The sequence below is a fragment of the Saccopteryx leptura genome, chromosome 5, assembly GCF_036850995.1.
Source record: "Saccopteryx leptura isolate mSacLep1 chromosome 5, mSacLep1_pri_phased_curated, whole genome shotgun sequence".
NCBI classification, from domain to species: Eukaryota; Metazoa; Chordata; class Mammalia; order Chiroptera; family Emballonuridae; genus Saccopteryx; species Saccopteryx leptura.
In genome coordinates, this window is record NC_089507.1 from 71,354,505 (window position 1) to 71,426,593 (window position 72,089).

General features: G+C 37.9%; 1 non-coding gene and 1 pseudogene across 1 annotated transcript; both read right to left on the reverse strand.

The window, feature by feature from the left end:
- Nucleotides 1-15,938: 15,938 nt before the first annotated feature.
- On the reverse strand, nt 15,939-37,995 carry LOC136405357 (glycerol kinase pseudogene; annotated as a pseudogene).
- Nucleotides 37,996-53,801: 15,806 nt separating this feature from the next.
- On the reverse strand, nt 53,802-53,930 carry LOC136407356 (small nucleolar RNA SNORA36 family). The gene has a single exon (XR_010751901.1). It is a non-coding gene; the product is annotated as a small nucleolar RNA SNORA36 family (small nucleolar RNA).
- Between the last annotated feature and the right edge of the window lie 18,159 nt (nt 53,931-72,089).

The window sequence follows — 72,089 nt, forward strand, 5'->3', positions numbered from 1 at the left end:
ATTTAAATTTCTTGTGAATGGTATTTTAAAGGCTGCACAGTACTCCAGTATAATTATGGGTAACCATTTATTTAGTCTTCTTTATTTTGGATGTTGACATTGTTTTTATTTTTTATTTTACTATGACAACTCAACAATGACCATCTTTATGTCTACATATTAACTTGTATTTCATATTATTTTACTAGATGTGATTACTAGGAGTAAAATTATTAATTGAAATGTTGATAAATGAGACCAAATTAATTCCAACAATTTTGCCACAAAATCCACTTTCAAGAACAGCTTTGAGAATATATAACATATTTCTTTTCATCATTAAAAATGATAAAAACACAATAGCCACATAATATAAGTTTATATAATTACTACTAAGAGTGATTGTCATTTATGTGACAATTAGCCATTACATGTATTTTTTTCAGTTATCTAATTTTCTTTTTTGATTATTTTTTAAAATTTGGAGTCTACTAAATATATTAATATTATTTGTTTTTTATAGAAAACAGTGGCTCTGGCTGGTTGGCTCAGTGGTAGGGCATCTGCCTGGTATGTGGATGTCCCAGGCTCAATTCCCAGTCAGGACACACAGAAGAAGTGCCCATCTGCTTTTCCACCCCTCTTCCTCCCTCTTCTCTCTCTCTCTCTCTTCCCCTCCCGCAACCATGGCTTGATTAGAGTAAGTTGGCCATGGGAGCTGAGGATGGCTCCATGGCCTCCACCTCAGGCACTAAAAAGAGCTTGGTTGCTGAACAATGGAGCGACAGCCCAGATGGGCAAAGCACTGTCCCCTAGTGGGCTTGCTGGGTGGATCCTCAGTGGAGCAACATATGGGAATCTGTTTCTGCCTCCCCTCCTCTCATTGAATTAAAAAAAAGAAAAGAAAAGAAACAAAAAAGAAAAGAAACAAAAAAGAAGGTAGGAGACTATTTTCTTATTAGTGTTTTAATTCTGGTATGTTTGGGGTAAAAGAAGCAGTGACCTAACAGGGTGACCTTTGGTGAAAATATGGCCGCTCAGGGGCTGCGGGGTCATGTCATGGCCTGGGGAAGCTGAGTGGTCTTCTAATTCTTAAAGTAAGGATCCCAAGGAGCACTGAAGATCACGAGGGGATCCAAATGGTCTTGGTTCGGGGTCTGAGTATGGCAAATTAAGGCATTACATTCAGTTTAATGTGGCTAGCAAGCTGTCAACTGAGGAAAACAATTGAGAAGGGCAATGTAGAATGATTAAGACAAATAGGGTAATTTCTTTATCTCTGTCAATATTACAGATAAGTAGGTTGAAACAAGCCTGATTTTTGAGACTTAGTAACTAAACATTTTTTCCCCTTGGTTAGAGAATTGCTAAATTTTTTGGTTACCATTTTATTTAAAATTGTTGTCATTTATCCATTTTAAAATTAATGTTTCATGAAACAACAATGATACCTTTCATAGCTTTTGTTTAGTTTAGCAAAATTTTCTTTTAATATTGATATTTTTCCACCTGTTTATATTTGCACTTCAATAATACCCAGAATTTATAGGTTGAGTCTCCACATCTCTATTATTTCTCTTCTTATGTTCCCTATGAAGTTGGTTCTTAGTATCATTTTATTTGTTGTCCTCATTTGACATTGTTTTCTGATGGTCGCCAGTGCAGATTTAAGATTGGCTGTTGTATCTGAGAATTTTTGTATTATTTTCTCCAGTTTCTTTTTCATCATTGTCTTCATTTTCAGTCTTCCTCTCCTTGTAGATTCCTCCTTCTTTCCATCAGAGTCCCTGCCTTCTCACATCTCCCTGAATGCATCAGACACGTTTTCTAGAAGCTGCTGTATCTCATAGTACATTTGGCTGCGTGCACCTGTCCTCCTAAGGCTTGTGATTGTGTCAAAGAGAACAAAATACTGGTGCTGAAGACGGGGCACATGGGCGCTTCACCATGAGGTCACATTTCTACTCACAGAAAACATATTTCTCTCTCTTCTCCATTTCCAACTTTTAGTGGAAGCTTGTCAGTGTATGTGTCAGTTCAGGTCCTCTGAGAAGTAGATGCCAAGATAGAGTTAAGAATACAAGGGATTTATGGGAAGTAATGCTTTGAAGATGGTAAAGAGGAGAGAGAACAGGATTAATTACTTTGGATGGTGATCCCGGTCTGACTCCTATTATAAAAGGAGAGGTGAAGGGAGCAGGATTGGGTAGAAAGAGGTTCAGACTGAGGGGCCCATCTGAGCACATCTCAGCCATCCCAATGGAGATTGCTCAGCAGAGGACTTCCACATGGGTAGAATTTGCCAAGCTCCAGTGCCCCTACTGTGTGTGTCACTGGCTGATGGTTGCCTGGGGAAAGTGTGGCCTCTGCAGTGGACCCTGAAGGCATGGCATCAACAGAGAAACTGGCAGCAGGCTCTCTTGAGAAAAGATCCAAGGAAATGCTGCCATGGCTGCTGCAAAGGGTAACAAGAGAATCAGTACTTTCCACATAAACATTTCAGTTTCTGACCCATGCTATCATAGTTACTAAGATGTTTCTCTAGTCTCTTTTGGACGTGTCATTTCTTCTCACATAAAGCACCAGGAGTGGGTAATGGTCAGTAGGTTTGACAAGACGCAGCAGGCTCTACCATGTTGATAGTCCATTATCTTCCCTGACCACTACACGTGTTTACATAAGCATGTATGTTCCGTAACATTGTCCTTTAACTTAACCTGTGTCACCAGTGTCAGATAGTCCTTGAATCTTTCTTATTGTTGTTTTTGTACAACCTGCCCGCTCCCTGTTTAAATTCCTTTTCCTTCCAGGGCCTGTGTCACCCTGAAAGAGAACTGATTGTTGATTATGCCCTCCTTTTGTGTGGTCTTCTTCTCAAGAGTTTAACAATTTTGAATCACATCAACTTATTCCCAGTTTAATGCCTTTTAATGGCATTCCACTGTATTTGGAATAACCTCCAATTTTTTTTACCATGATCTACAACAGGGGTCCCCAAACTTTTTGCACAAGGGGCCAGTTCACTGTCCCACAGACCATTGGAGGGCCAGACTATAAAAAAAACTATGAACAAATCCCTATGCACACTGCACAGATCTTATTTTAAAGTAAAAAAAACCAAAATGGGAACAAATACAATATTTAAAATAAAGAACAAGTAAATTTAAATCAACCAACTGACCAGTATTTCAGTGGGAACTATGCTCCTCTCACTGACCACCAATGAAAGAGGTGCCCCTTCCGGAAGTGCGGTGGGGGCCGGATAAATGGCCTCAGGGGGCCGCATGTGGCCCGCGGGCCGTAGTTTGGGGACCCCTGATCTACAAGATCCTTTGTGATCTGCTTCTGCCAACCTTCTACCTTTGTCTCTTATGGCTGAATGCCTTTGCTCACTGTATTCTAAACACACTGACTTTCTTACAGTTTCCTGCATACCCAAAATGCTATCTGGATCAGATTCTTCCTTCTCCTCATAACACCTTTTCTTCAGATTTTTGCACCCAGGCTTCTGTACATGTATTGATATTTCAGAAGTCTTTCTTGACCACCTTACTTAGAATACAACTACCACAGTCACTGTCTAGTCCCTTACCATGCATTTTCCCCTTCCCTGCAACTGTCATAAATCAGTTTTACCATGAATCTTACTGCTAATTTATGTCAGCATTTTATTAGGCTTGGCACAGACATTCATGAATTCATGAACCAGTTAGATCAGATGAGACCTATTCTATGCTTCAGCACTTTGGGGGACCTCAAAGCTTCTAAAAATTGGAATATAATGTTAACCTGTCTGGGCTATATCCAAGCTTTCACATTCTGGCTCCAACTCTTTACCTTGCTTTTAATTTTCTGAAATTATATTATTTACATATGGTTTTATTTAATATTTATCTTTCTCAACTAGATATAAAGTTTCAGAACATGAAAAGTTTTGTTAGATACATAAATTACTGCATGCTTGACTCTAGAAAAGTGCCTGGCACATAGGAGACATTTCAATAAATATGTGTTCAATAAAGAAGTGAGTAAATGAATGGAAGTTTTTCTGTGAAGAAACTATATTTTATGTTCACAGCACAGCTTCTCTAATCTCAGCTATATGCATAATGACCATATTAGTCAGGTTTCTTCAAAGAAACAGAGTCTGTAGGATGGATGGATAGATAGATAGATAGATAGATAGATAGATAGATAGATAGATGATAGATAGATAGATAGATAGATAGATAGATAGATGATAGATAGATAGATATGAAAGGAGATATAAGAATTGGTTCTCATGGTTACGGAAGCTAAGTCCCACAATCTATTGTCTGCAAGCTGGAGAACTAGAAAATCCAGTGATGCGGTTCAGTCCAAGTGTGAAAGCTTGAGAATTGAGGAGCTGGTGATGTAAGTCCTGATCTGAGACTTGATGTCGGAAAACCAAGAGCATAGATTTCCAAAGGCAAAAAATATGGATGCCCTGGCTCAAGCAGAAATACCTAGTTTACCCTTCCTTCATCTTTCTGTTTAGACCCTCATCAGATTGGGTGATGCCCATCCTCATTGGTGAGGGTAATCTTTACTCAGGCTGTGGATTCAAATTTTAATTATCTTCCAACAATAACCTCACAGACACAACCACAAACAATGTTTTCCAGCTTTCTGGGCATTCCTCTGCCCAGTCAGGTTGACACGTAAAATCAACCATCACAATGATCATAATAACTTTGGTAGAAAGGACTTAGGAACGATATTATGCAAGGTTTTATGAGGTGAGGAATAGCAGAACACAGATTACCAAGTGAGGAATATCATCAACATTGTTCCATAGGAGGGAATTCAGGTTGAGCTTTCTGTAGAGTAGCCAATTTAGCAATTTAGTAGCCAGTGCTGCTAAGGATTTAAGAGCTGATCATGCTGAGAGCTAAGAACTCTCATTCCCCACCTGTGTGTCCTCAGGTCGTGCTAGTCTGTCTTTCCTCTCCATCTTCACTATTTGACTTTGGAAGAGTAATTTTCTTACTTGTGTTGGGATTATGTTCTATTTTCTGTTTCCTGACTAAAATTAACAATTGGACTTCGGGTCACATTATTGTATTTTTTTCTGCTACTCCACACAAAATTTGAATTTGTAAAGCAGCTTTCATGAGATTTTGTTTTAGTTTGATACTTGAAGACTTTCAAAATCAGCAGAATCAATGGGCAGTGGATATTGGATTAATTTTTCCCCATTCCATCACATCGAAAGCATACTTCTCACATTGGTGTGGAGACAGAAGCAGCTCCAGTTGTTTGTTTCTTGTGAATTTCCTTCGAACATAATGACCCTCTTAGAGAAGATGCAGGCATTTCCTCTCACCATGTTAGAATATGTTAAACTCTAATGGAAATATGTGGTTCAGTTCTAGAAACTCTGTGCACTTGAATGGTTTATTTTGTGGGAATCCCACATTCAGAGACTATTTAAAGAACAAACCTGACCTGTGATGGTGCAGTGGATAGTGTCAACATGGAATGCTGAGGTCGCCAGTTCGAAGCCCTGGGCTTACCTGGTCAAGGCACATGTAGGAGTTGATGCTTCCTTCTCCTCCCTCCTTCTCTCTCTCTCTCTCTTCTCTATAATGAATAAATAAAAAATAAAATAAAAAATTTTAAAATAACCAAAAAGCCCAGTGACAATAGATAGAGTAGGAAAAAAAAGGGCTATTTTTCTATTTAATAGCTCTGTGGTGTTGCAGTGGATCAAGCGTTGACCTGGAACGCTGAGGTCGCCGGTTCAAAACCCTGGTCAAGGCACCTATGGGAGTTGATGCTTCCTGCTCCTCCTCCCTTTCTCTCTTTCTCTCTCTCTGTCTCTCTTCTCTAAAATGAATAAGTAAATTAAAAAGAATTTAAAAGCTCTCTCACTGTAGGAAAATAAGGTGCAGGGACCACACTTGCAGGTCTGTAGTTGCCCACATCAGAGTCCAGACTTCTAGTGCTCTCTCCACTGAAGGGCATGTGTAGGTTACTTTCTGTACGAGTGTGTGGATAACACATTGCAAGCGAGGGGATATGATGGTGCAACATTATCTGTAACCAAAGTCTGGCTTCAGGGTTACTGAGAACATGACTTGCAGTTTTCACTCTGATACTCAGGGCTCTTCAACTTTTCCAGAATCAACATGAGCTTTATAATTGGACACTGTTCTGACTGATTTACCTTCTCTTATCTCTACTTTTTGCTCTCTCCCAAATAACCACTGGCTAACCTTGCAGATTCTTATATGAGCAGAATTAGAACAGAAAAAATAAGTTGTTTGTGTTAATCAGTCATAGTTCATTCTTAATTGATCAAGCCATCCTAAGTATTTTTTAGAATCATAAGAAGGTAAATATTTTTAATTGATTATTATGTGACCATTAAATAGATGTCACACAGTATTTTTTATAACATATTTTTGTGTAAAAATGCAGTAATGTTTGATTCATAGATAAGAAAAATAACAAAAGTTTTTCCACAAAATATGTAAACGAAAAAGGGAGCTATGTGAGTTTTGAAAGATAAAAATGTCTTTTTGATATTGCTCCCAGTAGTGGTGTCAAACTTTTCAGATTGTCAGTAACAGCAGCGAGATGCCTGATGCTCATGCTTTGATGCCTAGCCGGGGGTGCTACCAGCCTTCCCAGGGAGCCTCTGGCAAGTTACACGAACAACTGACAGGCTGTTGGGTAGCAGTGTGCTTAATCACTCAGGTGTATAATAACTCAATTAATTAGCTTTTCCTGCCTGACCAGGCGGTGACACAATCAGAAGCAGATTTAATGGCAGGCTCACTGGACGCGCGCCCTGGGCCCCGACTTCTGAAGGGCCCCGCAAAACCCCAACTTTATACTTTTTTCTAATGAAGGGTGGGCCCTTAGGGGCCCAATATTTTCTTCTGTCCCCAGGGCCTCAACTGACCTTAATCCGCCTCTGAGTGCAATGGATAGAGTGTTGGCCTGGGATGCTGAGAACCCAGGTTTGAGACCCTGAGGTGATCGACTTGAGCATGGGCTCTTCCGGCTTGAGCACAGGCTCACCAGCTTGAGTACAAGGTCACTGGCTTGAGCAAAGGGATTACTTGCTCTGCTAGAAACACCCCCTCCCATCAAGGCACACCTATGAGAAAGCAATCAATGAACAACTAAGATGCCATAATAAAGAATTGATGCTTCTCATCTCTCTCCCTTCCAGGCTGTTTGGCCACCCCCTCACTAAAATAAATAAATAAATAAATAAATAAATAAATAAATAAATAAATAAAGTATAGCTTTTTATGGTTCTTAAAATATGCACTATAGCCTGACCTGGTGGTGGTGCAGTGGATAGAGTGTCAGACTGGGATGCAGAGGACCCAGGTTCGAGACCCCAAGGTTGCCAGCTTGAGCATGGGCTCATCTGGTTTGAGCAAAGCTCCCCAGCTTGGACCCAAGGTCGCTGGCTCGAGCAAGGGGTTACTCGGTCTACTGAAGGCACATGGTCAAGGCACATATGAGAAAGCAATAAATGCACAACTAAGGTGTCGCAACAACAACAAAAAAAACTGATGCTTGATGCTTCTCATCTCTCTCCCTTTCTGTCTGTCTGTCCCTGTCTATCCCTCTCTCTGACTCTCTCTCTGTCTCTGAAAAAAAAATGCACTATATATATTTAGCTAAACCTGAAATACTTATAGAACCATGTGATTTCTCCCATCATCAAGCATCTTTTAACTAATATGTTAACATATTTTAAGTAAAATTTTATTAGTATCTTTAAATGAAAACATATTTGGGGATATTGGACTTTTTTATATAGTTAGGTACTCAAGTTTTGTTTTGGAATTCCTTGTACTTGTGGGCAAGTTAGTGCATTTCAGTCATTGAACTGTGAAAAGAGAGTAATGATAGCTAACAAAATGGTGGTTGTATGTATTAAGTGATCTAAAGTATCTGTAGTGGTACAATGTCTGGGATAGAGAAGGCAATAAATAAATTCACTCAATAATAGTTATTAGGAAATCATTATGTACTAGTTGTTGTTCTAGATCTGAGCTATGTAATGTGGTAGCCACTGGCCATGTATGCCTATTGAACATTTGCAATGCTGTTAGTCCAAATTGAAGTGTGCTTGTATAAAATAAATACTGGATTTCCAAGATTTGGAATAAATAAACAAAAGTTTAAAGTAATATGTTAATATTTTTATATTAATTAGATGTTAAAATAATATTTTGGACATATTATGGTAAATGAATATATTATGAATAAATGGATATATTATGGTAAATGAACATATTATGTTTCTTTTAAAATTAATTTTAAATGTTTTTTATAACTTGGCTACTGAAACATTTATAATTACATATGTAGCTTGCATTAGTGGCTCACATTATATTTCTAATAGATAGTGCTTGCCTAGATGCTGAAGAGAAAGTAAAAAAGTAAATAAAAAGTTTTCTCTGTTAGAGAGCTTAAATATCAGGAAAAGGAGATTGATAATATCACACAACAAATAAATATGGTCAATTCTCATTATTTTTGGTTCTAGACTTGTGAATTTGCTTACTTGCTAAAATGTATTTGTAACCCTCAAAACAAATACTTGTAGAACTTTTGCAGTTTTTTATTTTATTTTATTATTTTTTTATTTAAGTGAGGGCAGTGCAGATAGAGAGACAGATTCCCACATGTGCCTCAACTGGAATCACCCTGCAACCCCCATTTGGAGCCAATGCTCTTCTCATCTGGAGCTGTGCTTGCAACTGAGCTATTTTTAGTGCCTCAGGCAGACTTCTTAGAGCCATACTCAGCACCCAGGGCCAACATGCTCTAATCAATGGAGCCACGGCTGCAGAAAGGAAAGAGAGAGAGAGAAGGGGGAGGAGGTGGGGAGAAAAAGTAAATGGTTGCTTCTCATATGTGCCCTGACTGGGAATTGAATCTGGGACTTCCACATACCATGTGGGCATTCTACCACTAAGCCAACTGCCAGGGCCCACAGTCATTTATAATTTATGTCCAGAGTGGCAAAAAGTTGAGTCACCTTATATGCACATTCTCAGCTGAAGTCAAACAAGACGATGCTCTTCTTGCTTCTGTTCTTTTTTATCTTTTCTTTTTATTTTATTTTTTTGTGACAGAGACAGAGAGAGAAAGAGAGAGGGACAGATAGAGACAGACAGACAGAAAGGGAGAGATGAGAAACATCAGTTCTTCATTGTAACTCTTTGTTGCAGCTCCTTAGTTGTTCATTGATTGCTTTCTCGTACGTGCCTTAACTGGGGGGGGGGGGGCTGTAGCAGAGTTAGTGACTCCTTGCTCATGCCAGTGACCTTGAGCTCATGCCAGAAACCTTGGGCTTCAAGCCAGCAACCTTTGGGCTCAAGCCAGCTACTATGGGGTCATGTCTATGATCCCACGCTCAAGCCAACGACCCTGCGCTCAAGCTGGTGATCCTGTGCCCAAGCAGGCGACCTCGGTGTTTCAAACCTGGGTCCTCTGCATCCCAGTCTAACGCTCTATCTACTGCACAACCGCCTGGTCAGGCTTGCTTCTGTTCTTATACTGTAAACAAATGTGCTTTTGTGGTTTAATTACTGCCATGTTTTTATATTTTATGGGTGTTTTGGGGTGATTTTTCTGTTTCTAATGGCCTTCAACGGTATTGCTGAAGTACTGTCTAGTTTTTCTAACCTCAAAAAAGCTATGATGTGCCTTATGGAGAAAATGTGTATGTTAGATACTTTTCAGGCATGAGTTATATGTTTGTTGGTTGTTAATGAGTTCAATGTTAATGAGTCAACAATATACATTAAATAATGTTGGGTTTTTTTTTAAGCAGAAAGGCACATAAAACAAGATTGTATATTGATCACGTGGTGAAACATTCTATCCAGAGGCTTGTGGGAACTTAACTCTGGATTTCCCCTAGGAACAATGGTCTAATCCAGTATGTGCTATAACAGCATTCACAGTGACTTTATACAGCATGACTGCTATGACCAGCAAAAAGGGAGAGACACAAAGATGCATAAAACTCAGCTTCTCAAGAAGCTTTCAAATTAGAGGAGACAGTCAAGACAAAGGTATAAAAAATAATGGAAAAATATTTTTAATTTCTGTTATTAGTAGAATGTTCATGGGAGAAGTTGCGTTAGACATTATAGATTCGACTCATTGTGGATGAGTGAGATTTTGGTATACAGAGTTATACAGAAAAAAGAAACCATGGACGCTGTAGAGAGAAGAAATAGTTTGAGCAAGAAGCAAAGACATCAGAGTATATGGTAAATTCAGAGGATGGCAAATAGACCAACTGAAGGGAAATAGAAATTGCCTGGGGGTATCATCTTAAAGCCTCTTTACTTACGTCTTATGAAGTCCTTATTTATTGAAAAAAAAGTTAAATTTTCTGCAGTACTAAAACTTAGCAATGTATACATTTTATCCTTCAATGTATGTATCACAGAAACATGCTATTACTTAAAGTACTCTTTGAATTTATGTAGTCCCTTGACTTCTGTATTTTTCCCATTGGACAGATATTTTTTGTACTTGGTTTTTGTAAAATTTTAATGATATTTGTGGTATATTTTTAATGAGTGAAAGGTAGAAATTATATATTAATATTAAAACAAAGTTGTTTACTAAAATGAGAAACCATAATAAATTCATTAATTAATGACCTACTTATTCTTCAATTCTTTGTTCAGCTCACTTATTTGAGACACATTCTCATTAGTAACATTGTTGCATAAAAATCAGATCAGCCTGGATTATATGCTTTTTCTGTTCTTCATTAGATGTATCACCTTGGACACATTTCTCACCCTCTTTAATTCTTAAAATTTTTATGGGTAAAAAAGGGATGACCACATAGGGTCATGGAAAGAGTTAAGAAACATAATGAGGCCCTGCCTGGGTCGCTCAGGGGATAGAGCATCATCCTTGTGCGAGGCACGTGTTCCATCCCTGATTAGGGCGCATATAAGAGGCAACCAGCGAGGACATAAATAAGTGGAATAACGAGTTCCACTTCTCTCTCTCTCTCTTTCTCTCTCTTCCTCCCATCACAAATCAATGGAAAAATAAAACCCATTGTTTCTACTCAGCTATAAGTCAAATGCAAATTTAAAACCATCAAGTTGTTTTTTTGTTTTTTTTTGATCAATTGTTCATACGCTTTATTGCCCTACTGAAAAAAAGATGCATTGTGGCTTGGGGAGACCAGTACAGATGTTCCTAGAGATCAACATAGTACAGGAGAGTCTGGTTCTTTGGGGAGTTCTGAAGTGTACCAGGTGGCACTTTTCTTGATTGCCTTGACCTCTTATCAATCACACAGCCTTGGAACTCCCTTCTTCTTCATGCCAACCAACTGAAATCCTTTCTAAAATGGAAAGGTGCATTCTTATCTTACATTTTTGTTCTCTCTGACTTTTTTATTTTTAAATATTATTTTCCCATCTCAGTGTTACTTGCACTATTGCAGCAACTGATACAGATGCTTCCCATTTTTGATATTGTCTATTATTCTACCTTGTGGTAACTTTTCTATTTACAACAAAGCAGGAAGCAGATGTTGTAGCGATAGATACAGCTCACTATCTGGGCAAAAATTTGACTTGGCAACAGTTCACCTTGGAGTTGCCAAGTCAAATGCAACAGTGTATGTGATTTGATTAAATAAACATTAAGTTTCCTCTTGATGACCACTTCTTCCCATTTGGGGGCAGCTGGGGCTCCTGGCAACTATGTGGAGAAGCAGAGACATCAACCTGATCACAGCGAGCCTCTTTTCAGAAGTTTTTCCCTGGCTCTACAACTGCCTACTTTTCAAGTTTGCTTGAAGTTGCTCAGGCATCTCAGTTAGTCTGTCCTCCCCCAAAATACTCTTGATATTCTCCCGAAAGCCTGTGATTCCCCAAGACTTTCCTGTCCTACTGAATACCAACAATTATCCATCAAAATATTGAAATAAGAATTTTAGGGGGTCATTGTTGATCCGTCCATCCTTTTCTCTGAAATATAATCCATCACAATGTTCAGGCAGTTTAGTTTCAAAGTCATCTTCCCATTTCTTTAATAATAGCTCTAACTTCAGTCATCACCATCCCTTATCTGGTTACTAAAATTGACCACTAACTGGTCTCCCCGTGGTCCTTCTTGGTTATTTGTTCCTATCTCCAACCCATTCACCACCTCTCATTGAAAGTGGGCTTTTAAAAATTTCAATATTATCAGGTTCTTCTTCTGTTAAAAGCCTTTTATGGTTTTCCATTGCATTTAGAATAAAATCCTGGGGATAGGGGGAATGGAAGAAGGCGAAGGAGAGTACAGGGGTGATAGATGAGCACTTGACTTGGGGTGGTGAACATTTAAATTCATTAAAATGAAAAACAAAAAATAGATTTCCTAACAGAGCCTATTAGGCTCTGATTTACCACCTCCCATCTATTTCTCTAGTTTCCTCTTCTTCCACTGTCGCCAATGGTTGTCCCAGCCATTCATGCATTGTTCCCTTCAGTTCTTTTAGCCAGCCAAGTTCCTCCTTGCCTGGAATCCCATTTCTTAAGATTCTTCCTCCATTACCATATAAATGGCTTCTTTTTATCATTCAGGTCTCATGTTAAAATAATTCATCATGAATTAATTCACAGTTACCTCTATACCATGTTGTTCTTTTCATAGCACCATGGTTCCCCCATGGTTTACTTATTTACTAACTAATCCCATACTAGAGAGGTAGAGCCTTAAGGGCAGATACATAGTCCCTACCACTGTGCATACGTAAATGCTTTGAACATTTATTTTGAATTGATGAATAGACTGGGAGCAGTGAATTCTGACTAGATGTGAAGCTAGAGGAATGCTCAGCCTGCATTTCACCACACAGAGAGGTCACCTTAATATTTTATTTTACATAATTAAACAAAATTATATTTTATTTATTAAATGAAACATTTATTTGTTTAATATTTTATTAATAATTTACTAATTATTAATAATTTATTAATATATCTAACACAATCATTTAATAATAAAATTAAAATATTTTATTTATTAAACAAAATATGTTTTGTTTAATAAAACATTTTCATTAATAAAAGCAAGTTGACGGTTTTGTTTTTAGAGAGAGACAGGAAGGGAGAGAGAGAGATTAGAAGCATCAACTCATAGTTGCTTCACTTTAGTTCTTCATTGATTGATTCTTATGTATGCCTTGATGGAAGTGGGGGGACTCGAACTGAGCCAGTGACCCCTTGTTCAAGCCAGTGACCTTGGGCTTCAAGCTAGTGACCTTTGAGCTTAAGCCAGAGACCTTGGGATCATGTTGATGATCCCACATTCAAGCCAGTGACCCCACTCAAGCTGGCAAGCCTGTGCTCAAACTTATGAGCCAGAGCTCAAGCAGGTGACCACGGGATTTCAAATTGGGGTCCTTGGTATTACGCTCAACACTCTAGCCAGGGCACCACCACCCATAAGCCTTCATTTTCAAAAGCTTTAAGGAGCAACATTTTCTATAGAGCTGGTTAGCGGGGAGGATTATCTCCAATGCCAGCATCTGAGCCCCCTTCCTGCAACTTTCAAGAGAAGTAAGTGTATTTTTCCTATTCAGAACTGCATGCTCTATGAGCCAAAATCTGTAACATTGCAGTAATTACAAGGCCCCAACTCCTTAGTAATTAACCCCCCTCTTTTTTTTTTTTTGCTATGGTTCTAAGTAAGAAATACAAAAATTTCTATATGGCAACTTTAGAGTCACATTTTAAAGGCATTTCAGTACTTAAGTTGGTCATATCCAACTAATTTGGGACCTTTACTTGCTGGGAGCACAGGAGAACTTGTTTAGTTTTAGCAGGAACATCCTAGATTTATTTTAATAAAATTTAGCTATAGAGTTTCGGCATATAATGCTGAATTGATCAGCTTTAAGAACCTCTCATTTGCCCTGGCAGGTTGGCTCAGTGGTAGAGCGTCGGCCTGGCATGCAGAAGTCCTGGGTTTGATTCCCGGCCAGGGCACATAGGAGAAGCGTCCATCTGCTTCTCCACCCCTCCCCCTCTCCTTCCTCTCTGTCTCTCTCTTCCCCTCCCGCAGCAAGGTTCCATTGGAGCAAAGATGGCCCGGACGCTGGGGATGGCTCCTTGGCCTCTGCCCCAGGCGCTAGAGTGGCTCTGGTCGTGGCAGAGCGACGCCCCGGAGGGGCAGAGCATCGCCCCCTGGTGGGCAGAGCGTCGCCCCCTGGTGGGCGTGCCGGGTGGATCCAGGTCGGGCGCATGTGGGAGTCTGTCTGACTGTCTCTCCCCATTTCCAGCTTCAGAAAAATACAAAAAAAAAAAAAAAAAGAACCTCTCATTTTTCTAGGATGCTGTAAGTACTCAGACTCCTGAGTCCAGCTGTTAGCAAGTAGATAATATGGGGGTTCTCAGGTTACGACAGTCTCAACATAGGACATTTTTAGTTTAAGGCACTCACTCCCATAAAAACTTCAAAAAATTGAGACGTGAGTGTTTCAACTTACGTGGTTAGCGTCGTACTTACAGACTACGTGGGTGAATTAGTTTGGTTGCACATAGCGGAAGAATATGCAGTACAGTATATTTACGTACTTTTCCAGTAGCTTTTTTGTGTTTTCATGTTCTCTAGATGACGATTTTACAACTGTGTTAGGATAGGTAAGTGACTTAGGCTAGGGTGTGTTTTGACTTACACCAGGATTCGGGTTATGTCACTGTCTTAGTAACAGAACTGTGTCGTAACCCAAAGACCCCCTATAGTTAGGCTGATGCACAGGGACAGAGACAGAGTCTAACACAATATGTTTACTCGGCCACCTGTCCAGGGCTAGTGCCATCCATCTATTAAGTACTATACAGCAGATTGCCTGAGTTTCTTGATATAGGTGGCTTCTACAAGTCAGGAGATCATTCTCAAAGTGGCCATATTCTGTAAGTCACATTTGTAAGAAAATACAAATGTAAGTGCTTTTGCTGCAAAGTGAGCAGAGTTCAGGAAAGCTGGGTACTAGCCCAATAAACTCAAATGAAAGAAGCCAAAGTTATGGGGTCATGCAAATATTAAAGGAAGTCATCCCATGGCTATACATTATTGATAGAGAGTAGTGGTAAATAGTGGCTTTCAAACATTCTCTCACCCTTTTTTCCTATGGTCCTAAGTAAGAAATACAAAAAGTTCTATAAGGCAGTATTTACCCATACTGCCTTCTCTTCTTTCTCTCCTCTCCTCCTCTCTCCCCTCCCCTGTCCTCTCCTCTCTCCTCCCCTCTCTTCTCCTCTCACCTTTCTTTCCCTCTTCTTTTCTTCTTTCTTTTTTTGCCACTCCCCTTTACCTTTTCAAAATAACTGATCTCAAACCACTAGATTAATTTCTTGATCCTCTGCTGGGTATTGATTTGCAATTACAAAAAACCAAGCAAACAAGAAAACAAACTTTGCTGAAGAAAATACTAGAGAGTAACAGAGCCTCTCTTACAATGAACTGATAATGGTTCTATACTTAAAGCCAACTTTGAACAAGCATATCAACCAAGACAAGAATTTTCTGCAAATAATTATGAGTCTTTAGGCAGGGAGTCAATAACCCAGCACTGAATGGTGTGAGACAGAACAGTGTAGACCACAGACTAGACTAGAGGATCAATAGAAATTAATCAACACAAGAAAAAGAAAAAAAATGTGTATTGCACCAGAACAAGTGGTTATGAGCATAAATATGTTTGTCATAGAGGAGTTAATTTTAGAAACCCACTTATCCTTTTGTTTATTTAACCAATATACTGAAAAATTCTAGATCCTAGGTGGTAGCAAGACATATATTTTGCCTTTAAGGAACATATAGTGAATATATTATTTGTGGCTTAATATATACGGTATAGTAATATATAATAATATGTAATATAATAAATTTACTGAAAAGAAGAAAACCACATATAATTCCCATTGCATATTACAGTTTTATTTATTTTCAGTCACCCCTTTCTATTAGCTGCATGAAGGGCAGAATCAGGAACATCTTTCCAGGTATCTTCTGTAAGTGTTTAGATTATTTGCAAACCAAGTCACAATTGCAGTCAAGATGCTGGTAGTTAAGAATGAAGAGATCAAGTAAGTAAAACCTTTACTGTAAAGTTGATTTTTTTTTAAGTTTATGTCTCTTTGCAGTATTACATATTATGCTTGCAAATATTAAATATTATATGATTTAAAAAGTTACTTTTCCTATGAGATTTTCATACTAATGTTGAGTTTATAGTACTCTTACACTGTTTAATTTACAAATTCATTGGATATGACCTTTTTTGATTTTTAATTTGGTCAGTGTCTTGCTTATCCCCAACTAATTATAAACTCTTTAAAGATAGCATTTTATTTTCACTCTTTACATATCTTTTAAATTACTGTGGAATAGAAAACAGTGTTAAATGAAGTTATGTTTTCATTAAATAATTACCATGGGAAATTGTTCTCTCTTCTGAAAAAAGAATCATGATTTAAGGTTAAGAAAATTAACCTTAAGTATAAGGTTAAGAAAATTGCATGAATATAAGGTTAAGAAAATTGTGTTTATTCCTGTGGCCAATAGTTTCTTTGTTTCCTAAATAATCTGTACCTTGTTACTGGTACCAGAATTTATCCTCTAGGAGCTATAGCCATTTAGGGCCTGAAGTCACTAAGAATATATAAACACTATTGTACTAGTTTCCTGGGGCTGCTATAATAAATTCCCATAAACTGAGTTGCTTAAACAACTCAGTTTTTAAAATATTGATTTTTTAATTACAGTGTACATACAATATTATATTAGTTTCAGATGTATAACATAATGATTAAATATATATATTCTTAATGAAGTGATCATACCAATAAGTCTAGTACCCATCTGATACCATATATAGTTATTGTAATATTATTGACTGTATTCTCTATGCTGTGCTTTACGTCCCTGTGACTATTTTTATAACTGGCAGTTTTTTACATCTTAATCACTTTAACCTTTTTGACCCATCCCCAACTGGCAACCATCAACTTATTATCTGTATCTCTCAATTTGTTTCTATTTTGCTTGTTTATTATTTATATTCCAGATATAAGTAAAATCATGTGGTATTTATTTTTCTCTGTCTGACTTATTTCACTTAGTGTAATGCCCTCTACATCCATCAATGTTGTTGCAAATGGTAAGATTTTATTATATTTTATTTTTATGACTGAGTACTATATATTACATCTTTATCCATTCATCTGTCAATGAAAACTTAGATTGCATCCATATCTTGGCTATTGTGAACAATGTTGCATATATCTCTTCAAATTAGTGATAAACAATACAAATCTACTCTTCTGGAAGGTAGAAGTCTGAAATAAAGATGTCAGAAGGGTTGGTTCCTTTTGAGGGCAGTGAGGGAGAAGCCTCTTTTGGCTTCTAGGGATTTGCTACCACTACCTGATGTTCTTCGGCTTGTAAATGGCCATCTTCTCCTGGTGTCTTCATATTGTCTTCCCTTTCTGTGTGTTTGTCTTTCTATTCAAATGTCTCCTTCTGATAAAGACACAGTCTTATTAAATTAGGGTTTACCCTAATGACCTCATATTAATTATATTATTTGCAAATAAGATCACATTCACAGGTACGGGGGTTAGAATTTCAACATCATTTTGGGGAGACACAATTCAACCAATAACAACTATTTTGTGAGAAGACTCCTTGATTTTATGAAGAACATCACCTAGATCATGCCAAAAGACTTAGATAACATCCTTGACCATGTCTGACTCAGAGAGAAAGATATTTGCACACCTTTTACCATGGATTCTAAAGACTCTTACCAGTTCCTGCTATTATTTTGTCACAGGATTTATGTCTGCTTGCTTGTTCCATAGTTTAAAGGACCATCAAATAGATCATCTCTAGATTCTCAGTAGCCCATGTTATGCAATAAACATTTTAAGTTACTTAGGTTTATTATTATGTATTCCCTTGCTTATAGGTGGGAAATCACAAGGAAACTGCTCCAGGAACATCATAGTTATCTGGAAACAACAGAAAAAAATAAGATGTTTCTAAAAAAAATCTAGCAGCTCAAGACTATGCTTTTCTTGAGAAGAACATATGTTGCATACCTGCAAAGGAAAGAAGAGGACAAACAAGTATTACATTCTCTGGGTTTACTCAAATTCTGGCATCAGGCCTCAGTGATCTCAAGTTTTTAATACAGAACATACCTTGGATATGAAGTTGTTAAAAACTGTCTTACTGTAAATGCATGCACTTTGGGGTTTTCTCAAAGCTGTAATTGATGGACCAGATCAACTCCAGTCTCTCATCCCAAATCCTGCTGGTGACTAAGGGCAATTAAGATAAGGAGATGAAATGGTGGCATGTTAACTGACCCACACGAGTATGGGTCTCATTTGTGACATGTGCTAATCTCCTGCTAATGTGAACAGCAGAAGGATATTACCAAAGCTCAGATAAGATACTCTTCATTGAGGATTTGATTAACTAGAACTTTGTCCTGTAAATATACTGAAAAAAGCCCAGTGTTCACATCATTGTGGGAGATTTTAGAGGGCCAAGAAGAGAAAAAAAAAGAAGGGTTTAAGGTGTGTACTAGATTTATCAGGGAATCACTTCATAAATTATCTGAATGTCTAACCACTATGCTGTATACCTGAAACTAATAAAATATTGAATGTCAATGGTAATTGAAACATTTTTTTAATTTAAAATATGTAAAAACAAAAAAAGAGGGGTTTAACTTCAGGTATGATATCAGTGATTATTAGATTTATTTTTCTATGTTTTCAAAAAGAACTCAGTATTTTATACAAACCCATTCTGTCTAGAAATATATCATTTGTCTTTTCTGCCTGTCTATCATACCAATGATGCTAAAATATTTTCTAGGTAGTTTTAAGTGATATATGTTTGTACAGATATAAAAACAATGATGCTAATTTGCATCATCATAATATCAGCACAAATAAAGTATATTGGTTAAGAGCATGAAATTCAGAACCAGAAAGCCTGAATTTGACTAGCAACTTCACAACTTGGTAGTTGTGGACCCTGAGAAAAGCATTTAACTATACCTTGCCTCTCTTTTCTTCTTTGTAAAATGGGGCTAAAAATATACCTTTCTCATATAGTCATTGTGAGAATTAAATTACTTAATATACTTAGAATGACTTTACATCCTTACAAGTGTCTAGCAAAGTGTTGTATAATTAATATTATAAATATTAATTTAAAATATAATATATGCCCAGGTCTGTATTAAGCATTTACAAAATTTCAAGACAACGTGGTTTGAATTTTAATTTCAAGGAAATTATATCAAAATTTATGAACCAATCACATTAAAACACATGTGGTTGGAAAATAACGCTTAAAGAGAGTGTGTCATTATATCAAGTGTTGTATTTGTTTTCAAAGATGACCACAGCTTTTTTCTCTTCTCCTCCCATTCTTCTCTGCAGTGTGACTTTGCTGCCTGTCCCACCAGGATATAGAGACTATTTCCCTGATCTTTGAGCATGGGCTGGCCTTGTGACTTATTCAGACCATAGAATATGATGGAAATGATGCTATGTTGAGTATGAGAGTCCACATCTTGAGAGAAACTGCAGCTTCTACCATAATAGTCTACCCTGGGCTGACACAGAAGGAATTTGGTCTAGCCAACCAGAGGATTGAGAAAGAGAGAGGTGCCCTAACCAACACCAGTATCACCTGTCAGATATGTGGGTGAGGTTGTCTTGGATCCTTATATCCTACTGTTGTTGAAAGCAACTGAGTTTGGGAGTAGTTATATAAATAAGTAACTGAAATTTCAAGTGATGCAAAGAAAATGCAATTGTATTTAGAAATTTAGAGAAAGGAGGTGGTTAATCAGAAAATGCTTCTTGAAAGATACAATATTTTAATAGGCTTTGGAAGATGTTTTAGTCTATTTGGGCTGCTATAACAAAATATCATAGATATTTTGGCTTGCAAACAACAGAAATATACTCCTCAGTGTTCTGGTCAAGTGAGTGACCCTCTTTCTGGTTTATAGCCAACCTCTTCTCACTGTGTCCTCATATGGTAGAAGATTTAGAGGTCTCTCTGGAAACTGTTTATTATATACTAATACCTCTCACAAGAATTCCACCCACATGATGAGAACACCTTCCAAAGGTCCTACCTCATAATAGCATCACCTTTGGGGGTTAGCATTCAATATATGACTTTTGGAGGGACACATTCAGACCATAACATTTGAAAATAAATAAGAAGGAAATAACTGGAGAAGTCAGTATGGAAGCTAAAGAAGTAGCATAAACAAATGAATTTGAGTGAACAATAATAAGTCATGTATGAATGTAATTAGGGGATCAAGAATGAGAACATGAGTGTCAGGAAGGAAATTAGACCAATTGACAAATAGGTTTTATGTTCAAGTGTAGTGAGAGAAAAGATTTATTTATAGGGTTAAGAAAATTATGGAAAGCTTTAAAAAGTAGTCAGAAACACCAATGTGATTTTTTTTCTTTTTGCTGCATTTTCTTTATTTCAAGCCACAGGTCAACTTGGAGGGTTCATGCAGCAAGTGATTTACAAATAAAATTAGAGTCTATGAATGGAGTCATCACATTAAGAGACAGACTCGTTGGGAGTCTCTTGTTAGGTAAAGAGCTTGCATTGTTGGAATCCATGACTTGGTTTTATTTATGAGATATCTGACATGTACCTTGCTCCGATTAACATTACCATGCTACTCACTATAAAAAAGCCCAAGGGTAGACTACTGAAGATACTAGGATCACCACTTTCCGAAGACTGAGTTGTAACCCAACCCATTGACTTCATTACAGCTTTCTTCCAGACAGAATAACGAACTTCACTTTCTTCAGCATTGATCTTGGGATTAAACTGCTCCATTGTGAGGGTTGACAGATCCTCGGGTTCCAGACTCCAAATCCCAACTCCTTCTGCAGCCCCTGCTGCCATGGCGGCTCCCAGGGCAGTTGTTTCTGGCATAGAGGGCTTCACTACAGGGATACACAGAATATCTGCTTGTAGTTGCATAAGAATTTTGTTGTTGGTCATTCCTCCGTCTACCTGCAGGTGACTGAGTGGAATTCCACAGTCGCGGTTCATGGCATCCAAAATCTCTCGGGTTTGGAAACAAACAGCTTCTAATGCAGCAAAAGCTATATGGCTTTTATTGGTGAACTGAGTGAGACCACAGATAATCCCTCTTGCACTGGGCTCCCAGTAAGGTGCATATAACCCTGAAAACGCTGGGACAAAATAGCAGCCATAAGAAGTTCCTACTTTTTGAGCAAGTTTTTCAGTTTCCTCTGAGGATTTTATAATTCCAAGATTGTCTCTTAGCCAGCGAATAAGACCACCAGCTATAGCTACAGAACCTTCTAATGCATAACAAATGGGTTTGTCTCTGCCAAGTTTGTAAGCCACTGTGGTCAGAAGGCCATTATCAGAAAATACACACTTATGGCCAGTATTACACAGTAAGAAACAACCTGTTCCATACGTGTTTTTGGCTTGTCCATCCCGGAAGCACATCTGTCCCACCAATGCAGCAGATTGGTCCCCCAAGCACCCAGATATTGGCACACCTTCCAAGGATCCATCTTTCATTAGGCCATAAATCTCAGAACAACTACGGACATTTGGAAGAACGTTCATTGGAATTTCAAAAAATTCACAGAGGTCTTTATCCCATTCCAGAGAATGAATGTTGAAGAGCATCGTCCTGCTTGCATTTGTTACATCTGTACAGTGGATACCTCCATTAACTCCTCCTGTCAAATTCCAAATAAGCCAGGAATCCATGGTACCAAAAAGAGCTCTGTCTTCTTCAACAGCTTTTTGAACTGTTTCCACATTGTCAAGAATCCAGCGAAGTTTCACTGCACTGAAGTAAGTGCTAAGTGGCAGGCCTGTCTTGGACTTGACAAAGTTATTACTTGCTGGGATTCTCTTACCAAGATTCTCAACCGTGGACTGGGTTCTTAGATCAAGCCACACTACAGCATTGTAGAGAGGCTGTCCAGTTATCTTGTCCCAAACTACAGTGGTTTCCCTCTGGTTAGTGACACCAATAGCTTTTATGTTAGAAATGTCAATATTGAGCTGGTTAAGTTTCTCACATGTTTTATCTATACACTCATAGACAGACAGCAAAATTTCCTTAGGGTCTTGTTCCACCCATCCTTCTCTTGGGAACTGTTGTTTTATTTCCACTTGATGATGACTAAGTAGTTCGGCAGTTTTTGAATTGAAGACCAAAAAGCGTGTCGAGTTGGTGCCCTGGTCCACTGCCCCCACTAACAGCCCCAAAACTGCTTCCTTCGCTGCCGCTGCCATGAAACCAGCTTCCGGTGGGCTGGATGAAGCAGCCGGTTTCCCGGGTGACCGGTGACGTCATCAAGAGGGGAGGAGCAAGTGCAGAATGTGGAGAGCGAGGCTGCCCGTTAGAGGGCAGAACAGCAATGAAATTTAAAAAAATTACTACCTCTCTTAAAACGTTTTCTACTTTATGCTATTTCTTTATGCAACAAATATTTATTGAGTGGCTATTATGTGCTATATACTGTAATAAGTTTATTTACAGTGTCTCCCCCAGATTAATGTTCACTTCTAACCAGTGAATATGACTTTATTTGTAAATAGTATCTTTGCAGCGACAATGATGCAGGCAAGCTAGATCAGGTAGGAGCCCTAAATTCAATGACTGGTATCCTTACAAGATGAGGGAGATTTAGGGACAAAGAGAAACAGAGACAGATTATACAGGGAAGAAGGCCATGTGACAAAGGAGGCAGAGTTTGGAGTGTTGCAGCTACAAGCCAAGCAATGCCAAAAGTAAGGAGAAATGCATGAAAAATATTCTTTCTCAGAGCCTCCAGAAAGAACCAGCTCTACTGACATCTTAATTTTGAGTTTCTTGCCATCAATATTGTGAAAGAATAAATTTCTGTTGTCTTAAACCACCTAATTTGTTGTAATTTGTTACACTAGCTCTAGGAAACGAATCAAAACTGTTCTAGATATTGGAGATACAATAGGGAATAAACCAGATAAAAATGCTTCTAATAATTTATCTTCATATGTTGTCTTTCTTCATAGACTGTAAGCTCCTTGAGAATCTCTTTCTCACTGATCTTTGTTTTTCATCAAGTTCCTTATACACTGTAGATGCTCAAAATATAAAAATTCAATGAGTACTGGGCTAGATAATGAGGGACATTTAAAAGAAGTTTTGACTTTGGGTGGTGGGTACACAATGCAATATACAAATGATATATCTTAAAATTGTATACAAAAAATTAAAAAAACCTATATGATTAAAAACAAAATTATTGAATCAGCAGGGTATAATTGAGATAGGACAGGTTCAATAGCAGATCCACTAATGATCAGCTGTGGTTGATCTTGAGCAGGTTGTTAACCTTCCTGATCCTTACTCTCACCATAAATGAAACAGGAATTCTAATATCTGCCTCAGAGTATTGGGTGAGAGGACTTCATAAGGCAACATAAATAAAGTGCCAACATGATGGTTAGCTGCTAAATAAAGTGAGCTTTATCCCCCCCCCCTTCCTTGTAATGGTGAAGGGAAAACAGATTTTAGGGAGACTAACTTGGCAGTAGAATAGCAAGTGGATTAGAGCAGTGGTCCCCAAAGAATAAATAATTTACATTATTTCCGTTTTATTTATATTTAAGTCTGAACGTTTTATTTTAAAAAATGACCAGATTCCCTCTGTTCCATCCATCTAAGACTCACTCTTGACGCTTGTCTCGTAAATTCAACAATTATACTTAAAAATACCACAGTTTTTACGCGAGTCACATAATTTTATTTTTGCATTTATCTGTCCCACCCTAAAGGCTGGTCCATGAAAATATTTTCTGACATTAAACCGGTCCGTGGCCCAAAAAAGGTTGGGGACCACTGGATTAGAGGAAAAGAAATGGTGTTAGAGCATTGTTAGGAGATAGTGGAAAGAATCTGGCTCTGAAATTAGGAAGGTATAGATTAGGATGTTGAGTATGTGAACTGAGTGGAGAGGACAAATCCAGAAATGTATCCAAGGAAGAATCTATAGAGTTTAACTGCTGGTTGGAGAAAGAAAGAAATAAAGTAAAAGAGAAATATCCACCCAGATTCCTAGCGTAGTAGCCTCAGATACTGTCAGTGTTATTGCTACAGCCAGGGAAATTCAAAAGTTTGATTTCGAAGGCTGGAAGATAAGCTTGGTTTGGTTTGGGCTGAGGGGTAATAGGACCAACAAGTGATGCTTTATAGAATAAAATGAGGGTGTGGTGGAGGAGAGAGCTTGAAATGTAGATTCAACCACTATCAAAAGACAATGGCAACAAAAGTCATAGAAGTAGATGATTTCAATGAAGGAAAGAGTCTGAAGGAAAAAAAACAAATGAGAGGGAAGAGCATAATGACTGTGTGTCTATTTTGATTATACAGTAGTCAGAATGACTCTAAAGTAGTTATACTATTTAAAAGAAAAAAGGGCAAGTCTCATGTGTGAGAATATCAGAGAAAAAGCTTTGCAGGTAGAAAAAGAGTGCAGGTGGCCAAAGGCGGGTGATCAAGGAGGGGTAGTGTTGGTAGATGAAGTTAGTGAGAAATTCTAAAGGTCATAGGAGTAGGCAGGAGCTAGATTATTTATAAGGTGTCTAAGGAGATTGGATTTACATATTAATTTATTTTGGATTTACTTTGAATGATGAGAATCCACTAGTGATTTTAAAGGAGTGGCATGACTTGATTTACATTTCAAAACCCCTCTGACTACCATGTAGGGAATTGTGGAGGAGGTTGTAGAAGAGTAGAGGAGAAACAAGAGACCAGGTAGAAGACCATAGTTTCATAACAATGTATAGTTGACTTTTGAACAAAGTTGGGGTTAGGGGTGCTGATCTGCTCATGCAGTAGAAATTCTCATATAACTTGACTCCCCAAAAACTTAATTCATAATAGCCTAATGTTGACTAGTAACATAATCAATTAACATATATTTTTTGTGTTATATCTATTGTGTACTGTATTCTTAAGATAAAGTAGGGTACAAGAAAAAATGTTATTAAGAAAATCATAAGGGAAAATATATTTACTGTACATATTGAAAAAAAATGCCTGTATAAATAAACCCATGTAGTTCAAATTCATGTTGTTCAGGCTCAACTGTGTATGAAAAGAAGTGATAATGTGAGATAGGTTTTGGAGGTAGACTCAATAAGACTTGCTTTATTGAAGGTGGAGCATAAAGGATAATACCTAGATTTTTTACTCAAACAACTGTGTGGATGGCTATACTACTTACTGGAGAAAATTGAGAGTGAAGCAAATTTGTAAAAACAGTTCAATAGTTCTGTTTGGATCATGTTAATTTTAACATATTTATCAGAAAATCTTATGGAGATATTAAGGAGGAGTTGCATATACAGTATAAATCATTAGTTCCAGAAAAAGACCAAGTCTGGTGAAGTAACTTTGGGAAAATTCCTAAAATGCTAGATTTGAGGGAAGGCACCAATGAAGACTATGCAGGTAGAGAAGAAAAGGGGATCAGGCACAGTTCTGTGCAATACCAACATCTCATGTTAATCAGGAGATTAAAAATAAAAGACTTAGAAGGAATAAGCTGTGAAAGGAAAACCAGAAAACACATTTTTTCTTATTAAAACATAAATCACTTTCAAAAATAATGTAGCAAATGCTGATGATAAAATCTGGTAAAAACAAAAAAGTGACCATTGGACATGATCATATGAAGGTCATCAGTAAACTGATTGGAACAGGAGTGGTGAACTGGTGGCACAGAAAACCTGGAGAAAGGGTGTAAGGTCAAAAGGTGAAAGGTAGTGGCTGTGGACTACCATTTAAGGGAGAAGCTGTGCTGTCAGTGGGAGTTGAGAGATGAGGCAGAAGCTGGAACAGAAAGAGGGTCAAAATAGATTTATTTTGTTAAACAGAGGAAATACTCAACATGTTTTAGTTAAATGGCAATAATTCATTAGAGAAGCAGAAATAGTTGCAGGTTACAAAGGAAGTAATCGCAGTAACAGAGTCTGTTGAAAGCAAAGGAAAGGACTCTACCTAGAGCACAAGTGAAGAAACTGGACTTGGGTAACCAAAGAACACTACATATATTCATAAAGGGTGCAGATATAAGTAGACTGGCTATTTCAATTTATAAAGATGTATGAGTATAGGAGTATGCTATGAAAATATGCATAAACAATTAGAAGCAGAGAGGTGCCTTAGGGCAAAAGTTCAGGGCCTTTCTGACCCTGTGCTGGAAACAACAAAACAGCAGGATAAGATTCAGCAATAAGAATCTCAGAACAGAGATGAAAAGTCAGCATGTTGGCCCTGGCCGGTTGGCTCAGCGGTAGAGCGTCGGCCTGGCGTGCGGGGGACCCGGGTTCGATTCCTGACCAGGGCACATAGGAGAAGCTCCCATTGCTTCTCCACCCCCCCACCCCCCCTCCTTCCTCTCTGTCTCTCTCTTCCCCTCCCGCAGCCGAGGCTCCATTGGAGCAAAGATGGCCCGGGTGCTGGGGATGGCTCCTTGGCCTCTGCCCCAGGCGCTAGAGTGGCTCTGGTCGCGGCAGAGCGACCCCCCCCCCCTCCCGGAGGGGCAGACCATTGCCCCCTGGTGGGCAGAGCATCGCCCCTGGTGGGCGTGCCGGGTGGATCCTGGTCGGGCGGATCCTGGTCGGGCGCATGCGGGAGTCTGTCTGACTGTCTCTCCCCGTTTCCAGCTTCAGAAAAATACAAAAAAAAAAAAAAAGTCAGCATGTTCCTTGTCCTTTACTTCACCCCTTGAAAATTTCTGCTGTTTCCTTGAGTATTGGCTAATAAATATCTGAGCAAGGCTGGGGATGGGGCTTCAGTCCTTTGGTCTGCAGACCAGGGCTGTCGCCTCCCTTCGACTCTCAGAGCATTCCATCTGGTCTCCAAGTAGTTCATTGTCACCGTGACACATGAGATATTACCTAATCTGTCTTTTTGTTTGTTTGTTTAATTATGAGGCAAGGTGGTCAGCTGAGAATGGGTTAAGGGAGAAGTGTTATAGAAAGACTGAAGATAGTAATGCATGAAATAGTTATTTGGGAGAGTCATATATCCAGTAGAATTTCTGAGCAGTGTTGCATGCCCCTTTGAGTTTTGTAGCCATGTAATACATTCAGACCCAGTAATTGTATGTTTTTATCCAGAAGAAATTGTTTGTGGGCTTAGCCTCACTGTATTAGCTGAGTTTAATTAGGACTGGGATTTTGCTAAGAGAATATGATGAAGAGAGAAATGAGAGAAATAGTTAAGCTTTTGACAACTGTTGTTTTAATGTTGCACATGGAATCTAGCTAAGGAGGGAAGTAAACACATGAAGGGAGTAATAGATAATAAAAAAGCTGTAGAATCTATGGACCAATGGCTTTGACAAGGTAGAAGAATAGTTGAGAAGGATGCCAAGTAGGAATACTAAAAAACAAAACAAAACAAAACAAAAAACTTTAAAAAGAAAGCAGTTGGGCATTTTTCATCTCTTTGCAGCTTAAAACAAAACATCTGAAGATATAGTGATATCATTTTCATATCAATGCTGAAATATAAGACATATGGAGATAAATTAACTGGCCAGACAAGACTAAAGGGTACTTGACTGAAATTTAACAATCTAATAAGAAGGCATAATTTAGGATGTCAGTGTATTTTGGATTGTTAGGTCTTTAAAAAAGTGTAGAAAGCATTTTTCACTTTATAATTTTTGGCCTACAACCAAAACTCCTCATGGGCCATTCAATTACAAGTGAAATTTGGCCTTTCCCCAGCTCTTAGGTATTCTTTTGACTCTCTGTGTTCTGAATGGGAGTAGAACACCTTTCTAGCTGAAAAGATTTACAATAATGTGTTTGGATTTTGTCCCATACTTATGTTTTCATCTTGATTATGAGATTAAAGGAAGCATAAAGCCAAAATAATAGAAAGAGAAGTTTACATTGTGAGCCTTGCCAGTATCAAACTTCAGTTCAGTATTTGTGCAGTTTCTTTTCTTCTTACATCTGCATTGATTCTGATTCCTTTCTCAGCGAGGACACATTTTCATATAACAGCTTAAACCAAATGCTTTTTAAAGGGTTAACATTCTCCTCAGAGAAGATAGCCATATAAATGAGGAGGCCCTCCGTTCTCAATGTATAAATAGCTTCTCTCTCTTATTTCCTTCATGGCTATTTATAGAGCATGGGGAACTAGAAGACCGCCAATTTGTCATCCAATGTCATACGTTCCAGAAAAACTGAAATCACTAAAAGCTATCTCCATTTTGTCACTTGTAAAATCCAAACCATAATCTCTGTTCCTGGGCTCATAACCTGAGAGTCAGATAGATGATCATGAATGGTTTTTCTGAATTTATATGGAGTTTTTACATCAACATAAGATTATGAGGAAGACATTGCACTATCTACAGAGTTGGTATTGAATTATTGAGCCCGATAACTTCATAAAATAAAACTATCTCATACAAAGTGTTTTTCTGTGTTTTCCTGTGTAAAGCAGAAACTGTCTCTTATCATACAGTAGGAGTTGCAACTCACTTTCCTTTCTTTTTTCTGCTTACTTTGGCTTCTAAGGAATTTGAAGATTTTGATGCTTAATGCAAGTACTGTATCCTCCACTTTTCAGAAGTTTACTGTTGAGCCACTTTATTATTATGAAAAACCTATATTAGTACCTGTTCTTGCTAACTGAAAAGAATTCAGAGGATTTTTACTTCTATGAAAAAAGGGTGAAAAGTGAAAATAACATTCAGTTTTCGTTTTGCAGTGAGATGCTTTTTTGTTGTTGTTTATTTTGTATCTCAAGCTGTGTGACAGTGGTCCCCACTAAGCTCTTTCCCCCGGAACTACACTCAGCATCAAGTCACTGTAGCTTTGAACTGTGTCTGTGAGCATTTGTGCTTTATCTGTATTTATTTTGTGCATCTGTTAGCAAGACAGGTTCTAAGGTAATTATTTCTGTGCTTTATACCATTTTGCTTTACATAATGCTAATAGGAATGCTCTACTTTCAGGTAGTGGAAGAAACCTGTATTTTTTATTTCTCTGATAAAATTGAGTCTCTGATCCTCATCCTGAAATTTTATATTGTATCAATTATTTATTTTAACGTTTTCAAACATAAGCCATGAAACACTATTTTGGATAATAAAATTGGTAAAAACACAGAGTTTATAATTTGTATAATATAGGAATATAGGATCAAAGGTGCTATGTAAATTATATATCAATACTTAGTAACTAGCAGAGTTAGTACTAAAACTAAGGTTTTTCTCAATCTTAGCTTGGTTCAGGCTAAAATAAAACCTAGAAATTCATATTTGAAGTACCGATTGTGCTGTTTTAAACTTAATGTTATTGCCTGCAATTTGTTCTACATGAGTGAGACATGTTCCCCTGGCTCCACTCCAAGATCTAGGGTACTCTCTAATTTTCCAGTATTCACTAAACAATTAAATAAATCACAAGCTAAAACTGGACTTGAAAAGTCAATTATTTATTATCAATGTCAATGAGACATTTTTTTTTTCCTGGAATATGATACACATCCTATTTTGAAATCCTAGATATATTTGACGTTTTACATTGTAGTTTTTAACCACAATTATATTAATATGTTTAAGTTAAACCAGCGCATTTAGTATTTAATCAAAAAGTGCTGTATAAAACTGGCAAATTCTCTTCCTTCTCCAGCTTTAACACAGACAGACACACACACACACACACACACACACACACACACATGCGTGCGCGCGTGCGAATTTAACACAAATTTTTGTCATCAAGAAAGTTGGAAAACTGTCAGGGTGATTGAAGATGTGCAAATTGTCTTTCTTGTGAAAGTCAGACTTTCTTATGCGGATTCCCTAAGAGGCCTGTGGTGCCTCCGTGCCCTGTGTAAGCCTTATCTCACAAATCTTTTCTGGGATCCCCCCACCCCACGTGACACATTCCTGAACCACTGCTGTATTGGGATTACTTTTCTCAACAGTTAAAGCACCCTTATTCTATAGTACTTTAAAATGATCTTGCTAATATCTAAAATAGACTGATTCATGTTTACAACTTTTCATTCTGTGCTCCCCAGTGAGGTAGGTGATAAATAGAAGAATAGCAACAGGAATGAAAAGAACAAGGAAAAGGTAGAGCTAAAGTAGAAATTGAATAATTGCCTCTTAACATGTAATTTTTGTCCTGTCAATTATCCTGGTGAGTTGGAAGAAATAGGCCTTTGTGATGAGGGGTGTGGTGGTAGCACAGTCTAGGGCTGGGTCTGCGGGCCACCTGAGGAATTCCTCTTCTGGCACTAGGCATGGTCTGAAAGGGTATTAAGCACAAGAAGAGGAGTTAGAGTTGATGACAGGTGATAGCAGTTAATTCAAGAAGAGCAAATAAAAGACAATGAGAACAAATTGTGGTACATTAGGAAAAGGAAAAATTGATTTACATAGACAGTATTATCCTATTTGATGAAGAAAAACTCTCAACCTAGATGTTACTAGCTCCATTTTATAAAAGATGAGGTAGAGGCATTATTCAAATGCATGGTAAGTCCACTTGGTTTAAAAGCCATGTTCGTTTTCCCGGTGTCTCAGCAGAAAGCCCAGAGGCCTAGATTCAAAAGTCAAAACTAGATCATATCTTTAGCTAATGACATCAAGAAGCATGGGATTAAGTGTGAGACAGTTCTGCAGATTTTAATCAGTTTGTAAATCTGTTTTTCATTGGTTCTCTGTATTGTATGTCCTTTGGGTTCTGACGTTTAATGTCATGCAGCTTTAACATTTGCAAAACTCCCAAATAACTTCAGTTAGACTTTGGTGTCCATAGTGTCTAAGATTTTAGATCACAATGACACTTTTAACAAAACAAAATCAACAAAATGAGGTTTATATTTCTCTTCCTCTCTCTGAAAAAGAAACCACTCAGAATAAAAGTAAGTACCAGTCTCTATCTATGCTGCTCAATATGGTAGCCATGGCCCTTATGAGTCTGTTGAGCACTTCAAGTGTACCTGATTCAATTGAAATATGCTTTAAGTAGAAAGTGCACACCAGATTTTAAAGACCTTAGTTTGCAAAAGATGTATCTCAAGAATTTTATTGTTGGTTAGATGTAAAATATAAAAATTTGGATATATTTACATATATAAAATATATCATTAAATTTAATTTCACTTCTTTTTACTCTTTTGGTGTGGTTACTGAAAAATTGAAAATGACATCTCTGTCATCATGTTTCTATTGGATGGTGTTAGTCTATATTGTCCCCAACTCTATCTGTTCTGGGGCACATTTTATAATATATTTCAATTTTCCAAGTGTTTCTCAGTTCAGAAAATGCCTTGTTAAGTATTTAATACATAATATATTCTCTCTCAAGGTGTATTTCAGTTTTTCATGTATTTCTCAATTTAGGGGATGCCCAGTTATGCCCACTTTTGTATTTCTAAGGACCTAGATATGGCAATATCTGACACTTTCCCTGTAAAACCGACAAATAAATTATAAAGAGGAATTTACTAAGGATATAGGTAAATGAAATAATTCGACCAAAGCAAATTGCTACATGTAAATAGTTAATATTTTAACTTGATGGACATTTTGGCTGGTGTTCATTTATTTCTCTTTTCTCTCATTCATTTATTCCACAGATGTTAACAAGGACTTCCTGGAAAAGATGCCTATTATGTAAGACTGTCCCAGACCACAGGGACTAAAAATGTTCAAAGAATGCAGGCCACACAGTCAGTTGCGGAAAATATTTTGACATACATTACTTATATTTGATCATCCTCAGCACATGGCTTTGAACTTTCATTTATGTATTTTTTTTAAAAAAGGAACTGCTTAATTTTTAAATGTATCTTTGTTTGTACAGGCTAGAAGACCTCTTTGTACATGTTAGACCTTTGTACAGGTTTAGAAGACACTGAATTTTATATTTTCATATAAGGAAATGTTCCCTAGGCTTTAAAACAACAACAACAAAACTCCCTGAAATATTTTTGGCTCTGTTAAGGCTTATATAATATTTTAAAGGGATTGTTTATATTCATTCTAATATTATGTTGGGATTCATTGTACCTTTGAGACTTGTCCATCATAAATGATACATCTGGTAATAAACTAAGATTTTCATCAACATATATAAACTCTCCTACCTCACGAGGTTCTTTTACCAAACTGGGTTTTTAACCTATATTTTCATATCTGTATTTCCTCAATCTGCTAAATAAAATAATTTTCAAGTATTATTTGAAGTGAAGAATAAAAACCACCAAGTATGATGAAATGGGTAGAGTTAAAAAAAATCCATGTGCCTAAATTTACTGTTGAGAGACAATAAATTATTTTCTTTTAAAGGTTTGTTGTCAGAAAAATTTCAGGCTACTGTCCAAAGTAATCAAAGCACAAATCATAGTACTAGTCATCAAAACAAGTTACTATCACCTCAAAACAAATATCTGATACTTTCTTTGCATGTAGAAATAGATCCATTATGGCAAAACTTTCAATATCCTCATGAGTGACATCTCTCAGTACCCAGACCTCAGCCATGGTCGATGTTAAAGAAAATGGTTCAAGACTAGAACTGCTGAGACACTCAGTTTTATTTCTTCTTTGAATGACAAAAACATCTAATCAATATAAATTATTTCATAAAATTTGGGCATGTAAATATATTTTTGTAAAAAAATTAAATTTGATACTGACTCTAATCCTCTTGGACTTTAAAATTTTTCAGATACAAATTTTCCTTTGTTTCCTTTATTTTTTTGACAGAGACAGAGAGAGGGTCAGAGAGAGGGACAGATAGGGACAGACAGGAAGGGAGAAAGATGAGAAGCATCAATTCTTTGTTGCAGCTCCTTAGTTGTTCATTGATTACTTTCTCATACGTGCCTAGACCATGGGGCTATAACAGAGTGGGTGACCCCTTGCTCAAGCCAGTAACCTTGGGCTCAAGCCAGTGACCTTTGGCCTCAAGCCAGCAACCATGAGGTCATGTCTAAAATCCATGCTCAAGCCAGCAACCCCACACTCAAGCTGGTAAACCCACACTCAAGCCGGCAATCTTGGGGTTTGGAACCTGGGTCCTCCGTATCCCATTCCAATGCTCTATCCATTGCGCCACTGCCTGGTCAGGCTCTTTTCTTTTTTCTTTTTTTTTTCTTTTTTTTTGAGGATTGGTGTAATCTCTTGGGTTCAATCGTTCGCTAACTTGACATTTTCATTTAGATATTTAATAGACATTTTAAATGCAATATGTCTGAAATTGAACTCTTTTTATTTTCCAAAATCCTTTTAGACTTCTACATCTCAGTTAATAACAACTTTATTTTTCTAATTGTTCAGGCCAAAAATCTTAGAGTCAAGCTTTATTTCTCTCTTTCCCTCATATACTCTGTAGTCAGTTTGCCGGAGATTTACGTAGGTTGTGTCTTCAGAATGTATCTACATCTTACTTTTGCCAATGTAATATCTGGGTCCTAGCTATTATGATTTCATCAGAATTACTAAAATGCTTTACCCCTAGAGTCCCTTTATGACAGGGTAGATAGAGTGAGCTGTTAAAACATTTGTCATGTCTATGATTCCTCTGCTCAATATCTGGCAATGTCTCCCCATTTCACTGAGAATAGAAGCTATCAAAGCAAACTACAAGATCTTAGATGATCCACTTGACTCTTCCTTATTATTTCTGACTTCATTACCTAGCACACTTTCCATCATTGCCTATGCTTAAAGACTAAACCAGATACTGTCTCACCTTAAGGTCAAGGTCAGTTTACCTGTTGTTCTCTCTGCCTAGACAGCTCGCTCCCCCAGGTATCAGTGAAGCTAACTTTCTCACCTCCTTCATATCATCGCTCAAATCTCATTCTCTCAGTGAGGCCTACTTTGCTCATTAGGTTAACCATCTGCTACTTCCTTCATATATTCTTAATCTCCCTTACTCTACTTTTTTATGTTTTGTTATATTTTTAGATTAAATGAGCTTAATAAGGACCTTTTAATTTTTTGAGATAATTTGACAGACTAGCCAAAGAATAAGTAAACATACTTTGAGAAGGGACGAAGCTTTCTTCCACCCTCTTAGAGTGCCTGGCTGGGTCTGAAAATTTAACTAGCAAAGACAAATTAACAGAAGAAAAGCATATCCATTTATTTGATATATATTTTATGCCAAATAGAAAACTTCATGAGGAAAGGAAGACCTTGGTTTCCTTTAAATGGATCTGGTTATTTTTATGCCAGGTGTAGCCAGCTAAGAAGGAATGTGAGAGGTTAAGAGATATAAAGGAAGGGTGGTAAATTAGGGGAGCTTAGCAAGGCTGTTTGTTTGGATTCTTCTTGGCATTCCTTTGTCTTTAGAGAGAAGCATGCTCCTTTTTCCCTACAGAGGGAGTGCACCTTTCACAAAAAGGTTTTATGACCTGTTCTCGGAAGAGTGTGGATGGTAGGTCAGAGTGACCTTCCCGTTTCTGCTGTTTTTTCAGACTCCTTCCGCTTAAAATATTCAAATGCCCAAAGGACATATTTTAGCCCCATCACATATAAAGAAATTGAATACAAAAATTAACAGATTAATTATTCATATCTATATCTATTTCTATACACAAGAAGCACAGAATAAATGTTCTTTCCTTGTGGCTTTAGACACTTATCAGAATTGCTCATGTTCTTGAGAACTAATAGAAGACTTTATTTAGGTATTGACACGGTGGTGTGGGGTAGGGAAACAGACTAAGGAGTCTTGTCCCTCTGTCTTGGATCTATCGGTTTTGTTCACTAGCTTTGTAAACTCCAGCTCTAACCAAGCCTTGGTTTACTGTGAAATGGGATTGAACTCACTGATAGAATTGAATGTGATAATGAGTCAATGCTTATGCAAGATGTAGCACAATGCCTGGCACATTTTTGGCATTTAGTAAATAATAACTGTTATTACTATTTGAGAATTGGGATAGTAGGTAACTTAGATAATGTGTAAGGAGATAAAATATAGATGCTTTTTGTTAGAACTCTGTTCCTTTAAAGGAGATAACTTTAAAAATAATTTTCATAGAGAGTTCTCAATGGAAAGCAGTAATTAAGGTAAGTAAACAAGGCCTAAGTAAGACTATTTGAACTCTTTAAATTGGCTAAGAGCCATCATAGATGAGACAAACTTTACTTATTTATTTTTTCTTTTCTTTTTAAGAGAGGGAGAGAGAGAGAGAGAGAGAGAGAGAGAGAGAGACAGGAAAATGGAGCTGCTCCTGTATGTGCTCTGGCCAGGGAACTGAATCCACAACCTCTGTGCTCCTAAGGATAGTTTCAATCTGAGTCTTCCCATCACCCAAACTATTTCCTGACATATTGTTAGTTAGTAAGTTATTGAAAAGGAATATTAAATCTTCTAATGCCATCAATGTGCCCATAATGTGGAGTTAGTACATTAAAAAACATTCTGAAGTATCAATGATAGATAATTTTGAAATGCATGTGAAGCAAGGGTGCTTATTTACTTTAAAGTTTGTCTTGGCCCTGGCCATTTATTTAGCTCAGTCAGGTAAGAGTGTTCTCCCTAAACAACAAAGTCACAGGTTTGATCCCCAGTCAGGGCACACAGGAAGCAACCAGTGAAAATGCACAACTGAGTGGAACAACAAATGGATGCTTCCTTCCTTCTCCCTTCTCTTTCATCCTCTCGCTGTCTCTCTAAAAATCAGTAGTCCCCCTGGAAGCTATACTAAATCATTCCATAACTATTTAATGATTTAATTGCTTTAATCTCTTTTTTTTAATGGTTGTGTTTTAGTGCAACTCACTGAAGCAAATTCTTGGTAATTAGCATAAAGACAATTGATAAGGTACTTGAACAAGTAAAAAAGAATTAGTGAGATGGCGGCATTTTGGTCATGCTTTCCTCACTAAGTAGTGAATCTTCTGAAAGCACACTCTGCTCATTTTGAGGAATGTAGGAAAAACAGAGCAGGGTGTGACTGTTTATTATTTTGTTCACTTTGATATCCTAGCACCAAGTACTGGACAGAAAACATTGTGGATAGTTTGGTGAAATACCATATTTCCCCATGTATAAGGTGCTCCAATGTATAAGACACATCTTAATTTTGAGGCCCAAAATTTGAAAAAAAAAAATATATTACTAAAGGTATTGAACTCAAATTTTGTTGGTTATAAAATTTATACAACTCATTACTGTCAAAACTCCCATGCATTAGCTTCTCATCATCTGTGTCTGATGATGAATCACGTTCTTCATTTATTACCTCATCTTCAGTTCCATCTATGACATTTGAAATGTCATATTTCTTATATGACTTGACAACAATTTCAGTCTTGATATTATCCCAGAATCTTTTCACCTGGGTACAAACTTCTCCGATAGTTGGTTTCTTCTCTCTTCCAGCTGGTGTCAAATTGTCTATAACAATGAACACAAAAACAAACATGAAAAAGCGAGAAATTCAAGTTAAAAAACCCTACAACCATTGTATAAGATGCACTCAGTTTTAGACCCCAAATTTTTTGAAAAATGGTGCATCTTATACATAGGGACATATGGTACTTGCTAAAGGAAGAAATAAATGCTAGATTGAAGAGTAGGCAAAGCCTAACAACACAAAGTGGAAGGTCATGTGTGTGAAACACTGAACTACTTTCCACCCCTTCTCCCTTTTCCTGTCAAGCAGAGCTTGAATTTCCTCCCTGCTCTATTCTCTATCAGCTGGGTCTCTGATATTTGCTTAATGTCCAATGTGATATAAATGTTGTTTTCTTGCCTCATAAATTGTTCTTCTTGATGACCAACTCCAGACTTTTTTTTTCTCTTCTGTGCTACTTGAGCTCCCAGATAAAGAAGGTACCATCTGACTTGCAGAGACATAAATATATTAACTGAAAGGGGAGAATTTTATGGGAATTTTTATGTTTCCTAGAAGGATCATTCAAGATCCTTGAAAGGCTGCCTTACTAAAAAATTGAGAAGGCTACCTTCCATGCCTCACTAAATATCACTATCACTGGACCAGTGGTGGGATTCAAATAATTTCACAACTGGTTCTCTGCCCTAAAGACTGTTTTAAGTATAAAAAAAGATATAGCGAAAGGTAGCTTATTATTTTATGCATTTAATACTTAAATAAGAACAATAAAAGAGGTACACAAAAGTAGATTATAAGAGTTTTAAAATATTAATTAAAATATCAAATAATACCTGTCAAAAACAATAAACCTGTTGTTTAAGATATTTCCATATTACTTTTTGATTGGCATCCTCACTTGCGATTTTTTTCACCTGTAAATGGAATGAACTTTACTACAGGCCCTTAGAATAGGTTGTTGCACAGATGAATGTTAAAAAGAGTAAGGAATGTAAGTTTGTGATTTCCACATTGGGCAGCTGCCCAGGTGCCCACTTTAGAGAGAACCCTGATTATAAGTGCCATTTTAACAACTGGTTCCCTGAACTCAACAAAAAATTAGATATGGGTCCTGCTGAATTAATGTAAACCAGCTGAATCCCACCACCACGCTAGGCACATTGTTTGTTTATGGCAGTTACCCCAACAGTATAAGTAAGCAATTATTCAGGATAAGTAAATAATTTCCACAAGAAACCTTAAGAGGAAAGCCATTCACAGTTTCTCAGTATTTTAACCTTAAGGAAAAAAAAAATCTGTAAAAGATTATTCAATTTTACATGATATTCATTTATAAAAAATAGTATCCACTTACATAAGTTGCTTTGTATAGTTGTCTGCAGGGATGGACATCTTGGGGAATCAAGGATCAGTTTTTCAAACTGGCAGGCAAGCCTGCGTTATATGAGACAGTTTTCTCTCTAACCAGTTTGGTTTAATCCTGACCCCATTAAGCACCTGTCTTTCCTAAGCTTCACCAATATTGATTTGCCAAATGCCTTTCATAGTCGTCTGGCGCTACCAGATGTCAGAATTCCCTGCTGCTATCTCTAGTATTGATAGTCTTTCACTTGTGGTAAATATAGCTCTTGTTGATTCAGTTGGCTTGTTCTCTGAACATTTCAGGGGCTTGGGAAAGAGGTTGAACACGTACTAAAGAGTCCTGAGAGATTTGGTCACAGCTGGAAGATCTAGTGCCTGAAAAAGTCTGAGTAACCACAAAGCTTGCATCTTCTGCAAAATTTCCCTGTAAAGTGAAACCTTTATGCCTTTTTCATTCACGATACACTTTTTCTGCGTTTGCAAGGTGATGTGGGAGGCCAATGCTTATTTTCTGTGTCCCTTCATCATAAATTACTACTTTGGGAAATGTTAATCATAAACCTTTTTCTTTTTCCTTAACAAAATTTACCTGGGTCTTCCATTCTTCCAGTGTTTTCAGTGTGTGTTTTTTGGATGATCTGCATCAGCATCGTGTGGGGCACTGATGAAAAATTCAGATTTTAGGGTTTGTCTCAGATTGTTTGAATCAGAATCCAAGTCCTCAGCAACCACATTTCAAACGAGCTTCCTGAGTAATTCTTGGGCACACTCAATCTGAAACTAAAGGCTTATCTTACAATTCATGAGTTAGAATTCATGTCTATTTTGTTCCCTATTCAGCACAGAACACAATACCTGGCAGACAATATTGTTTTGTTTTATTTTCTAAATACAATATCCAATTAAATTTCAAATATCTACTTCATTTGTTTTTGAGAATCCTTCTAAATAATGGAAAGATAAATAAACTACATTCTGTGAAGCAAGTGACAGATAATCTTGTTTTGTAGATATATTTTCCACTTCTGTAAAATGATTGCTGAGAGTAGCTTATACTGCTTGCCAAGACCCTATTTTTGCAAGTGTTTTTCAATTTATAGCAGCAATTTTCAACCTATCACTTCTTTCCTTTTCTATTTTCTTTGTGAAAGAGAGAAAGAGGGAGAGGGAAGCATCACTACTTGTTCCACTTCCTTCTGCATTGATTGTTTCTCGTACCCTGGACTGGGGATCTGACTGGCTACCTTTGGCTCAAGCCAGGGACCCCAAGCTCAAACAGACGATGTTGGGTTTCAAACTGGTGACCTCGGGGCTCCTGGTCATCACTCTATCCACTGTGCCACAACTGGCCAGGCAACCTTTTTCATTTGATGGGATACATAAACTAATGACTAAATTCTGCGAGACACCAAAAAAAATATTTTTTGTTGATCTAACAAAAAATAGGTATTATTTTGATTAATTTACACAACATATAATAATAGTAATTACCCACCCTTTTTGCTCCAGAGTAATTAGTTTAAGAAAATCAGAAATCTATGATTATATGTAAGGTTTTCTGGTACCAAGAATGAACAAATCAGATGCAACATTATATGACGTGGCCAAAAAGATGCAATTCTTTTACACGACCTATATATTTATGGTTCAGGACAGGGAATTCACACCGGATGACTATTGTGTTGGCTGTTGTCATTTTTTTAATTTGCCAATCCAAGGGAAAAGAGGCCAGTGCCCCTAACTAAGCAGTCAGGTATGGCATGTTTTAAAAACTCTTAATGGCACACCAGCGTGCTGTGGCACCAAATCGCTGGGCTACAGTTGTTGTAATAATGTTGTATAATGTTACAGAGGGAGAGAACATCAGTGTTGGGAGTCTTCCGAGTTACTGAGAAGCCAAAGACCCAGAGCCCCAAAGGGAGAGATGCGTGCTGCCCATAGCACAGACCTAGGTTCGGGTTGCAGTCATAAAGGGACGTGTGTATATTAAAGAATTCCACTGGAAGAATTAAAAGAGCAGGTTGAGGCTTTGAAATTAGTATCTAATCAAATTCAATAGCTCATACAGGACTGCTTTATTTTTTCAGACAAGTATATTGAGGGGGAAGAATGTGTTCTCAAGAAAAAATGCTTTTGTCATGTTTTTAACTTCAATTAGCTGATCTTCTCCAAGAAAGAAAATACATTTAATTTTTTTCTCCCAGATTTGTAATCTACACAACTTGTTTATAGCTACTTTGTCCTTCAGGTCCAAAAACTTATAAACCACAATAGAGGTGGTAATGATGAGAAAGGTGGTAATGATGAGAAGGAAGAAATGAAAAGAATACAAGGGAAAAAATCCAGCTGGGGTAACCGAGTCAGCCAGTGATAAATTATCTATATCCCATAGTTATAATACAAAACAAGAACAGCAGGATCTGTATGTAACTATGGCCAGTGATCTGGAAACCCCTTCCCCCTTGCTGACCCCACTGAAACTTTCCCTCCCCTCTCCTTGAGTCCTGGGAAGCCTTAAACAAAGAAATCATATGCCCATTGCTTAGATACTGTAAAGGTATGTAACTGTAAAAAAGTCAAATTCCGGGAGCCCTTGTTTTGGAGCTACAAACTTCACATGCTCCACCGGCTTTAATAAATCCTATTTCCTTCACCAAGTTGTTTGGGCGATTTTGCCCTCCTTCAATTCCTGCAAAAATGGAAAAGTCCAAAAGATAAAACTAAATAGATATCCCTGGCTAGAGATTAACTTGGAACTATTTTGAACTAATGTTTTGAAGTTTTAAAAGTAACTGATGTAATTGTCATCGAACATTTATTTGTGTTGGGCTCTGTATTATTTATTTTAGGCATGTTAATTTATTTAGCCCTCTCAATATACTTCTGCAGAATGTTCTGCTATTTTCAAATAATGGAATAAAAGCAATGAAGAAAGTAAATAACTTGCGAAGCCCCATGTTCTGTCCAGGCAGCCGTGTGGCTGGGTGGAGTCTTCTCCTCCAGCAAAGCAAAGGCAGAGAAGGAGGCCCTGGGAGGCAGTTCTAATGCCTAATCCCCTGGGAATCAGAATGAGGCCCTGCAGTTCATTTGCCTCCCCTCCCTAAATCACCGGTTATTCCAGAATGCCTTCCCACCTCCTGGAAAGAGGACAGGGTTCCTCCACCAATTTCCCTAAGGGGCTCTTTAAAGTATTCTTCTCATTATACACTTATTCTGAGACAGCTTCCAGTAAATACAATCTTCTCCGTTCCCCAAAACTGCCAGTGATGCTTTCAGGAGCGTATGGAACAGTTCTCTATGTTGAATTAGAAAAGAAAAAGCTGCCCAGGTCCCTGGAAAAAATCATTGAAACCTAATGGCCCTTGGTGTCAAGCCAAACTTGACACATTTTGATGCCAAACCTTATTCCTAATGGGTAACAAAGAATACTGAATTCAGTTCCTGCTTCTGCACTCCCTCCTGCCTCATGGAAAGATAAGAGAATTACTTTGGGTTGATGTGGCTGCAAGGGCAGTAATGTGAAGTTGTTGTTCTTTTTCCTAATTAGCCTACTTCAGTAGGCTTAGGGGTTCATTAAGTGAACGAGGGTCCCTAAGAGTTGACATTCTCAGAAAACGTGGCTAAGCAGAGAAGGCTACCATGGTCCCTCCTGTTCACAAATCCGAGGTGAATTTTGAAATGTATATGATTATAAAGTGTGCAACAGAAAAATGTTATACTTTCCACGTAATAGGCTTGAGGAAACCTCCATTAGCTCCAATTTTAAATATAATTTTCAACACTGATATACAGACTCAGTGGTGGGATTCCACTGGTTTGCACCAATTTGGAAGAACCGATACCTAATTTTTTGTTGAGTTTGGCGAACCAGTTGTTAAAATGGCACTTGTAATAATGGTTCTCTCTAAGGCAGGTGCCTGGGAAGCTACTCAATGTGAAAATCTCAAATTTACATTTCTTAACCTTTTTTAATGTTCATCTGTGTGACAGCATATTCTAACCGCCTGTAGTAATGTTCATTGTGTTAATAGGTGAAAAGAATTGCAAGTGAGGATGCCAATCAAGAAGCAATATGAAAATACCTTAAATAACAGTTTTATTGTTTTTTGACAGGTATTATTTAATATTTTTCATGAATATTTTAAAACTTTTTCTTAAAACAAACTCTACTTTTGTGTACCTCTTTTATTCTTATTTAAGTGTTAAATGCATGAAATAATAAACTACCTTTTGGCAAACCTTTTTTTTGTACTTAAAACAGTCATTAGGGCAGAGATCCCACCACTGTACACATTGCTGACAATTCCTATCTCTTCCCTTAGATGTATCTGAAAAAAATGATACATTATTAAGAAGGAGATTTGGTTTTCTGGGAAAACACAGTCCATATAAACTATAGAAGTTTATTGAAACACCAAATGCACACTTAGAGTCTTAATTTGATAATTTGATTTTTCTAGCAGAATCTATATATTTACCATACATACTTCTCATTACAATAGCTAGCAATGTAAGTTTGAAAAGTAACAAACAATTACCTCTGATTTGGGATGCTTCTCTTTAGTTTCTTGGGAACCCTAAGTAATGCTCAGTAATAATATACTTATAACTGTGTTGAGTAAAATCACAGAACTAAATACCCACATAAAGACTAGTAGAAGAGAGTCAAGAATTGTGATGTAGCTTGCTTTAACCGATGCGGAGTACCTACTGTATGTTAAGCATTGTACTATTTGCGGGAGTTACTATACTAACTTTAGTTATATATACATAGTCTAGTCCCAGATCCTAAGGAGCTCATGGTTTAGGAAGGGAAACAGACTCATATAAATAAAAGGGTTTGAGAGAAGAAGAAGGAAAGCTTTGCAGAGGAAATTGCTTTCCAGGATTTTGAAGAATGAATTTTAATTCTCTAGTTAGACCTAAGGAAGAAAGAGGAGAGATAAAAACACTCCAGTTAGAGGAATGACCTGTATCAGTCATAGTGATATGGTGGAGATGTCCTGTGAACTAAAGGCTGAGAGGATCTGTGATGATTTGGGGGGCGGGGAGGGTGGATCTAGATAAGGAAACGTGAAGACTATTGAATGTCATGCTAACCAAGTTCAGACCTGACTTGTATGCTGTGGAGAAACAGAGGTTTTTAATCAAGGAATAGACGTGATCACATTAAAATTTTAGAAAGATTATTCAGGTGGTAATGGGAAGCAGAAATTTTGGTGGTCATACTGGAGATAAGAGATTAATGGAAGAGTTAAAACAGAAGTTTTTGTAATGAGGATGGGGAGGAGAGGAAAAAATTGACAGATATTTAATTCCAGTCTCCTAAATCAATAGATTTTTAAGGTTTTCATTTTTTTAAAAAGCATTTTAATCTTTTACCTTTTAAAGAAAATTTATCTAAACTACTTATCTATAAAATATAAAAATTGCATTTTGTTAATATATGTGATATATGAGTTCAAGTAAGCATTTACTCATAATAAATTCAATTACTGAAATCAATGTGGTTTATTGATGAAGACAAATTTTCTAATAAATTCTGTGGTTACAGATAAGAATTGCTGCATTTGATCAGCAACTGTATATGATTTATTTCATACATTTTTAGTTGCATATATGTACTGAATTCTTAAAAAATTCATAGCTATAAAAAGGTAAATAATCATTGTTAGAAAAGAAAAATAGATGACTTAAAAATATCAGATACTTCTCAATTTAATTGATCTGGAAGCTTAAAAGAGCAGTATTTGGTATATTTTTGTCAAAATCATATCATCAGTAATATTGCATTGTTGTATTCCCTATAATAAATGTGAAAGTCTGTAGAGGAGTGCCTAAAATGTAAAAGTAATACATTACTTATGACACTATATTATTGCTCTGTGACATATTATGCATTCACTTGTTACTGGACAACTGATTTTACTGTATTTTGAGGGGGGATTTTGGCCAAGAGAAGGACGTTTCTAAATCTTGCCAGCATATGCTTTAGTAATAAACAGTCTTGCACAGTTTTATGTGAGTAGACCTGGGCAGGGCAGATCTGAATTTCAAGAAAGATGTGTGTGTGTATGTGCATATGTATGAAAGAAGCACCAGAAAAGTAATTTTTACCACCAATATATTTTAATATGGTATAATCACTAATATTTTAAATTATAGAATATGGCATATGTGAGCTATTAAAAATATACAAAACATAAAATTTGGCTTAAATATTTCCTCTGAACACAATTTGAAAATCATGGCTTAGATTATTTTGTTCTATAATTAACCACATATTAAATATGATAACATCTGGAGAATCTTTAATATCTTCTGTATCAGCTTAAATCATTACCTAAACTTTTGTACTCTAAAAAATAATTTTTGTAGAAAACCCTTTGTGTAGAATGCATGTAGTACATTTATATACCAAGTTCTACTTTATTCCATCTGAGGAAGAAAGTACAGATTGAGCACCAACTAAGATTCTTACATTCTATAAAATAAAGACACTTCAGGAATCTGTAATGAGAAGTCCATATTTAATAGACAAACTTCATTCGTGAAACATCATTGGATATCCTCTGATTGGTGGTTTTCTATCTTGGTTGACCACCGGATTATGAAGGAAATTTTTTTTTTAAAGATCCTGATACCCTGATGCCTAGACTCTTCCCCACAGGATTCTGATTTAATTGGTTTCAGATGAGTTTCAGGGGTTAGTGCCCTTGGGAACTGTAAGAGGAAGCTAGTATTGGGAAGCCCAGTTTTATTTGATAGGTTTTATTTTAGGTACCAGAAGAACAAAGACTATGAATATCTCCAGTGGTAGAGGAAAATAAAGAATAATTTAACATGTCATGCTAAGTGTTAAAAAAAGGAAAAGAGACAATATATAAAATTCTATATTAAATTAAGTAATTAAATCTGATGTTAGGCTCATTCTGATAGACTTAAAGTGATCATAATGTTGGAGAACATGGAGAGGCTGATGGTGGATTCTTGGAGGTTATGATTGAACTGAAAGTAGGGCTCACTCAGGAGAGAGGAAATGGTGTGAGTCAAGTACAAAATCCATGAGTTATATAGTTGAGTCATCTTCTAACTGTGACAGTGAACAAAATAGGTGTTTTAGAAGTAATCTCTCCCATTATCCTGCTCCTGAGCCCAGTTTCCCAGAATGGATCTAGGATCTCCCTTTTGTGGAAACCCATATACATTGGAAGGCCTGGGTTTTAGCAGAAAATTGCCAAGAAAGAGCGTTGACTCTTTCAGGTAATAATGCTCAAGTAGATATAATTTCAAAATTACATGGAATTTATATAGCTTCACAAATTAATGCATTTTTCCAAGTCAATATCTTAGTCACCTCTCAAGATCAGGACAAGAACCATTATCTTGTCAGAGTAAAACATAAAGCAAAGAACTCTTTTTCCCCATGAGGTCTAACAGAGCAAATCACCTACATGGAAAGACATTAGTTTTGCCTGAAAGATAGGAGCACATGGTGAGTCATAAATCAATAAAAACAGAATCATAAGCTGCTTAGTGACTTATCTGTTATTTATGTCTAAAATAAGCTTCAGGAAGAAGCACATTTTACTCATATCCTCAGATTCTGCTGAGATGCAACCATAAAATTTTGGGGGTCAAACCATACCTTTAACTTCTAGAATAGAATTCCTATTGACGCAAAACCTCAGGAAATCTGTGGTTTGCAAAAGAAGGTAACAATACCTATTTCTTTGCTTCCATTTGAGAAAGCTTTTAGATTTTCTTTTCTCTGTAAATAAATGAAATTGGACCTTACTTTTCATACTTCACTGTTTTTCAAAAGAAGTTTGCTAAATTTGTATTTTCCAAAAATGGCCAAAGTAATATTCCCAGGACCATGTGTTCTAGCACTCTGCTGTTCCCCCATTCAGAAGTCTATTTCCTCTCCCTTTAAAACTTGGCAGTCCATTGTGACTGCCTAGATGAAAAGAATGTGGTACAAGTAACTTAGCATGTCTGGTTCTCTTCTCTTCTCCCTCGACCTTGGGTAGAACTTTATGGCTACCCCAAGGAATAAATGAGGTGGAAAAGATACTTTTGAGGCTCAGTCAAAAAAGAAATACAGCTTCCACCTGGCACTCCCTCTTGCTCTCCCTCTCTTTCTCTCTCTTGGGATGTTTGCCCAAAGAATCCAGTCACTATGTTGTGAAGAAGCCCAGGCCATATGGAGAGCCCACGTATAGATGTTCTGGTATTCACTCACTGCTAGGGTCCCAGTGCACGGGAGTGAACAAACCTTTAGATGATTCTAGACCCCAACCTTGAAGCCACCCAGCTCAGGCTGAGTAGAACAGAGTCAAGATACCACCACTGAGCCCTGTCTAAACTACATATTTGGGAACAAAATAAATCATTTTAAGTTATTAAGTTTTGAAGTTTTTGTTTATTTATTTGTTTTTTTTTTTGTGTGTGTGTGTTTTACACAACAATAGATAACTGGAAACTAAACAATATTAACAGATAAGCTGATTTTTTTTTCATTTCAAAATTTAATTAGTGCCATTTTGAAGACATTAAAAATACTTATTAATTAATCAAGTCTACTGTAAAATAGCAGTTAGAGGCCACTGAGGATGACTTCCATTTTTGTTGTGATTTGACATCTTTCCATCTAATAGCTTTGCCCCTGTACTGTCCACTCTCATTTGAAATGTGTATCTTCACTGATATCTATTTCCTTTTAATATGGAACAAGAATATTGCCTGGGACTTCCTTCCGTTCTCCTGTTGTACAGCTCCTCTGCCTGCACATGGCTTTCTTGGGCCAGCTTACTTCTCATCAGCACTGGCCTTGGCCTTGGCATGGCTGTCTCTAACACACACACACACACACACACACACACACACACACACACACCCTAAAAAGACTCGCAAAAAAACCCCCCTGGCTTTATAATTATCATCAGAATTGTATTCTGTTATAAATTATTCCATTTAATTATATCTTATGTTTTAAAACCCTAGCTATGCCTAGTAGCAGTCTGAGGTCTATAGTGTTGAGAGGCACTGGTCTAAAGGAAAAAACTGGATTACCAGTACAGACAGAAACAGGACAAACCAAGAAAGAAGAGCCAAAGACTGAAGTTGGTATTAGGAATTCCTTAATACAGTTAAGGAAAGCAGATGGCAAACAAAATCCAAATTTTAGAGACTTGAACAAATCAAGGTGGGACAGAGAGAAAAAAGTTTAGGAAGCAAGAAGATGCACACATTAATCGGCTCAAACTCGGTGGAAGGACAGGTGGTAAGCTCACAAGGAAGTGGGCATGAATTTTAAACATACCAGGATTTGGTCCATGTAGAGTAGATAGAGAAGGGCTTCGTATTACTGGCTGGGTTGTGAGGCGAGAGTCACATTTCACTTGAGGGATCTGCAGATGACCCGAGCAAATGCTTGTGGAGGAGAAAATGAGAAATCTAGAAAAGTTAGATTGGTTAATCTTAAAAGACTAGAAAAAGGGCAGATGTATAGCCCGCCCCCCTCCTTTTTTAAGTGAAAGGAGAAGAGATAGACTCATGCCTTCACCCTGATCAGGATCCACCTGGCAACCCCCATCTGGGGCCAGTGCTCAGACCAACCGAGCTATCCTCAGTGCATGGGGACAATGTTCAAACCAATCAAGCCACTGGCTGTGAGCGTGGAAGAGAGAGAAGGGGAAGAGGGAGAAGAGAAGCAGATAGTCACTTTCATGTGTCCTCTGACTGGGGATTGAACTCAGGACATCCACACTCTGGGTTAATGCTCTATCCACCAAGCCAATTTTCTCTTTTGATGGAAGTTTTAGAAGTTGGAGCTTCTATGGGAAGGTGGATACAAAGACCAAAGAAAGAAGCTGCTTGATCACTGGCAAAAAAAAATGGAGGATTAATCTTAACTGCTCTGTGATGAACCATAATAGAATGTCTCTCATAAGCTAATTGGAATGATTAAATGAATTTATATCTGTAAAGAATTTAGAACTGTGCCTATCATATGATAAGCATTAAGCAGAGTTTCTACTATGTCTATTTTTATTGAAAAATTCAAAAGAGTATAAAGTCTTGATTCCAAAATTTGCAAGTCTTTTGGACTCTTAGAAGTTACTGAGTTACTCCAGCAACTGAGGCTTCCACTTGAGTGAGGTAGAGGAAGGTCAATGTTTTGGGAGAGACTCCATTCTTTTTTTGCATCAGTGCTATTGTTGGCCTCCTCGCAACCCCATACTCACTGCCCCCCAAGGGACAAGCTCCCCAGGAGTGGCTTGTCAAATGAGTAAGTTTGGAACAATAGCTTAGAATGTGCTACTTTACCTTCTCTCTTTCAATTTTAGATCCAGCCCACCTGCAGGAAGTATGAATTCTTTGCTCCTCTTTCTAATAAACCTGCAAGATTAGGCCTATGATTGTCCAGAGCTGCTTGTCATGGGCTGGAGACATTTGTCTAATTGGAGGATGAAGTAAAGGAAGCCTGTTGTGGTTATAAGTCTAAACAAGTCATGCCTTCCATTCCAAATTATTATAATAAAATTTATATTTTAATATCTATCTCTTTGATCTCTGTGCCTTTTTCTTATTGGGTTTGAACACAGGAGTGAATGCAAAAAGTGTAATTTTATGACTTTCTAAATCTTGGGAACTAAAAAATCATACAAGTCACTAAAATTTTAATTTCAAAGTAATTAAATACTTTATGAAAATGATACTACAGTCGTCCCTTGCCATATTGCGGTTCACTTTTCGTGGTCTTACTGTATTATGGATTTTTAAATTGTACATATCTAATTTTTTTTGTTTTGTTTTGTTTTTGTTTTTGTTTTTGTTTTTGTATTTTTCTGAAGCTAGAAACGGGGAGAGACAGCCAGATAGACTCCCGCATGCGCCTGACCGGGATCCACCCGGCACGCCCACCAGAGGGCAACGCTCTGCCCACCAGGGGGCGATGCTCTGCCCCTCCAGGGCGTCGCTCTGCCGCGACCAGAACCACTCTAGCACCTGGGGCAGAGGCCAAGGAGCCATCCCCAGCGCCCGGGCCATCTTTGCTCCAAAGGAGCCTCGGCTGCGGGAGGGGAAGAGAGAGACAGAGAGGAAGGAGAGGGGGAGGGGTGGAGAAGCAAATGGGCGCTTCTCTTGTGTGCCCTGGCTGGGAATCGAACCCGGGACCTCCGCACGCCAGGCGGAGGTCTACCACTGAGCCAACCGGCCAGGGCCCATATCTAATTTTGTATCGTGGATTTTTCACTAGATCACGGGATTTTACGTAGGTTTAAGAGTGTAGAAAATGTTTAAGAGCCTAGGAAGTGTTTATAAGAGTGTGGGAAAGGTGTATAAGAGTGTGGGGAGGGTTAATAAAGCCTTAAAATATGCATAAATAATAAAATAAATATAAGGTTGCTACTTTGCGGAGTTTCACCTATTGCAGGTGGTTCTGGAACCTAACCCCACGATAGACCAGGGACCACTGTATTATATTTAAATGTTTATTTCGTCCTTTTAAAATTCTTTTGGGTATTCAAATTTTTTATTTCCTCTTGACACTGTATAGCTGACTAAGCCATAAGTAACTTTAATGAACTATTCTTTTTTAGAAAATGATGTTTTCCTAACATGTGCTCTGTCCATGCCCAATGAGTACTTGGTAAACACCCAAATTGGAAGCCGATTTCCATAGTCATAATTAATGACAACAGTGCCATTTCTATCACATTCAACCCTATGTCTCAATTACTATTCCTAACATATGGTGGCCAAATGAATCACTTGCATCTATTAGTAGGGTGCATCTGTCCAAATCACGGGTTCTCCCCTAGAGCTGAATCTGATTCACTTTGGGAGCATTTGTAAACTACACAGGAGCATCCTTCCCTTCTCTAGCACAAGATTCCATCTACCTTATGGTCAGAGCAATTTCCAATTAGGTCAGAAACAGCTGAAAGATTCTTAATGTCTTCTTTATATTTTTTATGCTTGTGCATGTCTAACTTCTGATTTTTGAGTCTTGCAGCTTTATTTTATTCTAACTAGTTCCTGTTTTCTAATATACATCAGATTGGTCTTTTACTTGTTGGGGTTGATATTAATTAATGGTTAGGAGCATGACATTTTATGGCATTGGGGAAATATAGATCAAAGACTTTGACCTGCCTCTGTGTGAATTTATTTTTTTTCGTATTTTTCTGAAGCTGGAAACGGGGAGAGACAGTCAGACTCCCGCATGCGCCCGACCGGGATCCACCCAGCACGCCCACCAGGGGGCGACGCTCTGCCCCTCCAGGGCGTCGCTCTGTTGCGACCAGAGCCACTCTAGCGCCTGGGGCAGAGGCCAAGGAGCCATCCCCAGCGCCTGGGCCATCTTTGCTCCAATGGAGCCTCGGCTGCGGGAGGGGAAGAGAGAGACAGAGAGGAAGGAGAGGGGGAGGGGTGGAGAAGCAGATGGGCGCTTCTCCTGTGTGCCCTGGCCGGGAATCGAACCCGGGACTTCTGCACGCCAGGCTCTACCACTGAGCCAACCGGCCAGGGCTGTGTGAATTTCCTTAATCAGTCTTAAGCCCTGATTTTTTTTAATCTATAAAACAGAGACATTAAGCATATTTTTTTTTCTCACAAGAATACTGTGAAGATTGAAAGACAAAAAAGAGATGGTGATGCCTATAAAGTACATGTCAAAATGTGCAACTCAAATATATGGGCAATACTATGTGTTTAATAAAATGTTAGCTATAATTGTTATTATTATCTTGTGTTAGTTTCAAGAGGAGAGTTTTTTCCTTTGTTCTAATTCTTTTTTGTTTTCTCTTATTTTTCATGTTGCTGTACAACCCTCAAGGAGCTTTAAATGACAACTATTCATTTTCCTCAAGGGAATAAATTCACTACTCTACCCCTTCAGCTGCAATTAACTAACAGCGATGCCATCTATGATAATACACAATTTATCCACATAACTCTTTTAATAAATATTTTCAGTGCCTGGTTAATTAGCTAGAATCTGTATTCCTTCCTTTGATTATATCATTTATATTAAAATATTTTACTACTTCAGAATGGACTTCCCCAGTTAGTCTGAATTATGCATGTTTGTATATGAAATAATAAACGGATCTTAATTGATCCATAATGAACCACAGCGTGAGAGACTTTAGTGTCAATTTATCCATTCAATAATTAATATTCTTATATGAAATGTCACCTCTGTCATCTCCCATGCTTTACTAAGTATTAGAGCTGCCAGATTAAATTTAGAGGAAAAGTGAATAATTTCTTAGTAAAACTTTATCTTAGCTATTGCAGGGTATATATTTCTATGACATTATTAGTTATTGATCTGAAATTCAAATTTAGCTGGCATTGCTAAATATGGTACCCTTGCTTAGAATGCAAGCAGAAAGAAGATTTGAAACTGAAATGATGGTAATACATTTAGTACGATTGCTAAATTTAGAGACTGCCAGGCCACATTACTCTCTCTATGTATCATTTTTTTCTTAAACTTTTTTCTTAAACCAGTTATTTGCCTTAACTGAAGAAAAGACTGCCTGTGCTCTTTCACTTTGTGGTAAGACATAGCTCAATCTGCAAATTAGGACAAGAATGTGGTTTGCTGTTACACTCGTCAGGCTTAATTGATGTAATATCAAAGGCCCAATTCAAGCCTGCTGTCTTTCCATGACCCCTAAGCCCCACCTTGCTTTCCTACCTTTCTGAATACTGTCTGTGTTCAATTCCTTGATGGATTTCTCAGGCTTCATCTGGAGTTCTGCTTGGGTAGAATAGGCAGGATCACATTAACACATCAAACACAGAAGTAGCTCCACACATACATAGATTAGTGAGTAAAGGCAATGAGATCAGTACTAACAGTGAGTTCTGCTTATAATTTAACTGTCAACTTCATTAAGTCAGACTTAATGACCATGTAACACAAACTTCCATTTTAGAAGAAATGAATTTGGCTTTGAGCCTGTTTCTGCAAATGGCAAAACAGAACTCCTTCTCTCTTTTCTGTAGTGCATAATCTTGGCTCTCATTCTGTAAAGATCCAGTCATCTTTATGGCCATTAAAGTTTCTGTGTTTGTTCTCTAGTCCTGCCAAGCAAACTGACAAAAGAGTCGAAGTCACTAACTCCAAATATGTAAACTGCAAAGAAAGTAAGGGGGTCACCTGCTAAGTTCTGATAGCACTCTCAATTGGGAAAACTAAAAGAGCCTAAGATAATGCCAAACACTGCATTTTTCAGACAATTAAGTACATATTTGCTTTTAATCTGGAAAAAAGGCCGAAAAGCATTTCCAATTAAAGTAACTCTCCTGAAAATGTCTGCAGTGTCTCCAGGAAAGGGGACATCAGTAATTAACTCAGCAGTACATTTCTATAGGAAAAGGTTGATATTGGCCTACTTCTTCGGCATAACTACTAATGGTGAAAACAATAAATATGAAGGATTAAGTGGCTGAAACTGGGTCTATAAAATAACAGTAATAGTTGGATTTACAAAGTTATATTCCAGTTAAGGAAAAGTAATTAGCTTACATAACACACGTACACAAAAATATATCAGATTGGTTATTTTCATTAAGGCCATATTACTACAGAAAAAAGATTTTGAAAATCATGGATTGCTAAAATTTGAATATCATGAAAAAGGAAAGATTAGTGTATAGATATGAATCTGATGCTGTCTCAGGAAAAGTGAAAAATGAAGATTACAATATAATTAAAATATGTATCATGTTTTATAGATAATTTAATGCAGAATAAACCCTAAAATTATATCCTTATTCACATGAAAGACACATTCTATAACCAAAATATATACAAAGAATCTTGCATAGATGTGTTTGTGCATGTGTGTGTATTTAATGGTGCATTTTACTCTAAGATGGTGTTGGCAAATTACAGCCTACAGGTTGGATGCTTGTTTTTGTAAATAAAGTTTACTGGAACATAGACACATGCATTTGTTTATGTATTGTCTCTTGTTCCTTTCTTGCTACACAGTGGAGTTGAGCAGTTCCAAAAGTGACTATATGTCTCATTAAAAATTTTGTGAAACATTTCAGCAAATATTGATCTGGTCCTTTTAAGAAAAAAGTCTAAGACACAATTATGATATCTATAACCATAAAAAACAACAAATCATGTCTATCTTAATAATTTTATAACATGAAATTCAATTTAATGCTTTAGCTTTGGCAGAGAAACATCAAAGCATGCCAACTACTGGGTGAGGATTTTAAAGTGTGTGAAGATAACTAAAGAAAATGTTCTGTCTGTCCACTCCAATTTTCTTCATCCCCTTATAATTTTTCTTAAATTCCCCCCCCCCTCATTTTTTATTGTCATGCTTCTATCTTCTCTTGTCATTTATTTCTTTTCTACCTCTTTTATCCATTTTCACATATACTTAAATTGTGAGATTCATGTAAAAGCATATGGAATTTTTACATAGAAGATACACTTGTCTGTATCCATATGAGCAGCGTTGAGAACTTTTCTCCTCTGATGAACTTAAAAATGAGATATGAATAAGCCTCTGGACAGTCTTCTTGACATTCATCTGATGTGGTATAACAGCAAAGCAGCAAGAGTTATCTGGTGCAATACACTAATAAGCTTTGGCAATAACGCTGGTAATTTCTTAGACATGGGATTAAAAGACAAATAAGATAGGTACAGATCCCTTCTTGTGCTTTCTTGTACATCTTGTACTTCCTTCTATGTAGTTAAGATAATTTGTACTCTATGTGCAAGTGTGTGGGTTTTAAATGGATCTTGCACTAAACTGTAATTGCCATGATGTTGAGGATCACGTTTATTCTGCTTATATTTCTACTCCCAGTGCCTGTCATATACTGGGTCCTCCAAGAATATTTATTTAATGACTTGAATGAGTCACAGAGGGTCATGGAAACATTTTTTTTCTTTTTTCATTTTTGTAGGCTGGGAGGTAAATGAATAGAGCAATGCTTCCTATCCAATCATCTCCCCAAGCCTGTGTTTCAATGTCCCAAAGTTTAACAGTACAGGGAAGCTGCCCTGAACTAACTCAACATTTTGGAAGTAACATCATAATTGGAATGACAAGGCCATTTAAATTTTAACTAAGTCATTCCGGCAATAGTTGCAAGTCCAGATTTAAGGAGGATCAGACTGAAGAGTATAAGTTAGATCTTATAATTTTATAAGCTAGAAGATTCAGAGAACACTTCAATTTAAAAAAACCATTAATTAGACATTATTTATAAGCCAAATGTTAAGTATTGGATAATCAAGACAAAACTGATTAAGACAGAGTCTTGGCACTTGAGGTGATTACAATTTAGGATTAGAAAACTTGGAGGAAAGTATTTAATGAAGAAGATGGCATTTGAAAAGAGTATTAAGAGATGAATAGGAATCTTATTGGTAAAAGGGTATTCTAGGCTGTGGGAGTAAATAAAGCCAAAAAGAGGCGGAAATGCTTGCTGTCTTAGAGCCTTGCTGGTAAGTGGCTGTAGTGTCAGTGGCCGAGGCCAGGCAGGTTGGCATTGAATTCAGGCAGATGGGAGAGGAACTGCGGGGCTGAAAAGCATCAGGCCATGCCAGTTAATTGAAGGCTTGCAAAGACAGGTGAGCAAGAAAACAAAGGAAAACTGCTTTCAGCAGTGGAGGGCAACGAATCAGGAAAACCTCCAATCACTGTGGCTGCTGAGGGACTCAGGGATCCACACCTTGCAGTGGTGGCAGAGGGATCTGGGAAAATCAACCCAGAGGGAAAGCACCCATAGCTTTTCATAGAGACACACACCTGGCTTTCTGCGCATGCCTATGCACTAATTTTGCAAAGGGCTTGCAGGTGGGGAAACCAGCAAGTAATTATAACACAGCTGTTTTTCCCACAGAGGTCTACTATGAGAATAGCACTCAGGGAAGGTAATAGCTTAAACTACAAAGAAAGGTGATCACAGGCTTACTCTGGCAAAAACCAATGGAAAGCACTGCAAGTTTTTTAGTGGGTATAACATGATATATCTAATAGTTTAGAAAGATAAATTTGGCAGCTATATCAGGAGTAGGCTATAGGCAGGAAATCTGGAAAGAAGGCTATGGTAATAGCACCACATAAAAACAATGACACACTGAACTAGTGAATTCACTATGGCAGAGGACAGGAAGAACAAACAGTAGGACATTGAGAAAGACCAACAAATTTGGACCTGGTTTTCATGTTATGGGTAAGCTGAGGAAATTCTGTTCATCTCAGAATGTACTTCAAGTTTCAAGTACTTCAAAATGAGCCATTTTGGAATCAGCAAAGTCAGAGTCTATGTGTTATAGATTACTTGTCTTTACCATTCCATTTGACATTGAGGAGTTGCAGTGTTAAGAATGGGAATCATGACAGTGGGAAAAAAGAAAACTAAGTCTCTACAACTGACTCTATTGTTTGAATTGATAATGATAACATAAAGTCTGCTATTTAAGTCTTACAACAATATCATTCTAAATGCAGTGAGTTCATAGACAGAAATTTGAGTAACGTAAAATTATTTCTGTCCCACACTTGTTAAATTATAGATTAAGCACAATTCAATAGAGTTTATGTTTTAGTAAGTTAGTAAACTGGTTATAATTATATGAATCGAGGTACTGAAACACTGATGGGATTCTCAGTACAAAGAACCATCTACTTGTTAAAGTTATAGGGAAAAAGATGTTCTCAATAAAATGCACAGGTAATGTAAAATCATGAATTTAATTGGTAATTTAAATTTGTTTCTTTAATAAATTATTTAATATAACTGGGTAGCAAATAGAACTTAAATATCATTACTTCAAACATCAAACAAGCAAAACATCAAATTGTAGGAGAGGGAAGAAGGGGAAAAAATAACTGTTTACTTGATAGGATCCTAACGTTTATTGATAGCTTTTTATATAAAATAAATTTGATCTTTCTTGTGTAGAAACAAAATAATATCTTTATATAATTTCTCGATTTGGGGAGATAAAGGGCATGACTCTAGAAATAAATGCTTCTCCAACCCAATCCAGTTCTTTACTCCACAGCAGTTACCACCTTGCCCCATCCCCTCAGGTGGGCCTCTTAGTCCTCTACCACCAGCCTTGATTCTATTTGCCAGACCAGCTTTGAAGGATCTATTTGAATAGTTATTTGAGCTTTACCCCAGTCATGTAATTGAGATTCTGAACTGTTCTATGAGCTGTTCCTATCAATTCATCATGGGTGCTTTTGACATCATGGTAGGGTCTAGGGTTGAAATAATCCATAAGACAGATCTTGTCCTGTCATAATTCATAAAGAGAGGAAAGGTGAAACATGAACAATACTATTAGGTAAAAATTGCAATAACAGAGTTATATATTCATTAAAGAGATGGCAGAGAGGAGAAAGTGATTATGCCTGTGTTATGGGCACTGCAAAGGTTGTATAGAGGAGGTTTATATAGAAGAGGAGGAGACATCAAGGCTGTATTTTCAAAGATTAATTCAAATTTTCAGATTCAACAGAAGGCAAAAATTGGGAAATTAGGAAGTAGGTATTTCAGGTGGAATGACAGAAAAAGTCATAAAAAAATTGTAAAATTTGTCACACTTTTGATAACTGGACTTCTATAGTAGTTCTTCTTCCCCTTCTCTATTCTTATAGCTTGCCAAAATCCCATCCTTTTCCAGAATTGAGTTCTCCCCTGAATATCAGTCCTTTTTGACAGTGGCCATTATAATTCACTGATACTGCCTTTTAGCCCCAGATTCAGATTCTGAATATTACCTGCTCCATCTGCTATTTCTGCTTCTATTTTCTATCTTGGATACCTATTTGCTTGAACTGAAAAAAATGTGTTTGGGACTCTTGGATACTGACCTTCACCCATGTTGTAGACCAAACTGTCTCTGAGGTAGAACTTTAGTTAAGGATTCGGGTCTAAGTGATTTATAAAGGGCACTCCCTGGAGAAACAAGTGAGAGGAGAAAGGGGAAGAAGCCAAGCAATAGTACGATTTCAGGTGTAGCTTCAGACTCAATTTGATCCTGTGGGGAACTCTGGAATATAAATTACAGTTCAGAGATTGTCTTATCTGGAGGCAAAAGAGCTAGTGTTTTGTGCCCTCCTGGGAATCAGTCATTAGCTGCAGGTAGACCTGGTAGTCTGGGGGAGGAGGGAGGAAAGGGAGAACACCCAACGTTCCAGGCACTTGCAGCAAGGGAAGTCCAGTGCTCCAGGGGGAGCATTGGAAAGTCATAGGTTCAGCTGTTGGCAGCACAGCAACCAGAAGGTGGTGAATGCTGAAATAGGATCTAGGAAGGCACAATGTCTTGCAGACTCAAACTGAACTTCTCCACATTCATATCTACGATGCTTAGTAGGCAGGGATACTTTTGGTGTCTGAATGTCCTCGGCCTTTCCTTCCTGCTGGAATTTGCTGGGCTCTGCTGGGCCATAAAATGCCTGCATTCCTGGAAAGCTACAGCCAGGGGTCCCCAAACTTTTTACACAGGGGGCCAGTTCACTGTCCCTCAGACCATTGGAGGGCCACCACATACAGTGCTCCTCTCACTGACCACCAATAAAAGAGGTGCCCCTTCCAGAAGTGCGGTGGGTGGCCGGATAAATGGCCTCAGGGGGCCACATGCGGCCCGCGGGCCGTAGTTTGGGGACTCCTGCCAGACCTTTCAAAGACTAGAAAAAACTGAGGATGCTTTTGTTGCTCGGGAGGATAGTAAAATCTCAAGTGAGCAGAGAGCATTTGTTTCCTACCGAAACAGCCTTCCATGTTGAATACTGAATTTGAAGCTTTGGCATACACAGCAGAAAGATAAAACTGATCTTTGAATTTGAAATGTATACAAAAGTAGCATAAAGTATTTCCAGGATATTTATATTCATATTTGTGCTCCAAATTCAATCTTTTTGATTAGAAGGTTTATTCTTACTGCAATGGAAAAGCAAATGAAGGACAAGGATATACAGTGTAAATTTTTTGCAAATTCAACAAGAATTTTTGAATATTTTAAATCACAATTCCTATTTGCACAAAATGGTTAGTAATTAGAAGTAATGTGGAAAAAATGTGCCTTTTTTTCTATTATTCCTATATGAGGATTATTATTATTATTTGTATTTTTCTGAAGCTGGAAACAGGGAGAGACAGTCAGACAGACTCCCGCATGCGCCCGACCGGGATCCACCTGGCACACCCACCAGGGGCTATGCTCTGCCCACCAGGGGGCGATGCTCTGCCCCTCCGGGGCATCGCTCTGCCGCATCCAGAGCCACTCTAGCGCCTGGGGCAGAGGCCAAGGAGCCATCCCCAGCGCCCAGGCCATCTTTGCTCCAATGGAGCCTTGGCTGCGGGAGGGGAAGAGAGAGAAAGAGAGGAAGGAGGGGGGGTGGAGAAGCAAATGGGCGCTTCTCCTATGTGCCCTGGCCAGGAATCGAACCCGGGTCCCCTGCACGCCAGGCCGACGCTCTACCGCTGAGCCAACCGGCCAGGGCCGAGGATTATTATTATTGTATTTACTAACCTTTCTTCCTTATCTCTGAAATAAAATATTTTAAAAGCTCAAACTATAGGAGTTGTAAAAATGTACATTTTTACATCTCTTTAACAAGAAAGGCAAATAATAATGATGCAATTTTGGCAAAGATTTGTTAAAATTAACAATTTGCAGGTCTAGTTAAAAGCTAGCAGCCTAAATTTATACTCATAATTATTAGAAGCCATAGTTACTGTTATGAACCAAATGGGTTAACTTGTTCTTACTATAAAGAGAGTTTAAAGCTGTTCTATTTTTACTCTACTTCTTGGAAAATTGGTAATCTATGTACAATCATTCTTACCTAATGAGACTATTCAACTCTCCATCTTCTTACCATTCTGGATAAATGGGCACTGTCTATATCTTTGTTTCCATCATACCATGTTTGCGATGACATCATACTCCAATTTTAAAGATAATTTTATTTATCACACAGGAATGGCCAATCCCTGGAAAGGTTACATCTGCAAAGTAAACATAAAATACTATGGAGCCAAGTAGAGCCCAAATGATTTGTTTACATTTAACATTGATTTTTTTTTAAACCTCCTTTCCTTGTTTTGTTACAGATGGCAGTGGAAAAAACAATAGAATCTCTGAATTAAAAACTCCCCAGATTACTATGTTGTAAAAGCAGGTCCTTGACATTCTTCCTGTTCATCTAGGGAGATGCTGACATTTACTTTTGTAGCCTTTGCCCCTGGAGGTAAGAGTGAGGTCATTCATGCCTTGATGTTTAGATGTTTCTTCAAACACTAAACAATAGTAGATAAAAAGAAATGATGTGGAATTTGCATGGATGACAACTGTCAATGGGAGGACAGATTACATTATTTATACACATTTGTGACTATAGATTAATTTTCCTTCACATTCTAATTTTGATGACTTTTTGCAAATAATAAATAGAAATTTGCATTTTCCTTTTGTTCCTAACAAATGTTTATATTAGTGTGAAGACAATGATGCTTTTTGACTTGCTGTTATTTTGTTACATTTGAATAATTAAGAAATATATAGATAACTGGTCAAATTTTATTACTTACCTTGGTAAATTAATAGTTTCATAAGCTTATCTTAGATAGTAGAGTGTGAACTAGTCTTCAAGAAATGTCTGTGAAGTTTTATTTCCTAATCTTATTGAAATCACTACTCACAGGTTGAGGTAATCAAGTCTTAATGGTTGAGGTAATCAAGACTTAAACGGCCTGTGACTTTAAGAAAAAACAATCATTTAATGTATTCCTATTTAGTAGTTGGATCCTCATTTGGTCTTTTATATGAAAACTTATTAAAGCTATAAAAAGAAGAGAAATTATACATTTTCCCAGTATTCCTGAACAGCATGTAAAGATTTAAATTGAACAGAATTTCACAAAATATCGGAAACATGGTCCCTTTTTAGTAAACCTTAAATGCAATACATAGATATCCTTTAAACAGTCACTATGGCTCTCAGTCTGGATATTGACTTATCAATACATTCTCTTGTTAAAGCTATATGTTTTATATATTTATTTACTCGGCATATTCTAAAAAGTGTCTATTGGTACCTGGCGAGGAAGGATTTTAATATAATTTCTATACCCAATGTATAAGTTCTTCTGGACCAGATTTCATTTCCAAATCACATTGGGAATAACTTAAACTACAAAAAGCTCTATTTTAAATTATTGAAATACGGTCCCCTGCTTTTGTGGGGACCGTAGGGTTACTAGGGTTCTTCAGTATTTTCCAAGAGTCATTTACCCTGGAAAGTAGTTAGTAGCACAGGTTTTAATATACAATTAATAATTCATTGGAACTTCCTCTTGGTTCATTTGTAAAATATACCCAGAGTCTGGCAACCTGTTACTATTTCTTGCCCCTGTTTCTGAGACACCATCTTCACTCGGTTGGTTTGTTGCCACAGTCCCCTAACTGATTTCCCTGCTTCTATACTGCTCCTCTAGGTTCATTCTCAACACAGCAGCAACAGCAATCCTTTGAAAACTTAAAACAGATATTGTTATTCCTCTGCTTTTGTCCTCTCATGTATCTCACCATCATGCTGAATGAAAGCTTAACTCCTTATAACAAACACTCTTCGCTGTCCTACATGACCTGCTCCCCTCTCCCCATTACCTCTTTGACCTCTTATCCCATAAACTTCCTCTCTCTTTCCCTCTGCATCCTCTTCTCCAACCCCACTGGCCTTCTCATTCTTCCTACCTCAGAGTGGTTTTCTCTTCCCTCAGATATCTGAATGGTCTACTCCCTCACTTTTTTCAACTCTTTTTGTACAAATGTTTAAGTATTATGTTCTCAGTGAGGGTGCGCTTTGCCAATGGGTACTCCCAATTGCTTTAACCTGCTTTTTCTCTTCATTTACTTATTATTATTATTATTATTATTATTATTATTATTTTATTCCTTGCTGTTCTTTCCCTAGTCCCTTAGTGGGCAAAAATCCCGGATCAAGCATCTGAGTACTGACTAAACCATTAGGACTGACAAGCAATGCTCCCGTATTTTTCAAAACATCTCTACCCCACAAATTAACTGGACATCCAGGGAGCGCATAAGGCTTAAAAAATCCAGAATGACCTTCTTAATCTTCCCAATGTAAAAAACTTGAACTTTGTTGAGGGGATTTACTCTGCCCTATACCTTGTAATTCTGTGGCTGCTGCATGAGTGGGCCAGGAAGGAGGCCGATGTAGCTTAGCAATAACAGATACATCAGCTCCAGTATCTAAAAGTCCTTTAAATTTATGCCCTTGTATTGTTAGTTCCATTTCAGGGCATTTCTGATCTGTTTTTTAAATCCAATTGGCAAAATCAGAGGAGCCAAATCACCAATTTTCTTGGGGCCCCTTTTGCAGGATGTGGCCTGAGAAGCAGAATTAGCATCCTTATACTATTCTTCTAACTGCCTGAATTAGCCCTGAGACAAATTCTTTTTTTTTTAGATTAATTTTAATGGGGTGACATTGATAAATTAGGGTACATATGTTCAGAGAAAACAGCTCTAGGTTATTTTGACATTTGCTTATGCTGCATTCCTATCACCCAAAGTCCAATTGTCTTCCGTCACCTTCCAACTGGTTTTCTTTGAACCCCTCCCCTCCTCCAACCCCCTCCCTCTCCTCCCCCCCACCTGTAACCCCCACACTCTTGTCCATGTCTCTGAGTCTCATTTTTATGTCCCACCTATGTATGGAATCATATAGTTCTTAGTTTTTTCTGATTTACTTATTTCACTCAGTATAATGTTATCAAGGTCCATCCATGTTGTTGTAAATGATCCGATGTCATCATTTCTTATGGCTGAGTAGTATTCCATATATGTACCAAATCTTTTTAATCCACTCATCCCCTGATGGACACTTGGGCTATTTCCAGATCTTCACTATTGTGAACAATGCTGCCATAAACATGGGGGTGTATTTCTTCTTTTCAAAACAGTGCTATGGTGTTCTTGGGGTATAGTCCTAACAGTAGGATAGCTGGGTCAAAAGGCAGTTTGATTTTTAATTTTTTGAGGAATCTCCATACTGTTTTCCCCAGTGGCTGCACCAGTCTGCATTCCCACCAGCAGTGCAGGAGCCCTTTTCTCCACATCCTCGCCAGCACTTGTTCTGTGTTGTTTTGTTGATGAGTGCCATTCTGACTGGTGTGAGGTGATATCTCATTGTGGTTTTAATTTGCATTTCTCTAATGATTAGTGATGTTGAACATTTTTTCATATGCCTATTGGCCATCTGTATGTCCTCTTTGGAGAAGTATCTATTCATTTCTTTTGCCCATTTTTGGATTGGATTGTTTGTCTTCCTGGTATTAAGTTTTACAAGTTCTTTATAAATTTTGGTTCTTAACCCCTTATCAGACGCATTGTCAAATATATTCTTCCATTGTGTTGTTTGTCTTTTTATTCTGTTCTTATTGTCTTTAGCTGTGCAGAAGCTTTTCAGTTTGATAGAGTTCCATTTGTTTATCCTGTCTTTTATTTCACTTGCCTGTGGAGACAAATCAGCAATATATTGCTGCGAGAAATGTCAGAGAGCTTACTGCCTATGTTTTCTTCTAAGATGCTTATGGTTTCACAGCTTACATTTAAGTCTTTTATCCATTTTGAGTTTATTTTTGTGAGTGGTATAAGTTGGTGGTCTAGTTTCATTTTTTGCAGGTAGCTGTCCAATTTTCCCAACACCATTTGTTGAAGAGGCTGTCTTTACTCCAATGTATGCTCTTACCTCCTTTTTCAAATATCAGTTGTCCATAAAGGTGTGGGTTTATTTCTGGGTTCTCAGTTCAGTTCCATTGATCTATATGCCTGTTCTTATGCCAGTACCAGGCTATTTTGAGTACAATGGCCTTATAGTATAACTTGATATCAGGAAGTGTGATACCTCCCACTTTATTCTTCCTTTTAAGATTGCTGAGGCTATTCGTGTTCTCTTTTGGTTCCATATAAATTTTTGGAATATGTGTTCTATATCTTTGAAGTAAGTCATTGGTATTTTAATTGGTATTGCATTGAATTTATAAATTGCTTTGGGTAATATAGACATTTTAATGATGTTTATTCTTCCTAACCATGAGCACAGTATATGCTTCCACTTGTTTGTATCTTCCCTGATTTCTTTTATAAATGTTTTATAATTTTCCGAGCACAAGTCTTTATTCTCCCTGGTTAAATTTATTCCTAGGTACTTTATTTATTTATTTATTTTTGGTTGCAGTGGTAAAGGGGATTGATTCCTTAATTTCTCTTTCTGACAGTTCATTGTTAGTGTATAAAAATGCCTCTGATTTCTGAGTATTAATTTTATATCCTGCCACCTTGCTGAATTCATTTATCAGGTCTAGTAGGTTTGACTGCGAGTTTAGGGTTTTCTATATACAATATCATATCATCTGCAAATAATGATAATTTTACTTCTTCTTTTCCAATTTGTATGCCTTTTATTTCTTCTTCTTGTCTGATAGCGGTGGCTAGGACTTCCAGAACTATGTTGAATAAGAGTGGTAAAAGAGGGCACCCCTGCCTTGTTCCTGATCTTAAGGAGATTGCTTTTAAATTTTGCCAATTGAGTATGATGTTGGCTGTGGGTTTGTCATAGATGGCCTTTATCATGTTGAGGTATGTTCCCTGTATTCCCACTTTCCTGAGAGTTTTGGTCATGAATGGGTGCTGGATTTTATCAAATGCTTTTTCTGCATCTATTGAAATTATCATGTGGTTTTTCTCCTTCCTTTTGTTTATATGATGAATCACATTGATTTATTTGAGAATATTGTACCAGCCTTGCCTCCCAGGAATAAAGCCCACTTGATCCTGGTGTATGATTTTTTTTATATATTGCTGGATCTGGTTTGCTAATATTTTGTTGAGGCTTTTAGCATCTAAATTCAGCAGGGATATTGGCCTATAATTTTCTTTTTTTGTGTTGTCTTTGCCTGGTTTTGGAATCAGAATTTTGCTCGCCTCATAAAAGGAGCTTGGAAGTCTTCCTTCCTCTTGAATTTTTTGAAATAGCTTGAGAAGGATAGGAATTAGTTCTTTGAATATTTGGTGGAATTCACTTGTGAAGCCATCAGGCCCAGGACTTTTCTTTTTTGGGAGTTTTTTGATAACTGTTTCAATCTCATTTGTTGTAATTGGTCTGTTTAGGTTTTCTGATTCTTCCAGATTAATTTTTGGAAGATTATATGTTTCAAGGAATTTGTCCGTTTCATCTAGGTTGTCTAGTTTTTTGGTGTACAGTTCTTCATAGTATATATTTTTTACAATATTTTGTATTTCTGTTGTGTCAGTTGTTATTTCTCCACTCTCGTTTCTAATTTTATTTATTTGAGTCCTCTCTCTTTTTTTCTTGGTGAGTCTGGTTAAAGGTTCATTGATCTTGTTTACCTTTTCAAAGAACCAGCTCCTGGTTTCATTGATCCTCTGTATTGTTTCTTTAGCCTCTATGACATTTATTTCTGCTCTGATCTTTATTATTTTTTTCCTTCTACTAGCTCTGGGCTTTACTTGCTGTTCTTTTTCTAGTTCTTTTAGATGTAGGGTCAAGTTGTTTATTTGAGCTCTTTCTAGCTTCTTGAGGTATGCCTGTAATGCTATGAACTTCCCTCTCAAGACTGCTTTTGCTGTGTCCCATAAATTTTGAATTGATGTATGCTCATTATTGTTCGTTTCTAGGAATTTTTTAACTTCTTCTTTGATCTCATTGTTTACCCATTCATTATTTAATAATGCGCTATTTAGTTTCCAAGTATTTGAGTATTTTTTAGTTTTTCTGTTGTGGTTGATTTCTTGTTTTATGCCTTTGTAATCAGAGAAAGTGCTCGATATGATTTCAATCTTCTTAAATTTGTTGAGACTGCTTTTGTGCCCAAATATGTGGTCTATTCTAGAGAATGTACCATAGGCACTTAAAAAAATGTATATTCTGCTGCTTTAGGGTGAAAGGTTCTGAAGATATCTATTAAATCGAGTTGATCTAGTATGTCCTTTAAGTCTGCTGTTTCTTTGTTAATTTTCTTTCTTGAGGATCTATCTAGTGTAGTTAGTGGGGTATTGAAATCCCCTACTATTATAGTATTGCTGTTGATCTCGCCCTTTAAATCCTTCAAAGTCTGCTTTACATATTTAGGTGCTCCTATTTTGGGTGCGTAGATATTTATAATGGTTATATCTTCCTGTTGGATTGCTCCCTTTATCATTATGTAGTGACCTTCTTTATCTCTTACTATATTCTTTGTTTTAAAGTTCATTTTGTCTGATATAAGTATTGCTACCCCAGCTTTTTTTTTTTCAGTTCCATTTGCATGAAATATTTTTTTTCCATCCTTTTATCTTCAGTCTATATACATCTTTTGTTTTAAGGTGTGTCTCTTGTAGACAGCATATGTATGGGTCCTGTTTTCTTATCCATGCAGCTACCCTATGTCTTTTGATTGGATCATTTAATCTATTTACATTTAAAGTTATTATTGATATGTAATTGTTTATTGCCATTTTATTCTTTAAAACTGTATTCCTCTTTTTCTATATTCTTTTTCTCCTTTGATCTGTTTACAACAGGCCCCTTAGCATTTCTTGCAGCCTTGGTTTGGTTGTAGTGAATTCCTTGAGTTTTCTTTTGTCTGGAAAGCTTTTTATTTCTCCTTCAATTTTAAACGATAGCCTTGCTGGATAAGTAGTCTTGGTTGTAGGCTCCTGTTCTGCATTATGCTGGATAAAGTAGTCTTGGTTGTAGGCTTTTGTTCTGCATTACTTTGAATATTTCTTGCCATTCCCTTCTGGCCTCAAGTGTTTCTGTTGAGAAGTCGGAAGTCATCCTTATGGGGGCTCCTTTGTAGGTGATACTCTTTTTTTCTCTAGCAGCTTTTAATATTTTCTCCTTATCACTTAGCTTTGGTATTTTAATTATGATGTGTCTTGGTGTTGATTTCTTTGGGTTTCTCTTTAATGGAGTTCTCTGTGCTTCCTGAACATGTTACATGTTTTCCTGCCTTAATTGAAGGAAGTTTTCAGCTATGATATGCTTGAACAAAGTCTCTATCCCTTGTTCTTTCTCTTCTTCTTCAGGAACTCCTATGATGCAGATGTTATTTCTCTTCATGTTGTCACAGAGCTCTCTTCGAGTTTCCTCAGACTTTTTTTTTTAATTTTTTTATTCATTTTAGAGAGGAGAGAGAAAGGGAAAGAGAGAGACAGAGAGGGAGAGAGAGATGAAAGAGAGACAGAGAGAGAAGGTGGGGAGGAACTGGAAGTATCAACTCCCATATGTGCCTTGACCAGGCAAGCCCAGGGTTTCGAAACGGCGACCTCAGCATTTCCAGGATGACACTTTATCCATTGCGCCACCACAGGTCAGGCTCCTCAGACTTTTTGAGTCTCTTTTCTTTTTTTTTGCTCTGCTTCCATGCCTTTATTTATCTTGTCCTCTAACTCGCTGATTCAATTCTCAGCTTCATCCATCCTTCCATTGTGTTCTTTATTTCAGATATTTTATTTGTCATTTCTGACTGATTCTTTTTATTATTTCAATGTCCTTTTTTATATTTTCTATCTCTTTATTTAGGTGTTTGTAATGACCATCTATTGTTGTTCTAATATCTTTGTGCATCTTAACAATTGTTATTTTAAACTCTGCATCTGGTAATTTGGTTATATCTGATTCATTCAGGTCCTTTTCTGGGGATTTCTCTTGATTTATTTGTGTTGCATTTCTCTGCCTTCTCATCTTCTCTGTGTAGAAGAAGGTTTTGGCCACTGGAGTCCACTGGGTGTGGCCTCTGTTCCCTAGGTCTGTCTGCAGGTCTGCCACCCCCTCTGCTGTTGCTGCCTAGGGCATTTGGGTATGGGCGTTGCCGGTGCCTGCCCACTAGAGCTTGTGCTGTGGTTTCTGCCTCTCCTTCACGGAGTGGCTTTGATCACATGCTCGGGTGTACAAGCCTTGGTGGCCTTGGCCTTTGCCCCACCCCCGTGGGTGGCATTATGTTCGGCCCTGAGGGCAGTGGCGAGCACCTTTGCTCCACTGCGGGTCTCCACCTGTTTCTGGGCTTCCACCTTGCTCTTGCTAGAGGAGCCTGCTTGTGGGACAGCTGCAAGCGTTGGCTCCACAGGCCAGATGGGACTGCATGCCCACGCTCAGTAGCGGGACTCTGCCTGCCTGTTCTGGGTTTTTGGCTCCACCCCTGTGGGCAGAGCTGGCTCCCAAGTCAGGCCACAAGCCTCGGTTCTGAGGGCAGGGGAAGGCTGTGCTCCTGCACCCTTGCTCAAAGGCCAGTCTCTACCCCTTCCGGGGTTCCTGCCCTTCCCCTGCAGGCTGGATTACAGGCGCCTGCATCTGGGCTTGACCACTTTTGCATGCCCCCTCCTCCCCAGCCGAGCAAGACTGAGCTCACACCTGGGCCTCAGTGGAGGCCAGCCAGCTTCCGCCCTTGCCGACAGAACTGCACTTCTGCATCCCACCGCCGCCCGCCCTCGGGCGAGCCCTCAGCTGTGTGGGTGGGGGTGCTGCAGCTCAAACCTTAAGACTCACTACTGTAGTCCCAAAAGCTCCCTCCTTCTAAGCGACTGTGCTCTGAGTGCCACAAGAGAGCTTGTTTGGCTGGTGTTCTGCTTCCCTTTGCTGGTATTACTGTTTCCAGGGGAAATATTCAATTCAGATTTGGGAAGTGACTCATCCCAGGGGTTAGGGTGGCTGTCCCTTAAAGTGTTTCTCCCTGTGCCTTCTAGATTACACTCTCTTTCTGCTACTCTGGTCCTCTCCTCTCTCCCCGTCCCCCAGAGCCCTGGGTGAGTGGTTGGGAGAGAGGTGTTCTGCGCAGTCCCTTTAAGAAGAATCCTGGGTCTGAGAAATCAGTCTCTTTCTTCAAACAGTATCCTGTCTTGTTTCCAGCTAAATACTGTCCATACACCTCTTCTAGGCTCTGGGGCTGCAGGGTAGGGCTTTGTTCCTGGGGCTCAGGACCCTCCCCTCTCTGCTAAACTCACCACCACGTGAGTCCCTCCTGGCTTCGTTCATTCCGGGGAGCTGGGCAGCCCTCTCCACGTTTCCGCTTTTCCTACCAGTCTTGGTGTGGCTTCTTCAGTGTTCCTTGGTTGAAGAGTCCTCTTGGTTTAGTCCAAAGTTGGTTTTTCCAGATTATAGTTCTTAAAATTAGTTTGTAATCCACTTTGGTTCTGGGAGGTGGGAGTTGGTACGTCTGCCTACTCTATCACCATCTTGTCTTCTACTTATTATTTTTATAACTCCCACTTCCTCTTCCACTAAAATGTGAACTTCATGAAGCAAAAATTTTGACTGTTTTGTTCACTGATGTACCCTCAGGGCCTAGTACATTATAGGTGTGCAGTAGATATTTGTTGAATGAGTGAATCCATTGCTACTTTATGACAGAAGCAGAAAAGAGTGCTTTGAGTCACCATGACATGGACTACTACCTTCTGCTGAAATGTGTTGATATTTTTTGAGGGAACACCAATAAATAGCTCCCTCTGCCTGGTCAAGATTTAAACCAATTGATAAATAAAGCTAAGTTTTAGCAGAGGACTAAGTATCACCTTATTACTGATAGGACTAGAGAAAGAACATGCTTATGTCTATAGGCAAGTCAGTTATCTAATAGTGAACCCCAATTTAGACACATGTGTCAACAAAGCAGTCTGTAGAGCCAGTAGTCAGGGCCACCATCACAGCAGTCCAGCCCTTGCAGGTTTGCATTGGATTCGGACAGTCGGTAAAGAAACAACAGAGCCCAAAACTGGTGGGCCATAGTCTTTAATCCTAGCTTGCACCTGGCAGGCAAGTAAAAACACACACTGGGCTCCAAAACCCACTCACATTCAGTGCTCACAAAGCTACTGACTTATCCGAGTTTCCTAGAATCAAAGGTTTCTAGCTCACCAGATTTATTCACCTCTGTTCCCCATCTCCTTCCTTCTCCCTGCACAAACTCTGCACTAACTGGCTTCTCACTCAACACTCCACCATCTTGGCTGCTTCTCCTGGCCTCCTCCACGTGGCCTTTCTCTACTCTCTGCTGTCTCCTCTAATGTTAATCTCAGGAACCAAGAGAGCAAGCTCTCGTTCTGCCCCCATTTTATAGTGTAGATTCAAAACCTTTAATCCAATATACAAAATAGGGAAGTCTCTAATACAAAGTCACTTATCTGAGGCATGATTGGATTGTACCACCCCACATCAAAAAGGGTGGGAAAGGCTTAATCACAAAACCAAGCCCCAGGCTACAAGGATTCTGCCTGCCTTTAGCCCACCCCAACACACATTAATATCACCTGGGCAATGGCCTCCACGTGGGCAGCACCATCTTTAACAAAGTGAGCATAATACATTTTATCTGCCCAACACAGTCCCATGGCAGATTGCTCCCAATAGGAACTAAATGAGTTCCCAGAGAAGCAAAGAATTTCTACATATTTAATTAAAGTAAAAAGATTAAAAAAAAGACAAAAAAACAAAAACAAAGAAACAAACAAAAAACCCTCAGATTTTTCCAGAATATAGTGATCAGAGCCCTCAGATTAAAAAAAAAAATCATACTGTGTTCTAATTAGTAAAATGGAAAGTAAAGCTGCAAAACAATAAGAAGAAAATGAGAATTAAAAAACAAAGTGGTGAGGAAAAATTGGTCATTTACCAAGAAGTACAACTGAAGTAAGCGCAGAGTTCTCATTGGCAATGCTATACGCTAGGAAACAATAGAATCTTATCTTCCAAGGATGTAGAGAAATAACTGTCAGACTAGAATACTGTTTTCAGAAAAGTTATCATTCAAAAGTGAGAATAAAATAAAGGTATTTCAAAATATACAGAGACTGTTAAAAAAAATATACAGAGACTGTTTATTACCCATGGGCTTTTAACAAAAGTACTCTAAAGGATAAAAATCAACATGGAAGAAAAGTGTGGGGTGTAAAATCAACAACAAAGGAACAAGCTAGAAACTTATGGAGTGAAGGTCTGGGGAAAGGGAGAGACAGAAAGTATGCAGGGGAGGGTGTTGGTCAAATAAGTTTGTAAATATGATATATATGTTTGCTCGCTTGTGACTTATATTGGGTGTGGGGGACAGGCTATAAGCAGGCCAGGTCGTTGTAGCCTAAGGTTTGGTTTTGGGACTAAGCTTTTCCCCACACCCTTGACTGACTGTATGATCTGGGTGGTGCACTCTCATGAGGAATCCAATTATGCCTTGGATAAGTGACTTTGTATCAGAGACTTCCTTGTTTGTATATTGGATTAAGGGATTTTGGTTTTCTACACTATAAAGTGGGACAAACCAGGAGCTTGGACACCCAGTTCCTGCTATCACAATTGCAGGGGCTTCCCTGATCCCTTGCCCTTCATGGGAAGAGCTGGTTTTCTGCTTTTCCCTTGTCTTCTTTTGTGGTTTGCCTGTCTTGGTGAGACACCAATAAATAGGATGGCCCCCCATCCTCTGACTCCGCCATTTCTTTATCGTCTGCCCGAATCCAATGGGAACCTGCATGTGAATGGCCACGATGGCGGCTCCTGGCCTTACAACGGGGTATAAAGGAGAGGCCTGTGGCAGGCCACTCTTGTACTCTCCTAGGGATTTGGGCTTTTCCTGAAAGCTCAGGGAATGATGAAAGTGTTAGGTTAGGTAGTTAGTTAGATGGGAGCTGTGAAACAAAGGAAGGGGAGGGATGGATTGCCCCTATGCATTCCTGGTATGCAGGATCTACCTCACCACACCCAGACTCATGGTCTCCAGTTACCTGACATGGTATCAACCACATAGCAATTCATTGAAGACAGATAAATGAGAAGAAGCTGGAAAGAAAAAAACGGGGGGGGGGGGGGGATAAAATAATTCAAGAAGTAAAGCCCATAAATACCTAAATTCTGCAACTAATTAGGGCACTCATTCTCACGAGTGAGGTGCCCACTCAAGCCTTCTCAAGTATATTCCTGCATGGCCAATAAACCCTTGCTTTGCTTGCTGGACTTTGTCTCTTGATTAAATTCTTTCTCTAAAGCAAGACATGAATTGAGGTTTTGTCACTTCACTGGTAACATCTTTTTGGCACCTAGACTTGGATTTCCTTGTTACTGGTAAGATCGGTTGTCCTCACTGCCTTGGCTTGAAGGATTTGAGTGATCATGTATTCTTTGCTTCTTGTACCTCTTTGTCTGGCCGTGGGCAGTGATGGGATTCAGCCAGTTCACACCAGTTTGACAGAACCAATACCTAATTTTTTGTTGAGTTCAGCAAACTGATTATTAAAATGGTACTTGTAATCAGGATTCTCTCTAAGGTGGGCACCTGGGCAGCTGCCCAATGTGGAAATCACAAATTTACATTCCTTACTCTTTTTAAAATTTTTATTATTATTATTAATTTTAATGGGGTTGCATAGATCAATCAGTGTACATAGGTTCAGAGAAAACATCTCCAGGTTATTTTGACATTTGATTATGTTGCATACCCATCACCCAAAGTCAAATTGTCTTCCGTCACCTTCTATCTGATTTTCTTTGTGCCCCTCTCCTTCCCCCACCCCGTTTTCCCCCTTCCTCCCCCTCCCCCCTGGTAACCACCACACTCTTGTCCATGTCCCTGATACATAAAGATACATGCAGCCTCATGTTCATTGCAACATTGTTCACAGTGGCCAAGACATGGAAACAACCAAAAAACCCTTCAATAGATGAATGGATAAAGAAGGTATGGCACATATATACTGTGGAATACTACTCAGCCATAAGAAATGATGACATAGGATCATTTACAACAACATGGATGGACCTTGATAACATTATACTGAGTGAAATAAGTAATTCAGAAAAAAATAAGATCTATATAATTCCATACATAGGTGGGATATAAAAATGAGACTCCTTACTCTTTTTTAATGTTCATCTGTGCAACAGCATATTCTAAGCACCTGTAGTAATGTTTATCCCATCCATAGGTGAAAAAAATTGATGGAACTATGCTTGTAATATTTATTTGTTCACTTAACAAAACTCATTATACTTTTGATGAAGTACTACATTTTAATTCCCTTGCGTTTGTTACTTTAGTATGCAAACATATAAAGTAAAGTGAAAAAGTGTCAAACAACCAGGGAGTGGCAAGCTGCCACTGGATATATCTTAAATAACAGTGTTTTCATTATTATTTTTTCATTAAT